At 38.0% G+C, this 72,089-nt stretch overlaps 4 protein-coding genes across 4 annotated transcripts in view; 2 read left to right on the forward strand and 2 right to left on the reverse strand.

The window, feature by feature from the left end:
• Positions 1–4,446: 4,446 nt before the first annotated feature.
• LOC117329265 (leucine-rich repeat and fibronectin type III domain-containing protein 1-like protein) lies at positions 4,447–5,906 on the forward strand. Its single transcript, XM_033887127.1, has one exon. It carries the CDS (start codon positions 4,518–4,520, stop codon positions 5,904–5,906), a length of 1,389 nt encoding a protein of 462 aa, XP_033743018.1. The 5' UTR covers positions 4,447–4,517.
• Positions 5,907–13,739: 7,833 nt separating this feature from the next.
• Positions 13,740–17,299, forward strand: LOC117330101. The gene is made up of 2 exons (XM_033888320.1): positions 13,740–14,244; positions 17,058–17,299. Exons 1-2 carry the CDS (start codon positions 13,800–13,802, stop codon positions 17,297–17,299), a joined length of 687 nt encoding a protein of 228 aa, XP_033744211.1. The 5' UTR covers positions 13,740–13,799.
• Positions 17,300–20,159: 2,860 nt separating this feature from the next.
• LOC117329263 lies at positions 20,160–52,657 on the reverse strand. Its single transcript, XM_033887124.1, has 9 exons — positions 52,501–52,657; positions 46,579–46,742; positions 42,939–43,201; positions 39,143–39,360; positions 27,009–27,087; positions 24,781–24,872; positions 23,361–23,619; positions 22,111–22,214; positions 20,160–20,377 (listed from the first exon to the last, which is right to left on the reverse strand). Exons 1-9 carry the CDS (start codon positions 52,624–52,626, stop codon positions 20,258–20,260), a joined length of 1,425 nt encoding a protein of 474 aa, XP_033743015.1. The 5' UTR covers positions 52,627–52,657; the 3' UTR covers positions 20,160–20,257.
• Positions 52,658–68,123: 15,466 nt separating this feature from the next.
• The window catches only part of LOC117330102, a 7,353-nt gene continuing 3,387 nt past the window's right edge, over positions 68,124–72,089 (reverse strand). The window contains exons 4-7 of the mRNA XM_033888321.1: positions 70,961–71,316; positions 69,614–70,505; positions 68,556–68,899; positions 68,124–68,240 (exon numbers count right to left, since the gene is read on the reverse strand). Coding sequence (XP_033744212.1) covers position 68,240; positions 68,556–68,899; positions 69,614–70,505; positions 70,961–71,316 — 1,593 coding nt within the window. The 3' untranslated portion in view covers positions 68,124–68,239. The remainder of the gene's footprint in view (positions 68,241–68,555; positions 68,900–69,613; positions 70,506–70,960; positions 71,317–72,089) is intronic.

Genomic DNA, 72,089 nt, shown 5'->3' on the forward strand with positions numbered 1-72,089 from the left:
TTAATTTTTTTAAGTTACATTTCTGAAATATTTCACAAAGCTAGGAATTGTGTAAGCTAGGAACATTTCTTTATTTAGCGACAAAACAACGTAATAACGCCATTTAATTGTTTAATTTACTATATGTTAGTCTATTTATAACGTACATGAACTATTGTGTACTGTCATAATGAAGTTATGTTCATTTCTATAATATGTATTAATACTAAAGTGTACGTATATGTGTATGTTAGACTACTAAGCGAAATATACATGTACTTTTATAATTGTGTATTGTGTCATGCTATATTACATTGTATTGTTTTGTAATGTCTCTCTCTGATGTGTTGAAAAACACAAGAAATAAAAATCAGAATCATGGTTGAACAGTGTGTCCAAGACTAGTTGATGAATCAGTTGCAGGAGTTTTATGATCCACCACCAACGCCGAATGCTGTGGGTGCACCATTATAATATACATGTATATCTATTTTTAAATATTTGAAAAACTGAATCTTACGTTATGAAAATAGTATGGTGAGAGAAAAATAATCGGCAGTCTCAAATTAGACAACTAAGAATATCACCCTCGGATTAGAGATTTCTCTGTCCCAACCTCAATGTAAGGTACCATTCTATTAGTCTCTTTCTCTTCTGGTGATGTTTTCTTTCTATCCGAATCTGTAATTGTGTACAGATATAAATTACAACCAAGTACGTCGGTTATGGTTTACTTGTAGACAGCAGAGTATGTTAACAGAGAATACCGACAAAATAACAATATCGTAATTCAGAATCAATGAAACGAGGGCTAAATATGAACAATAATCTAGATGTGACAGGAAACACTTCAAAAAGATCACGGAGAGTAGGACCAAGTGATCCTTCGGAGTAAGCGTCTTCTGCTTCATCGACGACACCCGCCATATAAATCTAGGTCACGACGACACCCGCCATACAAATCTAGGTTATGACGAAACCCGCCATACAAATCTAGGTCACTACGACACCTGCCATACAAATCTAGGTAACTACGACACCCGCCATACCAATCTAGGTCACGACGTCACCCGCCATATAAATCTAGGTCACGACGATACCCGCCATACCAATCTAGGTCACGACGTCACCCGCCATACAAATCTAGGTTATGACGACACCCGCCATACAAATCTAGTTTATGACGACACCCGCCATACAAATCTAGGTCACTACGACACCTGCCATACAAATCTAGGTCACAACGACACCTGCCATACAAATCTTGGTCACATCGACACCTGCCATACACATATTCTGAAGATGAGAACTACGGTTGTGACAACGTTGAAATCATCAAATAACATCTTTCTTAGTAACAATGTTAAAACTAACATTATTTCCCCTAACACTGACATTCTCTCAAGTGTATGAAAACTTGTCTATATTATATGACTGTGAATAGTAGGAAATTGTCATTCAATGATAGATGAACTGATGACCTATCCACCTTTTTGTGCTCTCTAAGTCTGGCCAGTGATGTTAGGAACATTATACAGCTGTTTCATCCTGCTAAGACACGCCAGTGATGCTAGGGACATCAGACAGCTTCACACTATTATTACTGGTGTTCACAGTTAGGACCATTGTTAGTAGATCACCGTCTCATTGTTGAACTGTAGTTAATTTGACACTTATATATTTATATACATGACATGACAACTCGTACTAGGTACAGAAGGAATTTGTCTAATCCTGCTAAATACATCTGATATTTTACGACGATACCGTACCCGCGAACGCTATATATTACCGTAGGATAAACCCATCATTACTGATGTAACAGGAGAGGAGAAAATGTAGCGGCCAGACCAGGGTTCGAACCCGGGACCTCCGAACACTAGCCGGATGCTCTACCACTTGAGCTACCTGGTCACCGATGATCGTCCCAGACCAGTCCCGCTACACTGACATACCAAGGCGCGTAGTCAGACCTAAATGGAGGTGGAAGCACGGACGGACAAAAGGACGGACGTAGGCTTTCCTACCGAGTGTCAAAAGCACAATTTGACTTGGGAAGAGCACGAGAGAGTAGCAGACCCCCCCCCCCCCCCGTCTCGTTAGTGGTGGTGGTGGTTATGGTTGTGGAGGGGGGGTATTTCTAGATTCACAGAGGTGACATTTGAACTGTTCTGAGGGATACAATCGAGAAATTCAGTAACATGTAAATCTTGTAATGAAATATATTTCGTATAAACCGGTACATATTCATAGAAATCATATGGCATGTATTTTAACAGGCGATAGATAAACAGTATCTTCAATAAATAACATGGCAATCCTGAATTGTTATGATACAAATGTATATGGAGACTAAGGCATGTATTTTAACAGGCGATAGATAAACAGTGTTTCAATAACTAACATGGCAATCCTGAATTGTTATGTTACAAATGTATATGGAGACTAAGGCATGTATTTTAACAGGCGATAGATAAACAGTGTCTTCAATAACTAACACAGCAATTCTGAATTGTTATGATACAAATGTCAATCATCGTTGTTTTGCCTCAACAAGCATGGTCACCACTGTGTCTAAATCTAACAATGCCAAAGGGAAATAATCTCTAGACACCTGTCAGATACAGTTAAGATTCCTTGATTGCAATTATTAGTCGGACGTTGGCCTGGCCTGTTACACGTATTTATATAATCTAGACACCGATAAACAGGCCTACCTTGCAAGTTCACGCAGAGTTTGACAGGAAACCATCCACAGAAATATCAATATTTTCATGTGATATTATCAAAATGATAAATTGTTGAAATAATCAAATAAAAAAAAAGGTTACGACAGATAACATTTAAATAATCGATGTGTACTACAGTTAGCGATTGGTCAAGGAAGAAATGGAATTATGTGTTAATTATGTGTTATATATCGACCTGCACGTGATCATCACAACAAAGGGAAATGTTTACATGTATAATCTCATGAACTCATAAACTTATTTCATGTTACATGTATGTTAGATTCATAATTACCTGAATCAATCATATTCGTGTTTGATAAATCACTCTCAGTGTTATTATTATCAGAGACCTTTAATAGGCATTTATAAACATATAGGTCTCTGCTATTTTGTATTATCTAAGTCATTAATACAAGGTCATTGCGCATGCGCACGATACGTACCTTCTGTGTGAACTAAATCTTCAACGGTAAATCTTCTACGGCAAAAATCTTCAACGGTAAATCTTACACGCGATCTTTAGCGGCAAAATCTTCAACGGTAAAAGACAAACCATTAACGGCAAATCTTACACGGAAAAATCTTCAACGGTAAAAGACAAACCTTTAACGGCAAATCTTACACGGAAAAATCTTCAACGGTAATGCAAACTTTATCATTAACTGCCGAGTATGGCCGAGTGATATATGTCTAACTCAACTGTAAATCTTCTACGGTAAATCTTCTGCGGCAATTCTACAGTTACAGCATATCTTCTGCGGCAAATCTTACACGGCTTAAATCTTCAGCGTTAATAACTTCAACAGTAAATCTTACACGGCAAAAATCTTTAACGGCTAAATCTTCAACGGTAAAAACTTAAACGGCAAAATCTTCAACGGTTATACAAACCTTAACGGTAAATCTTACACGGCAAAAATCTTTAACTGCCGAGTATGGCCGAGTGATATATATCTAACTCAACTGTAAATCTTCTACGGTAAATCTTCAACGGTAAATCTTCTGCGGCAATCCTACAGCTACAGCATATTTTCCGCGGCAAATCTTACGCGGCAAAAATCTTTCACGGTAAAATCTTCAACGGCTTATCTTCAACGGTACGCCAATCTTGCACGGCTTTTCATTTTCCGCGCAAGTGTTATTATTTCTTAGTTAAAAATCTTGAACGGAGTCGGGGGTCACATACGGCTTTCCATACCTTAAGGCCAACGGAACATTGTTAACTCCCTCAGACCGACAGAACATTAGTTAAAACAGAGAGCTACTCCTTAAAGCCAACGGAACATTAGTTAAAACAGAGAGCTACTCCCTCAGGTCAATAGAACATTAGTTAAAACAGAGAGCTGTAGGCGAGACATGTACGCGATTAACCAGTAACTAACAACAATCTATAAGATGATGTAACTATTAAAAATATAGCATAACATGATGAAAATATATGTCTTTTCGCGGCCGTCGTACTTATCAGTATATATTTATACCGAACCATTCCCGCGATAACCATTCACACCTGAGTTCGGAGATAACATTGAACATGTAGTGAGTTGTCGACCACACAGAATATTCTATCAAAAGTATAAGAAAATGTACTTGATACTGTTTTATACATTTTGGATTTTCGTTTCACGTGTGAATAGTCAATATCCAACAGGATGCGCGTGCCCTAGCGCCATGGTGGTCAGATGAAGCCCGGGATTCTCGACATTCTCATCACCACTAACTGATGATGTCAAAGTTCTTTCTCTTTCTGGAAACTACAAGACACACAACAAGATCCCGGCATTACACAATAGTGACTTTCAATCCATGCCTGGATTGGTTACCTTAAAGATGGCGCATTGCGAAATAAACGCAATTGCAGACGACACATTTTCATCACATACATCGTTACTGTATTTAGATTTGTCGTACAACAAAATTCTCCGAATAACTGACAAAACATTTGAGGGACTTACCCATTTGGTGTCCCTGCAAATCAGCGGGAATCAGCATTGCAAGTTTGATGAAAATGCTTTTGATGGTCTTTCATATCTGCAAGAACTTTATATTGCCAACATGGACTTAACTCGCATATCCTTAGTTATGTTCGCAAGCTTGAAAAATCTCAGACTTCTGGATATCCACGGAAACAAAATTTGGAAAATAGAATTTGATTTTAGGTCTGTATTTCCCAATCTGCAATATTTGGATGCGTCAAAAAATCTCCTCGATGGATTGTCAAAACTTCACAATAATTCATTTTCAAATCTAAACACGGCAAAACTGTCGGGAAATCCTTTGCAATGTAATTGTGAATTACGATGGTTGAAACACGTATCGAAAAAGGTCCTTGATCCTGAATATGGCAGTGATGCATTAGTTTGCGCTGGACCAGAACGACTGAAATTTGCTCCGATTTTGCGCGTTCCGGACTTGGAGTTTAAGTGTGTCCCACCGGAAATAATCAACTGTACAACTGAAACATACGTGGTGATGGAAACGGCACCACTCCGGATGTTGTGTGAGTTGGCAGGAGATCCGTATCCGGAGGTAACCTGGACGAGATATGATGGAAAACATGTGGAATTTACTTACGAACACACTTCAAACTACTATGTTTCTAGAACAGGATCGTTGGATATTTTCAATGTTTCAAAGGCCGATGAAGGTACATGGACTTTAAGTGTCACCAATACAATAGGTAAGACAAGCCATCAACTCGAAGTTGATGTAACACCAAATACTACATCGACAACGAACACTTCGACGGCACGTATCACAACAGCAAATCCGACGACAGGACCCCCAACAGTTACCTGGATGAAAACGACAGCAGAATGGACGACGACAACTCTAACGACACCTATAATCACACCAGCTTCAAACATAACATCTTCGAAACCGCTCGCTAACTGGCTGAGTGCAATTGAACAAAGTACATCTTTTCCCGGCATCGCAGCACTTGATACAATGCAAGAAAATGGGAATTCAGCTGGATTTACGGTATTAAACACTGATGATAAAGAAACAATGGCGGGCGAAGCTAGTGGACACCTTTACATGATAATAGCAGGTGCAGTAGGAGGAGGATTTGTCATCGTTGTCGTACTCGTTATCGTCGCCATTATCTACTGTGTCAAAAGGAAGCAGAATACTCTGCAAGTACACATCGGTATCAGATATGACAATGCTGTTTACTCGGCGGACGGTATCTAGAAGTACTCGGCGGACGGTATTTAGAAGTAAATATCAGATCATTCTATTGTTGACCAGAATGTGTGATGTTATGTGATAGTGTATCATTACCTGTTGTTTTGTACCCGATATATTATGCAATAGATGAACTTCTCATTTTAATGTACGATGATTTTTTTCACCAGTATATACAATAATTACACTCTTTAAACCTACAATACGGTATCTTAATGATAAGCCCCCTCATCAATATAATATTGTGATTATTTGCACCAAAATATGATTTTAGACATGTACGCGGATATGAAAATTCCCAATTTCGACCATAAAGCGATTTGTTATTCAGTAAAACGACAGTTTTCGAGCTGGTATGGTTCCCAACGATGTTAAGTCTCAAATCAGGAGAGAGCGGTATGTGAATCAAATGAAATTTTGTTTGCTGCTTTCACGCTTCATTTTACTCGAATTGATCGACCTATCTTCTTTCAATGTATCAATTTTATTACACGTATATTTATACAAGTAGATATTCGATGTGTCGAAATCATTTTCATTAGCCACTATCAGCAAATGCTACTTGTAGGCTATTCAAATCGTCCTGTTTCCCTGTTTGGTTGTTGGTGGTCTGTCCGTAAACAATCTTTTTTATCACTATTTCTTGAAAAGTACTGGAAGAATATTTCTCATAATTCATATATAGGTTTCCCTTGGTCCCTATTTGTGCCCTTCGATTTGTATTTTGATCGGGAAACACAATTGACGACAGACGACCATCTTGGATTTTAAGAATTGAAGTTTGTTATCGTTATTTCTTGAAAAAGATTGGAGGGGGATTTCTAAATCTTCACATGTAGATTCTACTTGGTCCCTTGCTGTGCTTGTTGTTTAAATTTTGAGTCTGAACGGAGTAGTAATACGGCCAACAGGCGGTTATCTTGGATTATGATAATGGAAGTTTGTTATCGTTATATTTCTTGTTAAGTACTGGAGGGATATTTTCAAACTTGACATAGCTCCCCTTGGTCCCTAGTTGTGCTCATTAGATTTTAAGTTTGCATCGGGAAACAAAATAGCCGATAGGCAGGCATCTTGGATTTTGACAGTTTATTTTTGTTATATGTATTTCTCATTAAGTTCTCCTTTATAAATGATTTTAGAATTGTATTATACAACACCTTGATTATGTCGTCATTCGATCGAAAAATATTGCGGTATAATTACCCACTTAAGTGAGAAAATAAGGAGGCGACAGTAGCTCGGGGAATAGTTGATAAATGTGATATACGTTAATTAAACATTGTTGTATTTCAATGAGACATACTGTCAAAGTTGAAATTGTCATGGCGTTTCAACATTTGTTGTTTTCGTGGTTGGGTAATCAAGAACATTTAAAACGTATTTGTTAACTTGGGGTACCAGCGACAGGCTGTAACACGAAAATATGAGGCTTGAAACCACGAAATGAATTGCTAACATTTCATATTTTAGTTTGCGGAAACGGCATACCTTCACATGAAATTTGAGAAACATATCTCCGTTTCATTCCGTAAAAAAGGAGCTCTAATAAGAGAGTAATAAGAGATCTCAAACGCATCTTGGCGCCCATCATTGAATGTTATTGATTGGTTCTATGTAACACCTGATTATTTTCTCTACTTTTGCCCTTAATATTTTGATAACAATGGTAATCTTTGTATGAAATCGAAGAAAGATGTTACAGGCGGCTATTTTGTTTTCCGATCAGTCTCAAAATTCAATATGTACCACTAGACACCAAAGGAAACATACAAATGAAATTTGAGAAAGATCCAAGATGAAAAAGAAGAAAAGAAAATAATCAGACCAAGGGGAACTGACATAGAAAATTTTAGATTGATCCATCAAGTATGACCTTTCTGAAAAATAACGAATAAAACTTCATTGTCGGCCACTTATTTTTCATTCTCAAAACAGAACATGCACAAATAAGGACCAAGGAGAACCTTTTATGAAATTTGATATTGATCTACACAGAACTTTCTGAGAAATAATGATAACAAGGATTGTTTGAATTTTGTTTGTTCGTTTGTTTGGTATACCACCCCGTGAACTGCAGATCATTTTGTAGTAGTTGGTGACTACCTCACTGAACAACAAACAGGAGGCCCCTTGTGTGCCATCCAGACTCCAGAGTAATTAGGGTAAAGTGTCTTGCCAAAGATACAACCACGATAGCACAGGCCCGAGAAACATAAACCGACACGGGTAAGGAGCGTTTAAGGTTGTTTAAAGATAAAACACGAGCGAATGGTGATTGAACAGACCGCCATTTGATAATGGTCTAAAATGTTGAATAAAACAATGAACAAGAATCTGAGATGAAACAGATTTATTCTGGTTACAAAATGTGAGGTCACATGGTAGTGTATGAGTTCCGCCACCTATCGGTCAGTAATAATAGTGATTGAGCGATACAATGAGGTAAGCAGAAAAACGTTATTTGGCACTTTCAATTTCGATCGGCTATATTAGTTAAAAAATACAATGTTGTATGGTTTTATGTCAGGGAAATATCCAAATTAATCTTCTGAAAATCACAGTAAAATCAATTCTATATCACAGAAACAAATCTCGCGATGACCATGAATATCAACAAATATAACGCTCAGAAAATTTGCGTTACACAATTTTAAATCATTTTGATGTCTGCGAGAGATATGAATTGATACTAGAGTTTCATAATAAACAGGTTAATTATCCCTCCGGGCAATCCCAGGTTTTATGTCGGGGAACTATATCCAAATTAATCTTCTGAAAATCATAGTAAAATAAATTCTATATCACAGAAAACAATCTCGCGATGACCATGAATATCAACAAAACATAACCACCCAGAAAATAAAATGTTCATAAAATTAATATCTGCGACCATCATTGTAGCCAAATGTGATCACGTGATTACACAGGAAAAACTGAAGGAATGATAACATATATTAGATAATTATAGGATTAGTGACAGCAGTGATACATTTACAAACAGAAACACAATCAAAAATTAAAATCTTAAAAATAGCAATATCATGATAATGATGTTATTATTTTTGTTTTGTACATCAGACAAAAATAAATTGTATATATTACATCCAATACAAACGATACTGTACTTCTTATAAACCATCATTAAAACTCTGATATATATTTATTTACTTCTATTCCAGACGGGTATGAGAAACACTTCAATAACGTATTGTCCTGAAATTTATCTTATAGAAAAGCATAACTAATGGCATTTTATAATCAACGTTAACAATAATATTCAACATGCAGTGGAAACTGTTATATCAACAATAACGACAGCACATGAAACTTTAATTAAAACACATCTGTGATGTCATCAATTGTTATTAGCATATTACATCCAACAGAATACAGAGGCTTCACTATGGCTGTCTAATAAGTACACAAAAGTTTATCTGGTATCAATGTTCAATAGATGATTTCCCATGTACTGTTGTTTCCTCATTATTTGAATTTAATCCATTTCCGTACTGGATGGTGGTGCCCCGAATAGACTAAGGAACACAAAGCCACTTTGGAAAACATTATTCAAATGAGACTAAATTATACTCATAAACTTGTACAAAAGTATACTAGAGAACACAACTGCCCAATATTGTGTTAATAGTCTTTATAGTTGAATGCATATACTCAACAGATATTGAAAATGGTCAATATTATTTCAAAGATGGTTATATTTTAAGTAAGATATAAACCTATTATGTAAATATTAGACATCAGAGGCGTCACACCCTTTTGAGCATAACTTCGACAAAGTTAAAAGGTCAACTCAAAACAACAAAACTCAATAAACAACGAGATATAAAGGTAAAATTGAATTAACAAGGGAGATATACGTATCCCCATATAAATCCAATTAAACTCGGAATGTACTTGGAAACATTCGTCGTATAACCATACAAGTACAAGAATTATTGTAAGGTTAAGAAATATTTCTAATCTAATGGCATCTAATTAGTATTTATGTAAATCAAGCTTTCATGTACAAAAATATTTCGCCAGGTAATAAATGAGCATACTGCATTGCTTCAAAAAAATAAAATAAATAAACACCATGGTGCCACATGTTTATACTAGCCTAAACATGCTATCAACATTACATGTATGCTGTGAAGCTCTTTCAAGAATGCTACATCGACAAAACCAGACAAGCAACATTAAGTATTTCATACTGTTTATGTAAGCAATGTATAAAAATATAAGTTTTGGTATCACAAATGACGAAGTTTTACCACACATCTATTCGTGTCGTATACTGGCACAACAGGTAAAGGGGACTGTTAAAAAATACTCAAGACATCAACACCTTTCAGCGAGACACTCCTGTACCTCGGAGGTCTGATTCCATGTCATCTTAATAACTATTCACCTACAAATGTATAAAGAATGCCAATTTCAATCGCCTGATGTTCCAGAAGAAATTGTTTCCTCATAGGAGGTTGAGATTTTTTCTTGAATGACTATTTGAAAACTAAATTTGGCTTATGATAACAAATTTCTCAGATAAAACTCATATGAAAAAAAAAATCAAATGAAAACAACACAGGATATCAATCACACAGCAGAAGGTAAAACTAAACAGGAAGTTGTAAACTACAACATATATGGCATTATATCTAAAATATCTAGATATAAACATATATAATTCATTAACGTAAAATTCAGATTTTTCAAAAACGAGATCAATCTATTTCCATATTGTGAGCAAAGCAACTGAAGGTCATATATATGTGAATCGATTTTGCATGTAAAGAATATATTCAGCTTTTACTCAATAGATATATACAAAATATCCTAATTCTTAAACAAGAGATCCCAGAGGGATCTTGGCGCCCTCCATTGAATGATCTTTATTAGGTCTATGTCAGGCTTATCTTCTGTGTATCATGTCTTGAGATATGCATCAATACATTAGGCACACTCCTTAAAAAAATAACTACGATCATTAACATTTTAACTTATATGGCACATTTGACATATGAAATAAAACACAATAAAATATTATCTAGTTATCTTGATTGATTTTCGACAGGTGATTTAATGAAAATTCAAAGTGATACAACATTTTAGATATGTATAAGATGACCAATATACATAAAATGTCTTTTACTCGGTGATAAATTAACACATATCTACAAGAAATGTAGAAGAGTATTCCATTTTTTTTTTCTCTCAGAAGCTTTCATTGATAACACCCAAGGATGAAGGTATTTAAGTGTAGGCAGTATAGTCTGAACGACCAACGACAATTTACAGTTCACATAAAACATTGATAACACTTTATTTATAGCCTGTGTCTGCTAACAGACCTAGAGGATTATTTATTAACAACCCACTTAAACATCTTGATTAAACGTTTCGGCCAATATCCTGTCAATAGTGAGAATTCTTTATATTTCCAAACCCCTTTACAATTTAATTTAACATTTTGGTCAATATACTGTCGAAAGTGCAAGGTCTTTATATTTCTAAACCCCTTTACCATTTTATTAAATGTTTCTGTCAAGACATTGTGAATATTGAGATGTCATTATTTTTTTAATTACAATTTACACATATAATTAAACGTTTCTATCAAGACATTTTGAATATTGAGAGGTTGTTATAGTTTTGATTGTGAATCCTGTTACCACTTACTTGGTGTAATATACAATAAATGTCCCTTCAAAAACACACAGCACTATACCACTCATAATGATATACAATATTGAATAAACTCTCTCCCTCAACAAGATATATACATGTATATTATTTGAAAAAATGAAATTTTTAAACTTTTTTCAAGGTTATAACGTGCTTCATGAAATTATTTAATCAAATAATTGTCTTCAATGTAAAAGTCACAATGTCTTTGGCATCAATTCATCTAATAATCAGTGTTTGGTGTATCGTCGCACAGATAAATAAATGATACAAAAATCTTATATAAAGTGTATACGTTTTCACCACACACATAACATATACATGTCATAAAATGAATGAAAATGTTATATGAAACATGTTGTAAACTATTTATTTGAGTTCATTTTACCGACTTTTAAAACGCGATAGATATTGCAGTTTTAAATCATTATATTCATTCGGAATCGAGATCATTTATAGCTGAAATTTTGCCATGTAGAGCTGCCATAAAGTTCTAATTCTTACACAATTACTAAATCGATGTAAATTAAAGAGCACATTTTATTTTGTTCACAATGAGGATCTGGGAATAGCGTAAATTAATTTACTGCATATACTTAAAACAATTGCTTCATTCGCTCCTATAAATGGAAATTAAATATACAGAGTATTCGTATAGGCGGAGTTGGGTTTTGGCCCCTCTTATACACTATGTAGATCGTCAGGTAGGTACTCAAAACGAGCGCTATATGATTGTTTACGTTATTTGCATTAAAAACATATTTAAAAAAAAACATTATTTAAAATATAAGAGTAAATACGAAATAAATGGGTTGTTATTCTTTGTAAATGTACAAATATTTGCATATACATTTGTACTTCATCGTTTACTACTTGTCACTCCCGAGTCTGTGGGTCCGAAATCGGTCATACACGCGTGGGTTGGCACTACGATGTACAATGTCATCGTTTCAATAAACATTCATTATCGTCTTGAGATGTGTTTTGTTCCTGCTATGAGTATATTAGTTGTTTGATCATAGATGATGAACTGCTTAAGCAATAGCCTGTCTTAAATGACCGTGAGATGTGCATTGTCGTTTGGGTTTGTTTTGGAAAATGGCGCACACACACAAAGAGTTGTCGTTCCTTACACTATGCCCCCACAATGCAACGCGCCTAGTAAACAATCATGGCGATCGGCGAGTGTTCAAGTGCACAGAACACAGGTTTGGATCGATGCTATAATAAATAAACAAATCTCATCAAAAGATGAGACATATCAATATTTTATTCAGTAATTCTTCTTCACAATGCTACTGATATGGTCTGGATAATAACTAAATGTCGATATCGATGCATCGAACATAACCTGTTTTGACGAAGTGGGAACCAATGATTAGATAACGTTGTAAATCATGTCGAATCAATATGTAAGTTAAAAACACTTTTCATAAAACTTTCATTACGGGAAAATCACAAAATACCCTGAAATCAATTAATTTTTTTCGATTTTTTGGAATTTTTATATGCATATAAGCGGGAGTCGGTGTTTTAGTCGATGCAAATACACGGGATTAAAATACAAAGATAAAGAAGAAAAAAATCGGGACCTGAGAATTTTATGCAAATAAGCGGGATATTCAAATAACCGATATGCAAATAAGTGGGCTCCTCTGTACTTCCATTGAATGTTGTAAGTGTTATAAGGTCGAAAATCATATATTGTTATACAACATCTTTCATTAAAATAAGATTGTAAAATTTTAATGTAAAATGGCTAATTGTTTTCCCGTTTGCCTGGGCCTGTGAGGGGTGTGTCCCTGTGGGTCCAATGATTGGTCAGTGAAGTAAGCTGGTACTCACGGCCTCCGTCCAATCCCCGATTTACCCAGGGTCCCCTAGGTCCCGGTTTAGGTTTGAATCACAGAAGTTTTATTCATTCGAGATACTTTGGCTTGCGTGTCAACTTTGTTTTTTGTCACGTCAAGTCGGAAGTTCGGAGCCTAAGTCGGGCACATACGACCGAACTTTCATTACGATGGTATCAATCACGAGCATATTCGAGTAACAGAAGATCAGGAGAATCAATTCTTCGACACGAAACCTGATTAAGCTGTATAATTACGAACTCTCGATTTATTTCCCATTGTGTTGGGAACTTCGAGCTACGAGTCCAACGATCCGATTTGTGTTGGGAACATCGATTTACGCACTTGTTAATATGGCCGGTGAATGGTGAATGAACTTGATTGGGTCATGCAGAGAAATCGTAGAACCAAATCCCGAATTGATTATCGATCCTTACACGAAGGGAATTGGAACAGTAGTGTGTCCGATATATCTGAAACGAACCCTCAAGAACTGTCTATAAACATTGCAAATCAAGAGGACCTATTATTCGCTTCGTGTGCAGGAATGGCTGAAGGGGGTAAATCTGTCACGCCCCGGGCTAATCGCAGTCTAGAGAACGTTTGCATCGAGTCTCCTTTGGTTAGTGATGTGGACAAGCGCCTTGAGGAGGCAGACCGGGAGATCGCGCTGTTAGAGAAAAAACTGGAGTCGGCCAGATTGAACAGTGCATTAAAGGACAGAAGGAAGAAGCGGGATGATCTTCAGAGGCAGTTAGATGACATCCAGCAGGATCAGCCTCAATCAGCAGCGACTGGCCTTGGTTCAGGTATGCCCAACGACATAGACTTGATTAAACTGAGAAAAATGGACCAGCTGGTCAGCAGATCGAGCAAGAAGATGTCCAGGGTGTTGCCGGAATTTTCCGGTAGTGATACTGACTCTGACACTCTATCAGTCGCCTCATCGGCTTCCTACAATAGCTTTAAACGAGCACGTAAGGGTGAAAAACTCAGATCTGGTTTGAAAGCTAAAGCTGGAGACGTCGTGAAATTCCCTCAAGCTTATCCCCACCACTTTCTTCAATACGAATATGTAAGTAAGAATCCCCAGTTTCAAGATCTCACCTTTAAATTATTTGTGGCGGGAGAGCTTGAGATAATTTCCAAGACGAGCTCTGCTTCAGAGAAGGAAGGAAGGACAGTATTCCTTCGGAAAATTGTGTATTATAGCAATATTTATGAATGGAAAGCCTTGCTTGCATGGTATGCGGCATGGCTTCGCAAGATAGAGTTGGGTGAGAGATCATGGTCAGATGATCCCTCAAGTATTGAAGTCCCAATTTTGGCGAAACATGTGTTGATGCAAAAAAATGAGAAGCCCAGAAATAGTGGTCCGATTCAGTCGGACTCTGGGAGAGTTTGGTTTTGTGTAATGTTTCAGAAAAATCGTTGTAGCGAAAGAGGGGATCATGATGGCGACATACGGGGTGTCAAAAGGCATTTGCTACATATCTGTGCCACATGTTGGAAAAAAGATGGGGTAAAAAGACAACATCCTGAATCAGCAGAGACATGTCCAAATGCCTTGTGACTAACCGTCCCGTCTGTAGGTATTGAGATAGATCCAGACACCTCAATTATAGAACCCGAGTATGTGCCTTTTGAATTTGGAGGTAATTTGTTTGTATCGGGTGGCCAAGATATTGATTATAGACATATACCTATAGACGCTGTAGATGATATAGTTTCTGAGGTACCCGAAGAAACTGTTAGAAATTTACAGGTTCAATCCTGCTTTAATTTTAATACCCAAAGGACCCCTGTTAAGTCAAATTTTAACATCAGATATATGAAAGACAGGTTAGAGTTGTACTCGGATCTAGAGGTTTTAAAATTTTTAGAGTTTGGTTTTCCCATAGGGTTAGACAACCACCTCTTAATTCATCGCCAGGAGGCTACTTCAGAGGTAAGTTCTTCTATCAAGTACAGAAATCACAAAGGAGCTACAGACTTTCCTCAGGAAATAAGTGAGTATTTACGTATTGAGTTGGCAAATGAGTCGGTGTTAGGTCCATTTGAGGAAAATCCGTTTTCCTTACCCATGGTGATTTCCCCCTTAAACTCAGTTCCAAAGAGGGATTCTGAGGAAAGACGCATAATTTTGGATTTGAGCTTTCCGGACTCTAAGTCAGTAAATAGTTGTATCCCCAAGACTTCATATTTAGGGGACCCCATCTCATTGTCATACCCCAGGGTAGATGACCTGGTAGAGATTATCAAGGAGAAAGGGAGGGGTTGTTGTCTTTTCAAGAGAGACCTTAGGAAGGCTTACAGACAAATTCCCATCGACCCGGGAGATATTCGTTTTTTAGGTTTCTCTTGGGAAGGTAAGATGTATTTTGATCGGGTCTTATCTATGGGTTTGCGTTCGGCAGCGTACATTTGTCAAAGAGTCACAAGTCTGATTTCGTTCTTAATGCTGCAGGACGGTTTTCTGGTCCTCAATTATCTAGATGATTTTGCAGGGGCTGAGTGCCCGGACATGGCAGATTTGGCTTTCTGGAGACTTGGTTCCCTTCTCTCTGATTGTGGCTTTATCGAATCGGAGAAGAAGGCAGAGCCTCCTGCCACTCGTATGGTTTTTTTGGGTGTCTTGTTTGACACAGTCAGGATGGTCTTAGAGGTCCCTGATTTTAGGTTGCAGGAAATAGGAATCTTAACCTGCGAATGGTTGAAAAAGGAAAGGGCTTCCTTAAAGGAGATTCAATCCCTGCTGGGAAAATTACAGTTTGTCGCTGCCTGTGTTCGTCCAGGTCGACTTTTTGTTAGCCGTATATTGAACTGGCTCCGGTCGATTGGTCAGGACAGCCATCGTTCCTGGAGTATTTCAGAAGAGGTGAGAAAGGACATATTGTGGTGGCACATTTTTCTGGCACAGTATAACGGTGTGTCCATTATGTTTCTGGAACAATGGTCCACTCCAGACACTGAGTTTGCCTCAGATGCTTGTCTCACAGGCGGGGGAGGCTACTTCATGGGTAGATACTTTCATACAGAGTTCCCAGACACCATCCTTCAACCGTCCCCATGTATAAACATCCTAGAGTTGTTAACAGTTATGGTGAGTATAAAACTCTGGGCCAGTGCCTTTAAAGGTAAGAGAATTGTCATACTATGTGACAACGAAGCCACGGTATCGGTCCTCAACTCAGGTAGGTCCAGAATTCAATTTATGCAGAGCTGTCTCAGAGAGATATGTTACTTTGCTGCTAGTTTTGAATTTGAGATCAGGGCGCAACACATCTCTGGAATTCAAAATCGACTACCAGACCATTTATCCAGGTGGCATTTAGATGTTATACACCAGCAGGAGTTCATCCGTTTGACCAAGGAAGTTGACCTGGTAGAGGAGGTAGTACCCTCTAGCATGTTCTCCTTCTCCCACTCTTGGTAGATTATCTATACATAGTAGTTGAGACAGGGTATATATATAGTGATGTATCCCTCTCTTGGTGGTTTACCTTTTTCTTCAGTTTTGTACATATGTTGACACTATATACATAGCAGTGTATCTTTTCCTAGTTTATAAGGTAAATTTTAGCGATATCAGGCTTTTATGACTCCTGTTTCATCCTTCCAGACACTGCCTGGTCACAGCTTAGGAAAGATCTCAAGGTGTCCGCTAGAGCAGCCTTCGCTGAGGGTACTTATAGAAATTTCCGTACACAATGGAAAGCTTATTTTCTGTTTTGCGAAGCGTTCCGGAAACAGCCGTTGCCGGTAAGCACGGAGATTATATGCCTTTACGCTCAGTGTCGATTCTATTCGCAACTATATAGCGGGAGTCAAAACTCTTCACATGTTGCTAAACTCAAAGTATGACATTAGACAATATGAACTGAACTTAGTTTTGAAAGGTTTGTCGAGGTTGAACCCACATTGTCCCTCTCAAGCGAAACCTATCACCCCTCAGATTCTCGGTAAGATACATCAGCGACTAGATCATGATGATCCAGAGGACACCACTCTGTGGTGTATGTTTTTATTCAGTTTCTATCTCATGCTGCGGAAGTCTAATTTAATGCCTAATAGTAGTCACAAATTTGACCCTAGTAAACATCTTTTACGACAGGATATTTTAGTAGAGGATGGGGTCCTCTTGGTTGTCGTAAAGTGGTCTAAGACCAATCAATTCGGACATCGGATCGTGCGTTCCCCTCTGGTGGCCATTCATGGGTCCCCACTTTGTCCTTTACATGCCTTTGTTCGCATGACTGATCTAAACCCTGCACGTCCCAGGGCCCCAGCCTTCCTTAAGACTACAGGAAAGAAAATTGTCCCCTTTTGTTACCCACAATTTCAGCAGAGGCTACGGGAACTTATTCATAGTGTAGGCCTAGATGCTGCCTCGTTCTCTTCGCATAGTTTTCGCAGGGGAGGGGCCACTTGGGCCTTTTCTTTGGGGATTCCAGGGGAGTTAATTCAGGTGCAGGGGGATTGGGCCAGCGACGCCTACAAAACGTATATCAGTTTTTCCTTAGAGGATAGGCTTCAGGTTTGCAGAAACATGAGAGATGCAATTTTAGCATTGCATCATTAACCAAGTTATCAGCCTCCCGCAGTTTTTTCGGGCTTGGTGGCCGGAGGCTTGGCGGCCCCTCAAACTGCTTGTATTTGTGTTTAATATGTTTGCTTATTAACATGCTTATTCATAAGTATTATTAATTTGCTTAATTTGAGCTTTGTTTGATTTGAGCTATGTTTAATTTGAGCTATGTTTAATTTGAGCTATGTTTAATTTGAGTTTTGTTTAATTGAGCTTTGTTTAAATTGATCTTCATTTATTTGAGTTTGATCATGTAGATGCTTAAAGCTGTGTGTTCGATAACAAGCTTGCATGTAGTGCTAGAGGTGTATTTCCTTTTGGGGTTGCCTTGCTTATGCCATTTGCATACCAGAGACATTTAAGTAAAGTGGAGCATGGCACCCTAACTGGCTGACGCCTTCTAATGTGTTATACAATAAATTGTTACGGGCATACAGTTGTTATGTTGTAAATATCGTTGACCAGGCAGGGGAGAGAATTGTAAAATTTTAATGTAAAATGGCTAATTGTTTTCCCGTTTGCCTGGGCCTGTGAGGGGTGTGTCCCTGTGGGTCCAATGATTGGTCAGTGAAGTAAGCTGGTACTCACGGCCTCCGTCCAATCCCCGATTTACCCAGGGTCCCCTAGGTCCCGGTTTAGGTTTGAATCACAGAAGTTTTATTCATTCGAGATACTTTGGCTTGCGTGTCAACTTTGTTTTCCCTCCCTCCCTCCCTGGTCATAGATAGGACCCCATGCGGCCCCTCAAACTGCTTGTATTTGTGTTTAATATGTTTGCTTATTAACATGCTTATTCATAAGTATTATTAATTTGCTTAATTTGAGCTTTGTTTGATTTGAGCTATGTTTAATTTGAGCTATGTTTAATTTGAGCTATGTTTAATTTGAGTTTTGTTTAATTGAGCTTTGTTTAAATTGATCTTCATTTATTTGAGTTTGATCATGTAGATGCTTAAAGCTGTGTGTTCGATAACAAGCTTGCATGTAGTGCTAGAGGTGTATTTCCTTTTGGGGTTGCCTTGCTTATGCCATTTGCATACCAGAGACATTTAAGTAAAGTGGAGCATGGCACCCTAACTGGCTGACGCCTTCTAATGTGTTATACAATAAATTGTTACGGGCATACAGTTGTTATGTTGTAAATATCGTTGACCAGGCAGGGGAGAGAATTAAAATCACCTTAAGGGTGGATAGCTGGAATGCTATAAAATCTCACCTTCCACTTCTAAGTCTGATAGTTTGAGGAAAGTATAAAGTAATTAAAAATTTCCAACTCATTAAGCACAACTTGATATCATGATTATGAAGCCTACACAGTTTCAAAGAAATTGATTGGAAACTGTCGAAGGAGATTTCCAGAGAATGTTCAAGTACTTTAATTAAACAAAGAGCAATAACTTCTGCACAAATTGTTGAATACAAATTTTCTCATGGAAAGATAATATTATATCATAACTATAATACGTTCCATGTTTGAAAGAAATCGATCGAAAAATGTAGATCTCTGGACAAAAATCAAATAGCAAAAGGCATTGATGTTTGCGAAAATATTTGATTCAAAATTCTTTTCAGGCAAACACAACTTCATATTGTGATTATAAAGCCAACAAATTTCAAAGAAAAACTCAAAAATGTAGGAGGGAGATCTCCGGACAAAAAAACAAATACTAGAATATACAAAGGGTAAACAAAATCGCCAGACCAACAAAAGTTTAAGTCGGACAGGCCAACTAACGGACAATGCCATACCATAATACTTCCGTCAAATTAGACGGGCGCATAATATATGTACATGCATATAGCATCTAGTAAGTAATAACGGTATGGTCCAATATAGGTACTGGAACCTAACAAACAGATGCTAGCTGGATGCATATTACTAGAAATAGATAATTGTTCAATTTACACAATCATAAAGTGTTATATAGTTTATAAATAACATACATTGTTACTATATTAGTAAGTTACAGTAATACATACTACATGTATATAAATAGCATACAGTATTACACACTATATAAGTAGGATACAGTAATACTATACATGTACCATATAGTACAACATACTGTAAAAACATCATAGAGTATTATATACTGTATAAGTAACATACAGAATTAAATTATGACAATAAATGTTCCCTCTATATACATATGTACTCAATAACGTTTCTACACATCCTATAAAATGTATATCTGTACTTATCAACATATTAAATTACACACATAATGTCTCACTTATTTCCCCGGACAGAGATAGATGTCCTTTGTTAACATGTGGGTAAAACATGCTGCCGACTTGTAGCCTTCATCCGTCTCCTTTTCAATCGCCAATTTACCAATGACTCCGGTCAGCACCTGTTGAAAAGATAAACATTTCACTGAAGTTTTTTTTTTTCAATTAAAAATATTGCTTAAAATAATTTTGCCAATGGATGTATTATTAAACCAAAATCAATCTAAAGTTTCAATAACTAAATGAACTATTGATGGGGAAAACATCCCCAGATCTACAGGGATACGTTTCCCCCTTAAGTATCGAGTATGGAAAAAATATAAAAGAAAACACTATATGGTAAAGAGAAAAAATTTCTGACAGACTTTTACACTGAATGCTGACCTTAATAATCAAAAAGTTTTAGTGTTCAACCTTTAAATATGGCCAATGATTTTTGTTCTACTGCCTATATCTATTTCACCTCTTAGCATATAATTTTTGGCACCATCAAAACAGCCCTTTTCATGACTAGGTAATGTTATTGGTCAATATGCAATGGCAGTTTTTTTTCTTCTTAGAGGAATTTGGGGACATAGGAACAAAACAACACAGGACCTGTATTGGCTCAGAGTCTAAACCTTCATAATAAATAATCTTAAAATTGATTTAATTCCAACATTCCAACTCATTATTTCAGGCTAAAATGAAATTGGGGGTTACAGGAGTAATGCAATTGAAGAATATAGATTTGATTCTAGAGTAGATTTTGTCATCATCCATTTTTAGTTTTAGGTCAGGGTTAATATCTTCATATAACAGCTGACATCACAACCAAAAATAAATAAGGCAATTCAGCTAATTACAGACTCCACCCAAGGTGAAGTTATATGTGAGAAATGCACAGATGATAAATGAGTCCGATGGATATTTACTGATAAGTGTTGGCCTATTACCATTTGATCTGGTGACACATATTTATTGATTGAATGTGGTGGAATTGAGTTTAGTTACATCACTAATTTAATATGTGAAAACCAAAAATTCAAGGGTGTAAAATTAACCGTTCTTATTTGAACTTATAATATAAATTATTCTAATTTGGTATTTTACCAATTCAAATGTATCATGTGGACACCATTTCCTGAATCAGAAATATTTGATACCCGAATCTGGTAAATTGCATTTAAAAGAAAATATTACATCTTAAATGACAAATGTGCATACAGATGTTTCAGGATCATACTGTATGGAAACAAATTATTTTAAGTATTACAAACATTCATGGAATAAAGAATCTTATTAATAAGCAGAAGGAAGGATGCCAGAAAGATGGACAGAAGGACGGACGAACACAATCCAAAACTAGAGTCGGGTTTCCGATGGGGGGCTAGCAAGTTACAACGAGGTGTTTCCCCACATAAACTGTTTATATAAGGGGAAACCGTCGATGCAGGAGGATCAAATTCATACAAATCAAAATAATTTGCAACCGTCCATCCATAATGGGTATTTTGATTGGAAAAACTAATGATTGCACGATCACATTTCATAATGACTTCAATACCCCCATGTCAAACATCCAAATCCAAACATCTATACACTTTATGTCCCAGATAATTTCCAATAGCTTTTGGATAAATAAAGCTGGTAGAACTTGAGCATTTATCAATACATTGTATATGTTTTTTTCCCCCAAAATTTCCACTATGGGGCCATATTGAATTTGAAATTGACCAGATGAATAACAACAACTAATCTTGCCTATCCAAAAATAAGTCCTAGAAAGTTAAAATAAATCAAAGTTGGGCAATAATGGACAGGCAGGATGAGGTTTCAGGTAAGAAAACCTAGTGTAACTACAATACATTGTTACCTGTAATAAGTCCTGGTCAGGATTTGACCTCCAATCTTTCAGACTTTCACACAATGTCTTCATCAGCCATCCACCTTTATAGGAAAGTCTGTACGCCTCTTTTCCTGGAAATGATGACATATTCATCGGTACTTTTTTTGTGGTTTCAAGAAAGTTTTTATAGATTCCCAACATAAAGTATTTTACCTAGATTTCTTGTATTCATTTATCAACCATGAAAACACAAAATTCAATGTACAATGTGGGTCTATACCAGGATATTAAACTGTAATAGAGGTTTAGTAGTTGATGGGGAGAGTTTTGACAATTGATTGATAAGGCATGAAACAACTGTTTTGTTACCTGATTAATCCAAAATATCCAGATATTGGGTTCTATAAGGCTGAGTTCCGTATCAAAATTACTCAGTAACCAGTTAATGCCGGCTTTGGTGCATTTTCGAACTCCAAAGTTAACTTTTCTTTGGCCTCGCAGTATGCTGTAGGAGACCACTTTATGACATTCTTTGTGTTAGTCAAATCCCTGTATTCAACCTTTCTGACTTAATTCGACTTAGCAACCATTGCAAGGCATTACTAGATATATACTGTTTTAAATCACGATCAGAAAGATACTTCATCGCAATCATTTTAGTGTTTGGGCGCATGCAGATGTACCTATTGCCAGTCAACAGTAAAAAATATTGACCGGTCAACAGTCAAAAATACTTTATTTACATAGAAAGTTAGGTAACAATAATAAATGTTACAATTTCTGTTTGACAAATTTCATTTTAGGTAGATGTTGTCATTTTTGTTAAATATTATGATAGTATAATGTAACGTTTTGATCGGTTGGCCAAAAATAGTCCAGATGTATTGCTGGCCAAAACAGTTTAGACTATACTTCCTGAGAACCTGTACATAGTTCGGAATGTTTATCATTCATTATAAAACATCCTCAGTACACCTCTCAATGAAGGTATACATGCGAGACCCAGAATAGACTGGTTTTCTATTCACAATTATAATATATGTGCATTGCTTTTTATTCTCTTCTTCACGGATTAAAAGCTGCAGGAAATGTTTTCTTTGTCTCCTCTACAAACATTTTTGCTGTAGACACCCTGTACAGTTGCAACCAAAGTCCTCCACTAGAGGGACAGTACAGAAGACAACTTCTGCAGATTTACAGGATCCTCTTTCTATAGTCAATGTCTATCGTAATGATCTTGTTGATACTGAAGTATAAAAAAGTTACAAAACACGAACCTGGAGCTGATGCGAACATGACTAAACTGTCTTCAATACAAGATATAGACGGGATTTCTTCTTCTGGAATAGGCTCAACAGTTGTCTCATCAGGAGGTTTTCTTGATCCGGCGTCAGCCTCATGTATTGTCTGCTCCACATTAGGTCTGGTTTGTATTTGGTCTGTTTTCTTGTTTCTCACTTCAGATTCATCCATGTGCGGCTTGGTGTCTTCTGGTTTTACTGGAGGTCCACTTTGAACGGCCGGTTTTTGCAGTTTCTATAACAGAGTGGGCACATCTTAGTTTCATCATAATGAAATGCAAATAGATATAGCATATGTTTCATCCTGATCAAATATAATGAGGCATTGGCGATGTCATATTTCAAACTACAGGAGGACCAAAATTCTGTCTTTCTTCAAAAAGAAAAAGGATTTCAATATTTTTTTTTTTGGCTTAATATCCCATTTTAGGTCCCCTTTCTCCTGCCCCAAGAGTGCAACATCCTTTGTTTTATTCAACATTAGATATCCTTTGCCCAATTATGCACCACACAAAACTTCATCAAAATCCATTCAGGCATTCAGGACTAGTAGAAATTTAAAGAATTAACCTCAATTTCCCCTATTGGCCCCGCCCCTCTGGCCCCAAGGGAGCCACATCCTGCATTAACTCAAGACAAAATTTCATCAAAATCCATTCAGACATTCAGAACTAGTAGGAATTTAAAGGATTTACCTCAATTTACCGTATTGGACCCCAACCCCTTAAATTTCATCAAAATCCATTCAGGCATTCAGGACTAGAAGGGATTCAAAGAATTTACCTCAATTTCCCCTATTGAGCACCACTCCTCCAAATTTCATCAAAATCCATTCAAGCATCCAGAACTAGTTGGGTTTCGAAGGATTTACCTCAATTTCCCCTATTTGGTCCCATCCTCCAAATTTCATCAAAATTCATTCAGGCATTCAGTCAACTATTAGGGATTCAAAGGATTTACCTCAATTTCCCCTATTGGCCCCGCCCCTCCAAAATTCATCAAAATCCATTCAGGCGTTCGGGACTAGTAGAGATTTAAAGGAAATGTTGATGGACGACGGATGATGGACACTGCGCCATGGCATAAGCTCACCGGCCCTTTGGGCCAGATGAAAAAATGATGCTAAAAATTAACTACGTTGACCAATTGTGACACACAGGTGACACAAAATATTTAAAGATAAATCTTCTGTAATTAATTTCAACAAATCTTGGCCACTTTAAACATTGAATAAAAATGTAGTTCAACATCATGACTTAAGACCTCTTGGATATTAAGGAGCCATTTTAAGGTGGCAATTAATGCAAAATGTTTACAAACCCTAATGCCTTGAAATAAAATCTAAATATGAATGTAACTGCTCAAACGTGAACAAGTATTGTCAGGTAATACTTACATTCAAATTCCTCGGCCTGGCGTCAGGTAAACTCCTATCTGTTTTAAGAGTTTTGATCAGCTTTGTTATCTCACCATTCTCTGTTCCAGATGCTTTAGAGATAACAAGAAGGATAAGAAAACATGTAAACACAGTATTCGGCTTAATGTGCAACTATAAGCAAAACCCTACTGATTTTTAGTGAAAAAAGACAGGCGTACTATGTAAAAACATATAACAATATTGCTTACCTTAATGAAACAGAATTTCCAAAAAAAGAAAAAGGCACTTCATTTCTTCCTTTTATATTTTTTCTAACCAGTTTTAACAAGGAAACATGTCCTTGTAAATGGTTGTTTTGAGAATACCCCACTTGTGTTTTAGTAAGTACACAGGGTGATTACTACATTGAATATGGTAATTTTTGTAATACTTGGTAATGTCCTGCTTCATAACCAATATACTGTAAAGTACATATTTTTATTGGATATCTTATTTCAGCACTTTTTGTGCTGAAAGCATTACGCTTAATTATGATTCCCCTAATCACGCTTTCTATACACTGTTTCTATATAAATAATTTTGGTGCGCCAATTCATCAATGCGTTACTCGGTTAAAATTGGGAAATGCCTTAAACTTTGAGTACGCCAAATAAATTACATTTACATTATAACTTTGTACATTGCCTTGTGATACAAGGCCCTCGTATACCTTTAATTTACATTCTGTATTTATAGTTGTCCTCAGCATCATTAGCTACGAACTTATAAGCCACTACATCGTCTTCGGCAACATATCTTTAAATGTGTTTCTTTGTCAAGAGCTGCCAAGGTGTGATCATTTACACTATATTTATGTCTTTTTAACAATACCAAGGGCTCAATGGCCTCGAATCGCTCATCTGCTATCTAGTGATCCTTTTTATACATAAACATATAATCAAGAAAGTTTTTCAGAGACCAGATGTAAGATCTCAGGGCCTCACGGTTATCTGAAAAGGTATCTTTTAGATATTTTGGCCAATATAACTCTTTCAAACTTAAATCATGGTCAAGGTCATTCATTTGAACAAACGTCCTAGCCTTCACTCAAGTATACTACAAGTCATTCATTTGAACAAACTTGGAAGCCCTTTACCCCAGCAAACAGACCCAATATCAAGTCCCTGGGCTTCTTGGTTATTGAGAAGAAGTTGTTTAAAGATTTTTGCCTTTTTGACCCTTGTGACCATGAATGAAGTCTTGAATGAAGTTCAACTTCATTTATTTGAATAAGTTTGATAGCCCATACATCCCAGCATGCTACATGCCTAATATTAGGTCTCTACGCCTCTTAAATATTGTGAAAAAGTTGATGCCCAAAAGATGGACAGACGGACGCCCTTGGGGCAGGTGAGCTAAAAATGAGCAAGCTGGTTACACAGATAATTATAACTCAATTCCATCAAATAAATCAATAAATCAAAGTACAATGGTTCATCAGAAAACTTGTACAAAATGTTTGTATTTTAAATTGGTCAAGTGACCTTTATCCTCTACTGATGATAATCAGATGTGATACTTAATGGTAAAAAGTCATGGTGTGAATCGGAACTAAATCTGCCTTGGGGTTCATGAGATATCATTTACAAAAGCTTTGTATATATATATTTTATATGCAAAAGGCAAAGCCAAATAACTACAATTACACCAGCCTTTACGAGCTGTCCATGGTCAAAATCCTCCTAAAGACTTGAGCTATATTGCTTCAACAACAAGAACAGTATCGATAATATTTTATGCTCTTGACTCTGTTTTAAGTTACATTTCTTTGGCCATGCAGACTTAGTACTTACAGCTCCCATATGAACCAAATATTGGGAATTTGTCTTGATCTATTTTTATTACATTGGAAATGACACTTGAAATGAAACAATAACAATAAATTTTTTATCATGACAGGAACTAGGAAAATCACATTAACTGATGGTTGGTGCATCAAAAAAATATTTCCTAAAATTATACAAAGAATTAAAAGAATCACAGTAATGGTTTCAAACAAATAAATGATTAAATGTTTCAGAACGGAATTCTAGATTTGTTGCAACCATGGTTAAAATTTGGCTAATATAATACCTTTCCTGATATTTTGATAATTTATTATTGATAGACCAATTAAACCTTTTTGAATTAATTAATAGGATGTTAAACAAAATAAACCAAATCAAATCAAATCAAGTAAACTATGGCAGCACAAAATATGCACTTACCTGCTACCAAAAGTTCCACTCCTTTATCTACCCTGTCTTCCCTGACTGTCCTGTCAGCAGTTACTCGAGACCGACGAGCCTATGACAACACAATCAATATGTCCATGTATTCATATGATATATATGGAATGATAAAATATGGCCAAAAACGAGAGAATTTTTAGCCAGACAGTTTTAAAAAGTTGGGTGACCTGTCGAGATTTAACAGCAACACTTCGCTAACTCATTTAGTCAAACTGTTTCTTTATGTGGCACCTATGACAGATCACAATAATTTCCCTGACACATCCTTTGCAAAAGTCAAAACTGAAGATGACTTTGCATCCTATATACTAGTACTTATCAGTATATTGATTGCATTAAAATATTATCACAAGTAAAATGGGGCCTATAGCTACTTCAAAAAGTCACAAGTAAAATGGGGCCTATAGCTACTTCAAAAAGTCACAAGTAAAATGGGGCCTATAGCTACTTCAAAAAGTCACAAGTAAAATGGGGCCTGTAGCTACTTCAAAAAGTCATAAGATAATTGTTTATACATGTAATTATTCTTTGAAAATGTTTGCAAAATGCAGCTTAAACACAGATTAGAAACATGATAGAGTAAGTTTTGTTGCAGTCTATTAATCCTACAAAACTACTTGTTATAATACTGCTGTTGGAGATTACAAAAACTAAGAACATCACAGTAGAAATTTATAACAGTTTGGAAACAAATGAGAGCTATTCCATCATTACAATGTAAGAAAAGGCACTACATTTCCCCTTTATATGTCACCATATTGTTCTGTCGCTTTCCTAGTGGCACAGACTAAAATGGCTCCTGGCTATATTTGCATATGTATCAGCACTTACTTACAGGGGGATAACTCTTATGAACTGTACTCATGTGTAGATCTGATTGGAAATCTTTTTTTGGGAGGTAGCATTTTAGGAGTTTTTCATATCCCTTTAAAGTCTGATTGTTCTTTATTTTTTGAACCCATGTTGATTTCAGATATTATATATTAAATGTGAGTTGTGGGCATACATGAAATATAGAGAGAAATATTCAAAATGATGTCTCGCTTTAACGACAAATGTTACCGAAAAACTAAGGACATCAAAATCATTAGAATTACATACAACATTATACTTCCAAAGAATTTTGGAAAAAGATGGAAAAATGAAGATTTTCTAATCAAAGGGCCAAAGGCCCTGAGAGACGTCAATGTCTGAGGTCATATAATAAGAAATTTAAAATTGGATTTTATAGTCAGTTACATTTGTATCAGATGAAATGTCTTAATCTGGTTATTCCTATTTTATATATATTCAAGAAAACGTGTATAACATATTTATCTGCCGACAACTTTCCAATAGCTGAGTATAGTTCTTTCCCTATCTCTTTAATGCTAGTGGAAGATTATTAGGTCATCTGACCCAAAGGGTCAGGATGACCTATAGTCATCGTGCTTCGTCCGTCGTCGTGCGCCGTCCGCCGTGCGCCGTCCGTAAACTTTTTCTTTCAAAACGCTACTCCTCCTTAACGCTTGGGTGGATTACTTCCAAATTTGGTTTGAAGCATCATTGGGGGAGGGCAATCATATTTTATATAAATGAGGCTGGTCTGACCCCTGGGGCCAGAAGGGCGGGGCGCCGAAAAGGGAACTTAGGTGAATATTGCTATAAAATCCTACTCCTCCTTTACCCTTGGGTGGATTACAACTAAATTTGGTTGGAAACATCATTGGGGGAGGGCGGTCATATTTTATATAAATGAAGTTGGTGTGACCCCTGGGGCCTGAGGGGCGGGGCCCCAAAAGGGGAACTTTGATGAAATTTTGCTATAAAATCCTACTCCTCCTTAACCCTTTGGTGGATTTCAACCAGATATTGTGTGAAACATCATTTGGGGAGGGTGATCATATTTTATATAAATGAGGCTGGTGTGACCCCTAGGGCCTGAGGGGCGGGGCCCCAAATGGGGAACTTTGATGAAATTTTGCTATAAAATCCTACTCCTCCTTAACCCTTTAGTGGATTTCAACCAGATATGTTGTGAAACATCATTTGGGGAGGGCGGTCATATTTTATATAAATGAGGCTAGTGTGACCCCTGGGGCCTGAGGGGCGGGGCCCCAAATGGGGAACTTTGATGAAATTTTGCTATAAAATCCTACTCCTCCTTAACCCTTTGGTGGATTTCAACCAGATATTGTGTGAAACATCATTGGGGGAGGGTGGTCATATTTTATATAAATGAGGCTGGTGTGGCCCCTGGGGCCTGAGGGGCGGGGCCCCAAAAGGGGAACTTTTATGAAATTTTGCTATAAAATCCTACTCCTCCTTAACCCTTTGGTGGATTTCAACCAGATATTGTGTGAAACATCATTGGGGGAGGGTGGTCATATTTTATATAAATTAGGCTGGTGTGGCCCCTGGGGCCAGAAGGGCAGGGCCCCAAAAGGGGAACTTTGATGAAATTTTGCTTTACAATACTACTCCTCCTAACCCCCATAGTGAATTATTACCAAATTTGGTGTGAAACATCATTGGAGGAGGACAATCATATTTTATATAAATGAGGCTGGTTTGACCCCTAGGGCCAGAGGGGCGGGGCCCCAAAAGGGGAACTTTGGTGAATTTTTGCTATAAATCCTACTTCTCTCTAACCCTTGGGTGGATTAATACGAAATATGGTGTGAAACATCCTTTGGGAAGGGTGGTCATATTTTATATAAACGAGGCTAGTGAGACCCCTGGGGCCTTAGGGGCAGGGCCCCAAAAGGGGAACTTTGGTGAATATTTTCTGTTAAATCCTAATCCTCCCTAACCTTTTGGTGGATTACAACCTAATTTGATGTGAAATATAAGGTGACGGCAATCATATTTTTTAATGAGACAGGTTTGACCCCTGGGGAAAAAAAGATGGGGCAAAAGGAGCGCTTAGGTTAAACATTTCTTTAAAATGCAATTCCTCCTTAATGCCTTAATTGATTACAACTATATTTAGCATGAAACATCATTGGGGAAAGGCAATCCTAATTGATATAAATGAGTCTTGTCTGACCCATTGGGACACAGAGGGGCATGCCCCAAAAATGGGAACTTGGCTAAAATTTTGCTTTATGATGCTGCTCTTCCTGGACAAGCTAAATGGATAAAAACCAAATTTGATCTAAAACATAACTGGCTGCGATAAATGATTTATGGTAATAATGCTGGATTGAGGGGTGTGTCCCTGCTGTAAGTGTAAGTGTTTGTCAGATGACCGTTAAGGCCCATGGGCCTCTTGTTGTCGATCCCAACCACCCATGTATTTCATTTTTGTTTTACCCCCACCACACATAAAATACAATTTAGTGTCGTCCCCACCACCCATACAAAAAGATTTCAGGAGCCGCTGGACTCTAAGAAAAACTCTTAAGTTGAATTATTCTTTCAGTTGTATAAAAAAAAAGAATGTAACCAGTTGCCATGTTCATTAAGATCTGTTAAGTGCTTGCAGAGAAATAGTGAGCTTAAGTGTTAATGACTACAAGAGGCCCATGGGCCTGAACGCTCACCTGAGGAATGCATACATATGTAATGAGATGTGTGCGGTACATGAAGAAATGTTTGAGCAATTTTAATCTTTTTTTTCACCTCTTATGAGGCCCCAAAGGAGATAATCGATTTCTTTGGTCATTTCTAAAAATAGATTTTCAAAATGGCCGATGCCACACCCCTGGAATTTTGTCATAATATTCAGTGCATAATTTTCAACAAGTCTCCAATATATATCTGGATTCAAAAAGTTAATGGTCTGTGAGATATTTGGCAGTTTTGTTGTTTCTAAAAATAGATTTGACATTTGTGGCACCCTGGCCTGGTGGCCCCGTTTATCAACGGATATTTTTTTGTTTGCAAACGTTGTATGAAATGTACTAAGGATAATATATTTCAAATATCAAAACAATCCAACTGAGGGTTCGGTATAAGAAGATTTTTTTTGTCAGACACTCCCAATTTTGACCCCGTATGTGGCCCCAAGTGCACGGGTGCACTTTTTTTGACTGGAAATAAGATTATCTTCACAAAAGGATACTTCCTACCAAATTTGGTTGAAATCTGACAACTTTGATTTTTTTGCCGATTTCAGCGCCCCCTAGCGGGGCCGATTATTGACAATTTTTTTTTGGTGAACAAACTTTGTAGACCTTGCCCCAGAGAGTCTAAATTACCAAATATAAAGCCAATCTGAATAATGGTTTGTGAGAAGATTTTTTAAGATGTACCCAATTTTAACCCTTTTTGGCCCCTTACAGGGCCTCAAGGGCAGATAACTCCATAATTTTAACAAACTTGAAGCGGCTTCCCAGGGTGATGTTTTCTGCCAAGTTTGGCTGAAATTGGTTCAGTGGTTCTTGAGTAGAAGTTGTTTAAAGAAAAAATTTACGGACGGACGGGTGAGCTAAAAATTCAAGACAGCCATTTTGCACTAAATGAACCAATGTGAAACTACAGGTCCAAGGTACATTTTGTGTGTAAATTTCAAATCCCAGAGGAGGTCCAGAGATCTGCAACGGCATTCGAAGTTATCATGTATATTTCTCCAATCATTTTTACATATAATTCAATTTGTAGAAATTATTATTATCTCTTTTCTTGCCCTTGTTTTGTCATTTAGCTATCTTAACTATATCGTAATTGCATGGGTGAAAGTTGCCAAACTGACAAAAAACTGAAATACCTGTTTTTGTCTAAATTTAACAGATGTCTATGGGGACAAATATTTCCAAAAAACTGAAATCAGTTTTAAAACTGATAACTGTCACCCATGTAATTGTACAAAGTGCACCATACTAGTAGTCAACCTAGACCAACAAAAATATGAATCACCTAAATTTGTTGTAGTTGAAAAAAATGTCATGCAGGAAAAGCTAAAATAAAAGGTCCAAGGGGCCACAAGATGCTCACCTTGTAAATGTGAAAAAAAGGGTCAGTGCAATAAATGCAAGATACATAATGTGAAGGATAGAATTAGATATCTCAGCACCACACAATATAACCAAACTTACCAATCTAATATCAGTTTCTGAAAATTATAAGGAGTTATTAACTTTCAATAATGCTATACTATTGCAAATATTAAAAACATTATTACACAGAGTACATTTATAGCTAATCTTCTAAATCAGGGTTCGATGCATATGCTAATCCATTAGTTCCGAGGCTAGTTCAAAAACAGGAGGACTAGTTCATCTCCCTTACCAACTAGTCCTGTGAACTAGTTCATTTTTCCCATCCCTAAAGCGAATTAAATATTTTCTACAAACGTGGTCTGAATCTAAAGTTTTGATATATAAAAGATTTTTTTTAATCATTTAAAACATTCAGTTAACACTGAAGTAAGAACTAGATCACGATAACCCACGGTAAACAATTTACACTGAGCACACCATCAGTCACCAATAGAAATGTCTGTAATGAACTGTGAAACTCTGCCAAGCACTTGCTGGACAGGAACAAAAACAACAACACTTGGTTCTCAAGAGTTTGTGAGCTAAAAAAAGCTTTACTGTACCTCATCACTATCTGAGTTTTCTTGTAACATGAATTTTTAAACATGTACATGTACTTGAAGTTTTATTTCATTTTTCATCAAAAGAGCATGCTGCATGTATTGTGTAATGGTGTTGATATCCGTGAATTTTGTGATTTCTAAAACAAGACAAATTAAAATTTTATATACGTGTATACAGAAAATTCTTGCCAGATCAGTTCCCAATATAATTTATACACATCAATGATATCATAATACTGTATAATATTGAGTACAAGCATCAGCGACAATGGTACTGGTACATAAGCCAAATTGTATTAGTTACAAATGTACGCAGAATTTATTTGTTAATGTTATCAGCTAAATTTGTTGTAACTAAGGTCTTAATATTAATAAAATATGCATGTGATCATCAAACCAGGACCTCCACCAATGCTTGTACATCTTTTGTACATGTATATTGAGTCAAAATGACAAAAACAACAAAAAGATTCTTTAGATAATGGCTTCATGCAAAATCAACTCATACCTCAGTACTTTGCATCAAGTCTAGTTGACTATTGGGAATGATGAACAGCGTTCCTTTTCCAACTTCTTTTTTACACCACTAACTGATTGGAATTCAACAGGTACCAGCTTCCTGTTTTTTAGGTCATCTGACCCAAAGGGTCAGGATGACCTATAGTCATCGTGCTTCGTCCGTCGTCGTCCGCCGTGCGCCGTGCGTCGTGCGCCGTCCGTAAACTTTTTCTTTCAAAACGCTACTCCTCCTTAACCCTTGGGTGGATTACTTCCAAATTTGGTTTGAAGCATCATTGGGGGAGGGCAATCATATTTTATATAAATGAGGCTGGTCTGACCCCTGGGGCCAGAAGGGCGGGGCCCCAAAAAGGGAACTTAGGTGAATATTGCTATAAAATCCTACTCCTCCTTTACCCTTGGGTGGATTACAACTAAATTTGGTGTGAAACGTCATTGGGGGAGGGCGGTCATGTTTTATATAAATGAAGTTGGTGTGACCCCTGGGGCCTGAGGGGCGGGGCCCCAAAAGGGGAACTTTGATGAAATTTTGCTATAAAATCCTACTCCTCCTTAACCCTTTAGTGGATTTCAACCAGATATGTTGTGAAACATCATTTGGGGAGGGCGGTCATATTTTATATAAATGAGGCTGGTGTGACCACTAGGGCCTGAGGGGCGGGGCCCCAAAAGGGGAACTTTGATGAAATTTTGCTATAAAATCCTACTCCTCCTTAACCCTTTAGTGGATTTCAACCAGATATGTTGTGAAACATCATTTGGGGAGGGCGGTCATATTTTATATAAATGAAGTTGGTGTGACCCCTGGGGCCTGAGGGGCGGGGCCCCAAAAGGGGAACTTTGATGAAATTTTGCTATAAAATCCTACTCCTCCTTAACCCTTTAGTGGATTTCAACCAGATATGTTGTGAAACATCATTTGGGGAGGGCGGTCATATTTTATATAAATGAGGCTGGTGTGAGCCCTGGGGCCAGAGTGACGGGCCCAAAAAAGGGAACTTTGATGAAATTTTGCTATAAAATCCTACTCGTCCTTAACCCTTTGGTGGATTTCAACCAGATATTGTGTGAAACATCATTGGTGGAGGGTGGTCATATTTTATATAAATGAGGCTGGTGTGGCCCCTGGGGCCTGAGGGGCGGGGCCCCAAAAGGGGAACTTTGATGAAATTTTGCTATAAAATCTTATTCCTCCTAACACCCATAGTGAATTATTACCAAATTTGGTGTGAAACATCATTGGAGGAGGACAATCATATTTTATATAAATGAGGCTGGTTTGACCCCTAGGGCCAGAGGGGCGGGGCCCCAAAAGGGGAACTTTGGTGAATTTTTGCTATAAATCTACTTCTCTCTAACCCTTGGGTGGATTAATACGAAATATGGTGTGAAACATCCTTTGGGAAGGGTGGTCATATTTTATATAAACGAGGCTAGTGTGACCCCTGGGGCCTGAGGGGCTGCAGGGCCCCAAAATGGGAACTTTGGTGAATATTTGCTGTTAAATCCTAATCCTCCCTAACCTTTTGGTGCATTACAACCAAATTTGATGTGAAACATATTAGGTGACGGCAATCATATTTTTTAATGAGACAGGTTTGACCCCTGGGGAAAAAAAAGATGGGGCAAAAGGAGTGCTTAGGTTAAACATTTCTTAAAAATGCAATTCCTCCTTAATGCCTTAATTGATTACAACCATATTTAGTATGAAACATCATTGGGGAAAGGCAATCCTAATTGATATAAATGAGTCTTGTCTGACCCATTGGGACAGAGGGGCATGCCCCAAAAATGGGAACTTGGCTAAAATTTTGCTTTATGATGCTGCTCTTCCTGGACAAGCTAAATGGAGAAAAACCAAATTTGATCTAAAACATAACTGGCTGCGATAAATAATTTATGGTAATAATGCTGGATTGGGGTGTGTGTCCCTGCTGTAAGTGTAAGTGTTTGTCAGATGACCGTTAAGGCCCATGGGCCTCTTGTTGATATATGTACTCCTGAATCAGTAAAGCTGCTTGTAAACTTTGAAAAAAATCAACTGAACAACAAATTGGTCTATTAACAGAATATGTTGTACAACCAAAGACAAAATCCAAGATGTACACAGCCTAAGTTTTTTAAATTTTATTTATACTATAAGATGTTAATTAGGCCTAGCAAACATCTATTTTATGTCCCCTTGTAACATATTTTAACTCCGATAGAAAATTGTGGTTGCGTTGTCCGACAAGACATATCTAGTTTTGACATCGACGCCAGTACATCAGTCACGGATCGTAATCATTAGATTCTTTTCAAATAAACAAATAATAACCTTATTTAATAAAATCCTCACGAAAAACGGCAAAGTAGTTTGTTACAACTTGCCTTCAATTCCTGGTGATATTTCTTGCGTATTCTAGCGACATACAAATGAATATGAAACTGCGAACGGTCGTTGGTTTAGCTTTACATTAGACATAACCGCCATTTTGGCCGATTAGTGATTAGTCACGTGACAGCTGAAGTTATCTCGTGGAATGCTCGGGTGCATTTGACTACGTAAATTGGGTTGGTTTTAGGCTTATATGAAATGTTCCTGCATATGAACTCAGGATGAACATATGAGTCTAAGACATGTGGATAGTTTCTCTGTGAATGCATGTTTTCAAGGCAGGATCAAGACAGAACTACGTACTCCTACGCCAACAAAATTGCATATACTGACGAGGAAAATGTTTATATTTATACTCTAAAATAGTCTAGAACACTGAACATTCATATTTCATTTTAAATAATTGCAGTAAACACGGTTTACATCAGTTAAACCGTGTCAATAATTGCTATCAAAATTGGAACTATATTAGGCTGCGGATGTATATCATTTGTATGACAGAAACAGGAAGTTGTTAACCGGAAACATAAGTGTCACTAACAACATTTTCCTACCACGACTATAACGGCAGGTGCCAAAGGCATCCTGACGTTAAAAATAGACAAACTTGACCCCATAGCTTACTTTTTTATTTGACCTCTGACCTGAAAACTTTTGGGGAGTATAAGTTAGCGCCAGGCATTATCTACAAATAAGATAGGTACATGACCTCTGTAAAATGAATCCTTTTTAAGTTATGGCCATTTTAAACTTTTCAATACATGACGTCATGGCAGCCATATTGGATTTCGGATCGACTCCATGATAACAAAACTTGGTCAGTACCATCTCATAGTTATTTTTCAAAGTTTGTGCTGAATCGCACAGGTGGAATTTGAGAAAAAACTTAAAATGTGAGTCGTAGGCATACATAAAATATAGAGAGAAATATTCAAAATGGCGTACCACGTTAAATGCAAATGTTACCGAAACACTAAAGACATCAAAATCATCAGAATAACATTCTGTATTATACTAAGAAATTTATTTTGAAAAACATTGAAAAATGAAGATTTTCTAAAAATAGACTAACCTGACCCCTTAGCGAGCTTTTTTATTTGACCTCTGACCTTAAACTTTTCCCAAACATTGTCAAATCTCATCGAAGGAGCCTATCAGCCAAATATCATGCCTCTAGGAGTTTTGTGAGAAGATGTTGTTTAAATGTTTTATGAAACATGACCCCTGTGACCTTGAATATGAATCAAGGTCATTTCATTTTGGAAACTTTGTCCAGCCTCATTCAGGGAACATATCCACCAAAAATCATGACTCTTGAAGTCTGGGTTAGTATGAAGAAGTGGTTTAGATATATTAAGGAATTTGACACCTGTGACCTTGAATACGGGTCAAGGTAAATTCTTTTCCCTAGCTTTGTTTTGTTGCGTTTCATCCAAGGAACCTATTAGCTACATATCATGACTCTGGTAGTCTTAGTTAATGACATGAATTTGTTTGAAGATTTTAAGGAAGTTGACCATGTGACCTTGAATATAGGCCAAGGTGATTCCTTTTCAAAAACTCTGTCTTTTCTTATCCAGGGAACTTATCAGTTATCAGCCAAATATCATCACTCTGGAAGTCTTGGTTAGTGAGAAAGTGTAGTTTAGATGTATTAAGGAATTTTACACCCGTGAACTTGAATACAGGTGAAGGTCATTTCCAGACCTGCCAACCTTTCAAATTCAAAAATAGTAATTTGGCCCATTTTTGAGCAAAAAAAGAGTAATTCTTAACAATTCTTGCCAAATCTATTGCATCAAAAAGAGTAATTTGCTACTATTTCGAGAGAAAAAAGAGTAACGACCACCACAAAATAGTAAAGATTACTATAAAATAGTAGTAGTTGGCAGGTCTGCATTTCTTTTGCAAAACTTCATCCAGGCTCATCCAGGAAACCTTTCACCCAAATATTATGATTCTGGGAGTCTTGGTTTGTGAGAATAAATTGTTTAAAGGTTTTAAGGAATTTGACCCTAGTGACCTTGAATATGGGCCAAGGTACGTTGTTTCCTTTTGCAAACATTGTCAGGCCTCATCCAAGGAACTTATCAGCCTAATATCACGACTCAGGGAGTCTTGGTTAGTGAAAAGAAATTGTTTAAATGGAAAAGTTTATGCGGACAGACAACTGATGATGGACGAAGGATGGCACACGACAGTATAAGCTCACTTGATCCTTCCGGCCAGGTGAGCTAAAAAACAGTATTAAACAAGAGATCCCAGAGGGATCTTGGCGCCCACCATTGAATGATCTTCATAGGTTCCATGTCAGATTGATCTTTTCTCTACTTTTCCCTTCATTTTACTAATCTGTGCAAATTGAGACATCCCTCCAGTACTTTTCAAACAAGGGAATCCTAGCTATATAAGAAATTTGAGATTTAACGATAATGGCTGTTTGTTTGCCAGGTTGTTTTCAGGACAGACTGGTCCAAAAATGCAATACAAGGGACCAAGGGGAACCTACTTATGAAATTTGAGAAAGATCCATTCAGTACTTTGAGAAATAGAGATAACAAACTTCAATTGTCAAAATCCAAGATGGCGGTCTGTCGGCCATATTGTTTTCCAATTGATCTCAAAATGCAATAAGCATAACGAGGCACCAAGGGGAACCTCCATATGAAATTTGAGAAAGATCCCTTCAGTACTTTCTCAGAAATAGCGATAACAAACTTCAATTGTCAAAATCCAAGATGGCTGCCTTTCGGCCATGTTGTTTTCAGATTGGTCTCAAAACGCAATATGCATAACTAGGCACCAAGGGAAACTTACATATGAAATTTGAGAAAGATCCCTTAAATACTTTCTCAGAAATAGCGATAACAAACTTCAATTGTCAAAATCCAAGATGGCTGCCTGTCGGCCATGTTGTTTTCAGATTGGTCTCAAAACGCAATATGCATAACTAGGCACCAAGGGGAACCTACATGTGAAATTTGAGAAAGATCCCTTCAGTACTTTCTCAGAAATAGCGATAACAAACTTCAATTGTCAAAATCCAAGATGGCTGCCTATCGGCCATGTTGTTTTCGGATTAGTCTCAAAACGCAATATGCATAACTAGGCACCAAGGGGAACCTTCATATGAAATTTCAGAAAGATCCCTTCAGTACTTTCTCAGAAATAGCGATAACAAACTTCAATTGTCAAAATCCAAGATGGCTGCCTGTCGGCCATGTTGTGTACCGATTGGTCTCAAAACGCAATATGCATAACTAGGCACCAAGGGGAACCTTCATATGAAATTTGAGAAAGATCCCTTCAGTACTTTCTCAGAAATAGCGATAACAAACTTCAATTGTCAAAATCCAAGATGGCTGCCTGTCGGCCATGTTGTTTTCCGATTGGTCTCAAAATGCAATATGCATAACTAGGCACCAAGGGGAACCTACATCTGAAATTTCAGAAAGATCCATTCAGTAAGTTCTGAGAAATAGCGATAACAAGAATTGTTTACGGACGGAGGGACGGACGGACGGACGGAGGGATGGAGGGACGGAGGGACGGACGGACGGAGGGACGGACGGACGACGGACGCAGGGCGATTTGAATAGCCCACCATCTGATGATGGTGGGCTAAAAATGTTTTACAGTGATGTTGCTTTAACCACATAATTTCTACCAGGAATCTAAATATAAACTTACTTGAAAAAAAAATAACTTAGGGATGCCTTTTAATTGCTTCTTCGTTTCAAACTTTTTCAGAAGGTCGTCTATGTACAAACATTTGTCTTCCAACAGAATGCGATGTCGAGGTATATTTTTATTTTCGTTGTTTTCACTCTGCTCGAAGACTTCCTCTCCGTGTGAGCTTATCATGACAACAATGATTCCAACCTTTTTGTTTACTGCATCTGTCAATACTGAAAATATATCAAAACATATATTTAAATTGATGAAACACATTTATTAATATGAAAAACACTCATACATTTCATTAAATCACTATTTCGGATATTCATTCCTTTGCTGTTTTCTTTAAGATTTGTGGATGCTGAATATGGAGGCGTCATTTATTTCGTAATCTTTAATATTGAGGCTGATTGTACTTAAAATCCTTTGATCAAATGTTGTTTGTCAGATAAATACAGCATTTCTTTAAATTAAAAGTTTCAGCAATGTCATAATTAACACTGTTGTTAAAACAAGTTTACCAAACTACTTATACAATGCCTTATTTTGCCAACAACAAAAAACAAGAGATCCCAGAGGGATCTTGGCCCCCACCATTGAATGATAGCTTATATAAAACTGAATTATAGCTGTAAAAGTGTTTTGTGTATGCTGTTTGAAGTGTGAATATATTGTTTTTCATTTGTGTTAAGGATGAGTTATCCCCCTTTAATGAAATTTGTTCAAATGAAAAACACAATAATAAGATACAACAATGCCATCTCTGGCCACCTGCAGGGTTGCCAACCTGTCAGTAGCCCAATGTGGGAGATCTCCCACATTGGGCTCTTCCAATGTGTGAGACTTTTTGACGACGTCGCGGCATCACGGCTTTTTATTATTTGATTAAATGTTGCAGAAAAAATATCAGACATTAACAGATATTTAAGCCATTTATTTAATATATATTCTTGCTTTGAAATCTCCTCCTTTGGAGCAAGCTGATAGTCAATAATTTCCTCCTGAAGTGAATCCTTCTCCTCATCCTTGGTGACATTACATGTAATCTAGCTGCCAGTTGTAGAACTTAAAGAACTAAATAAGTTTCCAATAGCTTTTGTAAGTTGATTATTAATAGTTTTAATCAATAGTTTAAGGTTAAGATTATAAAATGTTTTTAAGCAATGGATAACTATTTATATCATGTAGGAGTTTAAGATTTTTGGATTTAATTTCTAGTAGATAAAGTATATAGCTCTATGGCTAGGTACCAAAAAATCCATGTCAAAGAAGGATCATGCAGGGGGAACTTTGCAATCATTTTGTCCGTCACTGCCATATAGAATTTCCCGATTGTCTTGCAAAAGTAAAATCTGTCAGGAGTTTAATTTCTAGCTGTGGTAATTATATAAAATTTTACCTAAAAAACCAACTCAATGCCAACTGACAAAATGTGGCGTTTTATATCACATACTGCACTTGATCTGATCGAAAAGTTAGCTTTAAACAACTTGCAATAGGCATGCTCATTTCCGAAAACACTTTTAGAAATTATCCAATCGTGATTTTTTCTGTGTAACAGGCCGGGTTTTAAGTGTAAATACTGTACATAGTTGTATGGTCGCCTTCTAGCTTCCGGCTAGGGGGAATTTCCCTTTAGCTCAGTCGGTAGAGCGGCGGACCAGTAAGCCGAGGGTCGCGGGTTCGATTTCGGCTGGCTGCACACTACTTCTCCTTGAACTTTTACATTGGTGCCGCAGACCACTTCAAGTGAAAGCAAGAGGCTTCCTTGGAGAGAGAACCTGGGTTGGTGTGTTCGGGGGCGAACACGTTTGAAGGAGGGAGTAGTGTAACAGGCCGGGTTTTAAGTGTAAATACTGTACATAGTTGTATGGTCGCCTTCTAGCTTCCGGCTAGGGGGAATTTCCCTTTAGCTCAGTCGGTAGAGCGGCGGACCAGTAAGCCGAGGGTCGCGGGTTCGATCCCGGCTGGCTGCACACTACTACTCCTTGAACTTTTACATCTGCATGGCGATTCTTTGAACTTCGTCTTGGCGAGCTTAATGGACCAGATAGCGATCTTTTTCCTTTAAGGTGACGGCATATTTCAAGAAATATCAAAGGGATTGTTAAGTTATAAACTGAGTATGTGAATATTACTCACTATTTTTGTAGGCCTAAGCTTAGTTATCGCGTAAGAAGTCGACTCTCCGAACGAGCTTCCGTCGCTACCAACCGGATGTGAAGCGCGACGCCTGGTGTAATCTTTACAAAAACTGTACGAGTTATTCCCCTTTGACCAGTCCCAAGCTAAAGTTGTCGATTTCATGGCTTCGCGTGAGGCGACTTGAGAAAACTTAATCGATGTGTGAGATTTGTACCTCACGTTACGTGAGGATTGCTTCAACGTGAGAAGGGACAATTTAGGGACGTTTTTACGTGAGCTTTTTGTCTCACGTGAGTGAGTTGGCAACCCTGCACCTGTTACAATTAAGATACTTATTTTCATTATTCTTTCAACCTTTTTTCTGTCTGGTATTTCCTTTTTGTCAGTCTGTTCCACTTTCTTTGATCACATATAAGTTTATTTAGGTGCAAAAACGTTTTATTTTCCTAACAAATATATGATAAGACAGCCAGGATATGATCTTTCCCTCAGACAATTCAGCTTTTTTTGTCTGGTTACATCAAGCGTCTAAAGTAGATAGATGAACACATATTATCCACAGGGTCGTTAATATTACTTACAAATGCACATGTTGAGAAATTGTCATGATCAAGGTCCAAAATTTTTCTTACAGATGGTACTTCACCCAAGTATATTGTAGTGTAGAATAAAGAAAAAAAGGTTGTGATCTATTTTCTGTGGTGGGCTATTCAAATTGTCCCTCGGACTGAGGGACGGAGGGATGGATGGACGACGGACCACGGATGCAGGGCGATTTGAATAGCCCACCACAGAAAATAGATCATAACCTTTTTTTCTTTATTCTACACTACAATATACTTGGGTGAAGTACCATCTGTAAGAAAAATTTTGGACCTTGATCATGACAATTTCTCAACATGTGCATTTGTAAGTAATATTAACGACCCTGTGGATACTATGTGTTCATCTATCTACTTTAGATGCTTGATGTAACCAGACAAAAAAGGTTGAAAGAATAATGAAAATGAGTGTCTTAATTGTAACAGGTGGCCAGAGATGGCATTGTTGTATCTTAATATTGTGTTTTTCATTTGAACAAATTTCATTAAAGGGGGATAACTCATCCTTAACACAAATGAAAAACAATATATTCACACTTCAAACAGCATACACAAAACACTTTTACAGCTATAATTCAGTTTTATATAAGCTATCATGACACTCAGTTAATGGCAAACATTTTGATGAAAATCATATGGTGATAGAATCAAACAGTGGAAGTGGAATAATAGATACTTTACAGGGGATGGCTGAGGCCAGCTAGAGGCAGACTCTTAATACCAATTTTTATCAACTGAATACCAGTAGTGCGGTGAAGGACCTGTTATAATTATGCTAGCTTAAGTCTACTGAATTGGGTAAAGATCAGTTATTGTGGATAGCTACAACATGAAACTGGTAGAATTAACTGGTGAAAGGAATCAGATGATTGAATAACTGCTGCTGTTGAAAAGAGATATCCATGGAGAATGTAAAAAGAAGAGGTCAAACATTACTCCCTAACTCAAATATATATGTTAAAGAGAAATCAATTCCTCCCTGACTCAGATATGTTAAAGAGAAATCATTTACTGCCTATATTTCATTATTTACATAAAATTATTTTTACATTTCTCTTTACCTGTATCTATGAGTGCATCAACTTCTTTTTCTGTTGTTTCCTTTTCAAGGTTGTTGCTTTTGAATGTAAAGCTTAAATGTTCCAAAGCTCTCTTTAACTCTATTCTATCCATTCTTTCTTCCTTTTCCCTATTCAGTGCATCATCGTACGTCCCTGTTCCATCGATCATCCCATCATCACCTCTTCGATCAAAATGTCTAATACCAATGTAAAGAGCAAGACGCTTGTCAATCTCGGACTCTATTTTGTACTGTGAATCATCTCTGTCAAGAAAATACAATGACACATTATCATACACAATTTTAACAACTTTGAACTGAATATATTTCATAAAGCACACACATACGCTTTGACTTTTTCTAACAAAAGGTCCAATGGGCCTTTATCACTCAACAACTCAGCAGCATATGAAGAAAACCCTTTTCCACTCATTGAACACATCCTCTAATCAGCATGCTACTGACCGAATTTCATGATCTGGAACTCTTGGTTATTAAGAAGAAATTGTTTGAAGATTTTAAAATATTTGACCCCTATCTATTTAACAAATCTGGTAGCACTTTTTTTTTTTTTTGGTAATTGATCAATGTTAAAAAGGAGGTTGACACTAGATAATAGATAACTACAACACCATGGCATCAAAGGGAGGTAACCTGATACATATTTTATAACATAAAGAAAATGGCTGCAGGTTACTGATTCAGTCAAGGTCTTCCTAAAACATAATACCGTATAGCGGGAAATTTTAGCGGGGCTTTAATTTGGCGATTTGGCGGGTCCGTATAAAGATCGCCAAAATTTAACCCGTCAAATTTTAACACCACCAAATAAAATGATGCGAAAATTTCAATTTCGCCAATAGTTTCCGTTCCGACCGCCATTTACCTTTGATAACTCAAGAGAGTAACGACTTGTGCGTAACGTTGGTTGTTGCCTGGCAACTGTCGGCGAAAATGCCGATAGGTACATGTAATACGAATAACTAGTGAACTACTCACGTTACATGTATAGCAATACAAGTATGGCATATATCGCATCATAATTAATTTTTGTGAAAACAAAGCCATCTACCCATACCATTTAATGAGCTGATGTTAACACTTTACCTGTAGACTCATTGTTTAACTTACCTGTACATAGACACATCATACAATAGATGACCATGGCAATATCTTACGGTTGATTAAATTCTCTTTGTCTGTTGCTTGTACACATACTCATATAAACACTAATTTGAAAAATCTACATGTATGTGTTCGTCGGATTTTTTTGGGAATATTTTCCGGTTTCGAGACAGAGGATCGATAATACACAATTGAGGGAAATCGCTAAATTTTAACCCGCCAAAATTTAACTTTCAGTTTTCATGACCAAATCGCCAAATTTTATGACCGCTAAAATTTCCCGCTATACGGTATATTATCAAGGGAAATAGTGGGGAAAAGCAACAAGTATTTAACACAATGTTCTATGTAGAACAAGAGGCCCAGGGGCCTTAACGGTCATCTGACTCTAAATTAAAACCCTTATATTATTGTAGTATGCATTCTCTGTAGCAAGTATATAGTGGCACTGTTGGCCATGGTGGCCATCTTGGATTTCTGACCGACCCAATAAATAACACTTGGTCTGGACCATCTAAGGATAATTTCTGGTAAGTAAGAGCTGAATCCCACCGGTGGAATTTGAGAAGAAGTTTGAAATAGGTGTTGTTCATGAAAACCATGATTGCGCAATCATGTTACAAAATGGCTGTCATTGCTGCCATGTCAAAGTTTTTACGACGCCGAAAAAAACAACAACACTTTGTTGGCCCTGCTTCCTTAACATCCTCACCAATTTCCAGCTCAATGACACCAGTGGAACTGGAGAAGAAGTTTAAAATGTGTTTTTTAAGACACCATATGGCTGCCATCTTGGATTTCAGATCAATCTAAAACACTTTGTCGGGATCATCTCAGGAACATTTCAGGCAAGTTTCAGCCCAACAGCACTGGTGGAACTTGAGAAGAAGTTTAAAATGTGTTTTTGAAGATGGTGGTTATGGTGGCCATCTTGGATTTCGGACCGACCCGAAAAATAACAACACTTGGTAGGGATCATATCAAGATCATTTCAGGCAAGTTTCAGCTCAATAGCACTGGTGGAACTTGAGAAGAAGTTTAAAATGTGTTTTTCAAGATGGCGGCTACGGCGGCCATCTTGGATTTCGGACTGACCCGAAAAATAACAACACTTGGTCGCGATCATATCAGGATCATTTCAGGCAAGTTTCAGCTCAATAGCACTGGTGGAACTTGAGAAGAAGTTTAAAATGTGTTTTTCAAGATGGCGGCTATGGCGGCCATCTTGGATTCTCGACCAACCCGAAAAATAACAACACTTGGTCGCTATCATATCAGGATCATTTCAGGCAAGTTTCAGCTCAATAGCACTGCTGGAACTTGAGAAGAAGTTTAAAATGTGTTTTTCAAGATGGCGGCTATGGCGGCCATCTTGAATTTCGGACCGACCCGAAGAATAACGACACTTGGTCAGGATCATCTCAGGATCATTTCTGGCAAGTTTCAGCCCAACAGCACTGGTGGAACTTGAGAAGAAGTTTAAAATGTGTTTTTCAAGATGGCGGCTATGGCGGCCATCTTGGATTCTCGACCAACCCGAAAAATAACAACACTTGGTCGCTATCATATCAGGATCATTTCAGGCAAGTTTCAGCTCAATAGCACTGGTGGAACTTGAGAAGAAGTTTAAAATGTGTTTTTCAAGATGGCGGCTATGGCGGCCATCTTGGATTTTGGACCGACCCGAAAAATAACAACACTTGGTCGGCATCATATCAGGATCATTTCAGGCAAGTTTCAGCTCAATAGCACTGGTGGAACTTGAAAAGAAGTTTAAAATGTGTTTTTCAAGATGGCGGCTATGGCGGCCATCTTGGATTTCGGACCGACCCGAAAAATAACAACACTTGGTCAGGATCATCTCAAGATCATTTCTGGCAAGTTTCAGCCCAACAGCACTAATGGAACTTGAGAAGAAGTTTAAAATGTGTTTTCAAAATGGCGGCTATGGCGGCCATCTTGGATTTCAGAATGACCCGAAAAATAACAACACTTGGTCAGGACCATCTCAGGATCAGTTCAGGCAAGTTTCAGCTTAATCCCACTGTTGGAACTTGAGAAGAAGATTGAAATGTCAAAAGTTTACGCACGACGCACGACGCACGGCGCACGGCGGACGGCGCACGACGACGGACGAAGCATGATGACTATAGGTCATCCTGACCCTTCGGGTCAGATGACCTAAAAATCTACATGCACACCCTGCTATTTAACATAGCTTTGATATCAGGTAAATACAAATAATTGTCCAAATAACATAAACTGAGGATTTTGTAAACAGAGCCATACTAGTGAAACTAGTCTATATCTGTTTGTATGTTGAAGGAAACAAATGTTGACCATGTCACAATAAACCAATTTAATTCAACACAACATAACGCTCCTCCTCTTTGGCATATTCTGAATCTAAACCTGAACTTGTGATATGCATCAATACCAAATCTAAAAGATGTCACTTATCCACTTTACATTAATGCTTTGATAATGAAATGTGTATGGGGAATGAGAATACTTACATGTTTTCAGTTTCTAGAGGTCTCTGACATATTACAGTCTCAGGTGTGGTCTGTGTGTCTGTTACAGCCTCGGGTGTGGTCTGTGTGTCTGTTACAGCCTCGGGTGTGGTTTGTGTGTCTGTTTCAGCCTCCGGTGTGGTCTGTGTGTCTGTTACAGTCTCAGGCTGAGAAATAGTAATAACAAACTTCAATTATCAAAATCCAAGATGGCTGTCAGTTGGCCATGTTGTTTTCCAACTGGTCCCAAAATGCAATATGCATAACTAGGCACCAAGGGGAACATACATATGAAATTTTAGAAAGATCCCTTTAGTTCTTTCGGAGAAATAGCGATAACAAACTTCAATTGTCAAAATCCAAGATGGCTGCCTGTCGGCCATGTTGTTTTCCGATTGGTCTCAAAATGCAATCTGCATAACTAGGCACCAAGGGGTACCTACATATGAAATTTGAGAAAGATCCCTTCAGTACTTTCTGAGAAATAGCGATAATAAACTTCAATTGTCAAAATCCAAGATGGCTTCCAGTTGGCCATGTTGTTTTCCAATTGGTCCCAAAATGCATTATGCATAACTAGGCACCAAGGGGAACCTACATATAAAATTTGAGAAAGATCTCTTTAGTACTTTCTGAGAAATAGCGATAACAAACTTCAATTGTCAAAATCCAAGATGGCTGCCAGTTGGCCATGTTGTTTTCCAATTGGTCCCAAAATGCAATATGCATAACTAGGCACCAAGGGGAACATACACATGAAATTTGAGAAAGATCCCTTCAGTTCATTCGGAGAAATAGCAATAACAAACTTCAATTGTCAAAATCCAAGATGGCTGCCTGTCGGCCATGTTGTTTTCCGATTAGTCTCAAAATGCAATATGTATAAATAGGCACCAAGGGGAACATACACATGAAATTTGAGAAAGATCCCTTCAGTTCTTCGGAGAAATAGCAATAACAAACTTCAATTGTCAAAATCCAAGATGGCTGCCTGTCGGCCATGTTGTTTTCCGATTAGTCTCAAAATGCAATATGCATAACTAGGCACCAAGGGGAACATACAGATGAAATTTGAGAAAGATCCCTTCAGTACTTTCTGAGAAATAGCGATAACAAACTTCAATTGTCAAAATCCAAGATGGCTGCCTGTCGGCCATGTTGTTTTCCGATTAGTCTCAAAATGCAATATGTATAAATAGGCACCAAGGGGAACATACACATGAAATTTGAGAAAGATCCCTTCAGTTCTTCGGAGAAATAGCAATAACAAACTTCAATTGTCAAAATCCAAGATGGCTGCCTGTCGGCCATGTTGTTTTCCGATTAGTCTCAAAATGCAATATGCATAACTAGGCACCAAGGGGAACATACAGATGAAATTTGAGAAAGATCCCTTCAGTACTTTCTGAGAAATAGCGATAACAAACTTCAATTGTCAAAATCCAAGATGGCTGCCTGTCGGCCATGTTGTTTTCCGATTGGTCTCAAAATGCAATATGCATAACTACGCACCAAGGGGTACCTACATATGAAATTTGAGAAAGATTCCTTTAGGACTTTCTGAGAAATAGCGATAACAAGAATTGTATACGGACGGACGGACGGACCACGGACCACGGACTCAGGGCGATTTGAAAAGCCCACCATCTGATGATGGTGGGCTAAAAATCAAACACTAATTATACGTACCCCAAATTAAACTCGTCTCTTTTTATCATCACTATCTGGACCTTGTTATTGAAAATCAACTCTAAACGATGTACCAGTCATTAGTTATCTTGTTCACAAACAAAAAATTAAGTACTTTTCCATAGCTCATCAGGTGTTAATTGCTGTGGTGGCCATCTTGTAAATTCAATGAATTTTTGAAACAACACCTCTTGTTCAAACAAGAGATCCCAGAGGGATCTTGGCGCCCACCATTGAATGTTCTTCATAGGTTCCATGTCAGATTGATCTTTTCTCTACTTTTCTCTTCTTCTAAGTCTTACTAATCTGTGTAAATTCAGAAGAAACCTCTAGTACTTTTCAAACAAGGGAAACCTATATATAAAAGTTAAGATTAAGGCACCAAATGGAACCTATATATGGAATTTGAGAAAGATTCCTTCAGTACTTTCTGAGAAATAGCGATAACAAACTTCAATTGTCAAAATCCAAGATGGCTGCCTATCGGCCATGTTGTTTTCCGATTGGTCTCAAAATACAATATGCATAACTAGGCACCTTGGGGAACCTACATATGAAATTTCAGGAAGATCCCTTCATTAGTTTCTTAGAAATAGCAATAACCATTTTCAATTTTCGAAATCCAAGATGGCTGCCTGTCGGCCATGTTGTTTTCTGATTAGTCTCAAAATACAATAGGCATAACCAGGCACCAAGGGGAACCTACATATGAAATTTCAGGAAGATCCCTTCAGTGCTTTCTGAGAATTATCGATAACAAACTTCAATTGTCAAAATCCAAGATGGCTGCCTGTCGGCCATGTTGTTTTCTGATTGGTCTCAAAATGCAATATTCATAACTAAGCACCAAGGGAAACCTACCTATGAAATTGGAGAAAGATCCCTTCAGTACTTTCTCAGAAATAGCGATAACAAACTTCAATGGTCAAAATCCAAGATGGCCGCCTGTCGGCCATGTTGTTTTCCGATCAGTCCCAAAATGCTATATGCATTACTAGGCACCAAGGGGAACCTACTTATGAAATTTGAGAAAGATCCCTTCAGTACTTTCTCAGAAATAGCGATAACAAACTTCAATTGTCAAAATCCAAGATGGCTGCCTGACGGCCATCTTGTTTTACGATCGGTCCCAAAATGCTATATGCATAACAAGGCACCAAGAGGAACCTACATATGAAATTTGAGAAAGATCCCTTCAGTACTTTCTCAGAAATAGCGATAACAAACTTCAATGGTCAAAATCCAAGATGGCTGCCTGTCGGCCATGTTGTTTTCCGATCAATCCCAAAATGCAATATGCAAAACTACGCACCAAGGGGAACCTACATATGAAATTTGAGAAAGATCCCTTCAGTACTTTCTCAGAAATAGCGATAACAATCTTCAATGGTCAAAATCCAAGATGGCTGCCTGTCGGCCATGTTGTTTTCCGATCTGCCCCAAAATGCAATATGCATAATTAGGCACCAAGGGGAGCCTACATATGAAATTTGAGAAAGATCCCTTCGGTACTTTCTCAGAAATAGCGATAACAAACTTCAATGGTCAAAATCCAAGATGGCTGCCTGTCGGCCATGTTGTTTTCCGATCGGTCCCAAAATGCAATATGCATTACTAGGCACCAAGGGGAACCTACATATGAAATTTGAGAAAGATCCCTTCAGTACTTTCTCAGAAATAGCGATAACAAACTTCAATGGTCAAAATCCAAGATGGCTGCCTGTCGGCCATGTTGTTTTCCGATCGGTCCCAAAATGCAATATGCATAACTACGCACCAAGGGGAACCTACATATGAAATTTGAGAAAGATCCCTTCAGTACTTTCTCAGAAATAGCGATAACAAACTTCAATGGTCAAAATCCAAGATGGCTGCCTGCCGGCCATGTTGTTTTCCGATCGGTCCCAAAATGCAATATGCATAACTACGCACCAAGGGGAACCTACATATGAAATTTGAGAAAGATCCCTTCAGTACTTTCTCAGAAATAGCGATAACAAACTTCAATGGTCAAAATCCAAGATGGCTGCCTGTCGGCCATGTTGTTTTCCGATCGGTCCCAAAATGCAATATGCGTAACTAGGCACCAAGGGGAACCTACATATGAAATTTCAGAAAGATCCCTTCGGTACTTTCTCAGAAATAGCGATAACAAACTTCAATGGTCAAAATATAAGATGGCTGCCTGTCGGCCATGTTGTTTTCCGATCGGTCCCAAAATGCAATATGCATAACTACGCACCAAGGGGAACCTACATATGAAATTTGAGAAAGATCCCTTCAGTACTTTCTCAGAAATAGCGATAACAAACTTCAATGGTCAAAATCCAAGATGGCTGCCTGTCGGCCATGTTGTTTTCCGATCGGTCCCAAAATGCAATATGCATAACTACGCACCAAGGGGAACCTACATATGAAATTTGAGAAAGATCCCTTCAGTACTTTTTCAGAAATAGCGATAACAAACTTCAATTGTCAAAATCCAAGATGGCTGCCTGTCGGCCATGTTGTTTTCCGATCTGTCCCAAAATGGAATATGCATAACTAGGCACCAAGGGGAACCTACATATGAAATTTGAGAAAGATCCCTTCAGTACTTTCTCAGAAATAGCGATAACAAACTTCAACGGTCAAAATCCAAGATGGCTGCCTGTCGGCCATGTTGTTTTCCGATCGGTCCCAAAATGCAATATGCATAACTACGCACCAAGGGGAACCTACATATGAAATTTGAGAAAGATCCCTTCAGTACTTTCTCAGAAATAGCGATAACAAACTTCAATTGTCAAAATCCAAGATGGCTGCCTGTCGGCCATGTTGTTTTCCGATCTGTCCCAAAATGGAATATGCATAACTAGGCACCAAGGGGAACCTACATATGAAATTTGAGAAAGATCCCTTCAGTACTTTCTGAGGATTAGCGATAACAAGAATTGTTTACGGACGGACGGACGGACGGACGCAGGGCGATTTGAATAGCCCACCATCTGATGATGGTGGGCTAAAAAGTCACTAGAACATTCATAGAAAGTCTTCTTACTACGAAGCAAATAATATTGGAGTTATAAGGAAAAACATACTTTCAAAGATGGCGATCATGGCAGCCATCTTGAATTTTATTTTCACTTAATAAATACAAATATCTAGTCAGGACCTTCTAACTAATCATTCAATGCAAATTTCAACACTCTCGGTTGAAAAAAGTTAACAGACGCCAGACACCGGACGATACCCCATAGCAAAAGCTCACCTGAGCCTTTGGCTCAGGTGAGCTAAAAATTCAAAGAGGCAATGTGACTAATTTGATCAATGCACCTTTAAGGATGTAAAATTAACCATTCTTATTTGCTAACTAATAATATAACTTATTCTAATTTGGTATACCAATTCAAATGTATCATTTGGACACCACTTCCTGAATCAGAAATATTTGATACCCGAATCTGGTAAATTGTATTTAAAAGAAAATATTACAGCTTAGCATATAGATGTATCAGGATCATACTGTATGGAAACAAATCCTTTTAAGTTTTACAAACATTCATTTAGGAGATGGAATCTAGACGAACTTGATGTAGGTCAAAGGTTACAATGTAGGTCAGAGAGACCTACTTCTAATATGTGACACACCACCTCATTTAGGTGAACCCATGCCCTAAGTATGAAGTACCAATGAGAAAAGTGTAGGAGATAGAACCAGGACAAGATGATAAGCGAAGGACAGAAGGATACACTCCAAAACTAGAGTCTGGTTTCTGAAGGGGGACTAGCTAGTTACAACGAAGTGTTTCCCCACATAAACTGTTTATATAAGGGGAAACCGTCGATGCAGGAGGATCAAATTCATACAAATTAAAATAATTTGCAACCGTCCATCCATAATGGGTATTTTGATTGGAAAACTGATGATTGCACGATCACATTTCATAATGACTTCAATACCCCCATGTCAAACATCCAAATCCAAACATCTATACACTTTAAGTCCCAGATAATTTCCAATAGTTTTTGGATAAATAAAGCTGGTAGAACTTGAGCATTTATAAATATATGTTGTTTTTAATTTTTAGATTACCACTATGGGGCCATATTGAATTTCAAATTGACAAGATAAATAACATCTGGTCTTGCCTATCTAGAGTTAGAAAGTTAAAATAAATCAAAGTTGGGCAATAATGGACAGGCAGGATGAGGTTTCAGGTAAGAAAACCTAGTGTAACTACAATACATTGTTACCTGTAATAAGTCCTGGTCAGGATTTGACGTCCAATCTTTCAGACTTTCACACAATGTCTTCATCAGCCATCCATCTTTATAGGAAAGTCTGTACACCTCTTTTCCTGGAAATGATGACATATTCATGGGTACTTTTTTTGCGGTTTCAAGAAAGTTTTGTGGCAAACTTTTATAGATTCCCCACATAAAGTATTTTACCTAGATTTCTTGTATTTATATTCATTTATCAACCATGAAAACACAAAATTTTATGTACAATGTGGGTCTATTTCAGGATATTAAACTGTAATAGTAGTTCTACACATCGTGGTCGAGTCCGACAAATTTTTGCAGTTTCGAAGTAATTTTTTTATATGAAACATTATACAGTTGTTTCATGCCCTATCAGTCAAAACTCTCCCACTCCGAGGGAAGGAGAACATTGGGTTAGTCCCAACACTGAGGGGGAGAGTCTTGACTGTTGACTGATAAGGCATGAAACAACTGTTTTGTTAACTGAATAATCCAAAATATCCAGAGATTGGCTTTTATAAGGCTGAGTTCCGTATCAAAATTACTCAGTAACCAGTTAATGCCGGCTTTGGAGCATTTTCAAACTCCAAAGTTAACTTTTCTTTGGCCTCGCAGTATGCTGTAGGAATTCTTACAGACCACTTTATGACATTCTTTGTCTTAGTCAAATCCCTGTATTCAACCTTTCTGGCTTCGATTTAGCAACCATTGCAAGGCATTACTAGATATACTGTTTTTAAATCACGATCAGAAAGACACTTCATCGCAATCATTTTAGTGTTTGGGCGCATGCAGATGTACCTATAGCCAGTCAACAGTAAAAAATATTGACCGGTCAACAGTCGAAAATACTTTATTTACATAGAAAGTTAGGTAACAATAATAAATGTTACAATTTCTGTTTGACAAATTTCATTTTAGGTAGATGTTGTCATTTTTGTTAAATATTATGATAGTATAATGTAACGTTTTGATTTGGTTGGCCAAAAATAGTCCAGATGTATTGCTGGCCAAAAATAGTCCAGATGTATTGCTGGTCAAAAATAGTCCAGATGTATTGCTGGCCAAAAATAGTCCAGATGTATTGCTGGCCAAAAATAGTCCAGATGTATTGCTGGCCAAAAATAGTCCAGATGTATTGCTGGCCAAAACAGTTAAGAGTATACTTCCTGAGAACCTGTACATAGTTCGGAATCTTTATTATTCATTATAAAACATCCTCAGTACACCTCTCAATGAAGGTATACATGCGAGACCCAGAATAGACTGGTTTTCTATTCACAATTATAATATATGTGCATTGCTTTTTATTCTCTTCTTCACCGATTAAAAGCTGCAGGAAATGTTTTCTTTGTCTCCTTTACAAATCATTTTTGCATTCCTATTGCTGTAGACACCCTGTACAGTTGCAACCAAAGTCCTCCACTAGAGGGACAGTACAGAAGACAACTTCTGCAGATTTACAAGATCCTCTTTCTATAGTCAATGTCTATCGTAATGATCTTGTTGATACTGAAGTATAAAAAACACGAACCTGGAGCTCATGCGAACATGACTAAACTGTCTTCAATACAAGATATAGACAGGATTTCTTCTTTTGGAATAGGCTCACAAGTTGTCTCCTCAGGAGGTTTTCTTGACCTGGCGTCAGCTTCATGTATTGTCTGCTCCACATTAGGTCTGGTTTGTATTTGGTCTGTTTTCTTGTTTCTCACTTCAGATTCATCCATGTGCGGCTTGGTGTCTTCTGGTTTTACTGGAGGTCCACTTTGAACGGCCGGTTTTGGCAGTTTCTATAACAGAGTGGGCACATCTTAGTTCCATCATAATGAAATGCAAATAGATATAGCATATGTTTCATCCTTGCAAGCAACTGATCAAATATAATGAGGCATTGGCGATGTCATATTTCAAACTACAGGAGGACCAAAATTCTGAGGCATTGGCGATGTCATATTTCAAACTACAGGAGGACCAAAATTCTGAGGCATTGGCGATGTCATATTTCAAACTACAGGAGGACCAAAATTCTGTCTTTCTTCAAAAAGAAAAAGGATTTCAATATTTTTTTTTTGGCTTAATATCCCATTTTAGGTCCCCTTTCTCCTGCCCCCATTTTAGGTCCCCTTTCTCCTGCCCCAAGAGTGCAACATCCTTTGTTTTATTCAACATTAGATATCCTTTGCCCAATTATGCACCACACAAAACTTCATCAAAATCCATTCAGGCATTCAGGACTGGTAGAAATTTAAAGGATTAACCTCAATTTCCCCTATTGGCCCCGCCCCTCTGGCCCCAAGGGAGCCACATCCTGCATTAATACAACATTAGTTCTCATTTGCCCAATAATGCTCAAGACAAAATTTCATCAAAATCCATTCAGACATTCAGAACAAGTAGGAATTTAAAGGATTTACCTCAATTTACCGTATTGGACCCCAACCCCTTAAATTTCATCAAAATCCATTCAGGCATTCAGGACTAGAAGGGATTCAAAGAATTTACCTCAATTTCCCCTATTGAGCACCACTCCTCCAAATTTCATCAAAATCCATTCAAGCATCCAGAACTAGTTGGGTTTCGAAGGATTTACCTCAATTTCCCCTATTTGTTCCCATCCTCCAAATTTCATCAAAATCCATTCAGGCATTCAGTCAACTATTAGGGATTCAAAGGATTTACCTCAATTTCCCCTATTGGCCCCCGCCCCTCCAAAATTCATCAAAATCCATTCAGGCGTTCGGGACTAGTAGAGATTTAAAGGAAATGTTGATGGACGACGGATGATGGACACTGCGCCATGGCATAAGCTCACCGGCCCTTTGGGCCAGATGAAAAAATGATGCTAAAAATTAACTACATTGACCAATTGTGACACACAGAAGACACAAAATATTTAAAGATAAATCTTCTGTAATTAATTTCAACAAATCTTGGCCACTTTAAACATTGAATAAAAATGTAGTTCAACATCATGACTTAAGACCTCTTGGATATTAAGGAGTCATTTTAAGGTGGCAATTAATGCAAAATGTTTACAAACCCTAATGCCTTGAAATAAAATCTAAATATGAATGTAACTGCTCAAACGTGTACAAGTATTGTCAGGTAATACTTACATTCAAATTCCTCGGCCTGGCGTCAGGCAAACTCTTATCTGTTTTAAGAGTTTTGATCAGCTTTGTTATCTCACCATTCTCTGTTCCAGATGCTTTAGAGATAACAAAAAGGATAAGAAAACATGTAAACACAGTATTCGGCTTAATGTGCAACTATCAGCAAAAACCCTACTGATTTTTAGGGAAACAAGAGGCCCAGGGGCCTTAACGGTCATCTGACTCTAAATTAAAGCCCTTATATTATTGTAGTATGCATTCTCTGTAGCAAGTATATAGTGGCACTGTTGGCCATGGTGGCCATCTTGGATATCTGACCGACCCAATAAATAATAACACTTGGTCTGGACCATCTAAGGATCATTTCTGGTAAGTTAGAGCTGAATCCCACCGGTAAAATTTGAGGAGAAGTTTGAAATAGGTGTTTGTTCAGGAAAACCATGATTGCGCAATCATGTTACAAAATGGCCGCCATTGCTGCCATGCCAAAGTTTTTACAAGGCCGAAAAAATAACAACACTTTGTTGGCACTCCTTCCTTAACATCCTCACCAATTTCGAGCTCAATGGCACCAGTGGAACTGGAGAAGTTTAAAATGTGTTTTTTAAGGTGGCAGATATGGCGGCCATCTTGCATTTCAGACCAATCTAAAAAATAACAACACTTGGTCGGGATCATCTCAGGAACATTTCAGGCAAGTTTCAGCCCAACAGCACTGGTGGAACTTGAGAAGAAGTTTAAAATGTGTTTTTGAAGATGGTGGTTATGGTGGCCATCTTGGATTTCGGACTGACCCAAAAAATAACATCACTTGGTCGGGAACATATCAGGATCATTTCAGGCAATTTTCAGCTCAATAGCACTGGTGGAACCGGAGAAGAAGTTTAAAATGTGTTTTCAAAATGGCGGCTATGGCGGCCATCTTGGATTTCGGACCGACCCGAAAAATAACAACACTTGGTCGCGATCATATCAGGATCATTTCAGGCAAGTTTCAGCTCAATAGCACTGGTGGAACTTGAGAAGAAGTTTAAAATGTGTTTTCAAAATGGCAGCTATGGCGGCCATCTTGGATTTCGGACCGACCCGAAAAATAACAACACTTGGTCGGGATCATATCAGGATCATTTCAGGCAAGTTTCTGCTCAATAGTGCTGGTGGAACTTGAGAAGAAGTTTAAAATGTGTTTTTCAAGATGGCGGCCATCTTGGATTTTGGACAGACCCGAAAAATAACAACACTTGGTCGGGATCATCTCAGGATCATTTCTGGCAAGTTTCAGCCCAACAGCACTTGTGGAACTTGAGAAGAAGTTTAAAATGTGTTTTTCAAGATGGCGGCTATGGCGGCCATCTTGGATTTTGGACCGACCCGAAAAATAACAACACTTGGTCGGGATCATCTCAGGATCATTTCTGGCAAGTTTCAGCCCAACAGCACTTGTGGAACTTGAGAAGAAGTTTAAAATGTGTTTTTCAAGATGGCGGCTATGGCGGCCATCTTGGATTTCGGACCGACCCGAAAAATAACAACACTTGGTCGGGATCATATCAGGATCATTTCAGGCAAGTTTCAGCTCAATAGCACTGGTGGAACTTGAGAAGAAGTTTAAAATGTATTTTTCAAGATGGCAGATATGGCGGCCATCTTGGATTTCGGACCGACCCGAAAAATAACAACACTTGGTCGGGATCATATCAGGAACATTTCAGGCAAGTTTTATCTCAATAGCACTGGTGGAACTTGAGAAGAAGTTTAAAATGTGTTTTTCAAGATGGCGGCTATGGCGGCCATCTTGGATTTCGGACAGACCCGAAAAATAACAACACTTGGTCGGGATCATATCAGGATCATTTCAGGCAAGTTTTTGCTCAATAGCACTTGTGGAACTTGAGAAGAAGTTTAAAATGTGTTTTTCAAGATGGCGGCCATCTTGGATTTTGGACCGACCCGAAAAATAACAACACTTGGTCGGGATCATCTCAGGATCATTTCTGGCAAGTTTCAGCCCAACAGCACTTGTGGAACTTGAGAAGAAGTTTAAAATGTGTTTTTCAAGATGGCGGATATGGCGGCCATCTTGGATTTCGGACCGACCCGAAAAATAACAACACTTGGTCGGGATCATATCAGGAACATTTCAGGCAAGTTTCAGCTCAATAGCACTGGTGGAACTTGAGAAGAAGTTTAAAATGTGTTTTTCAAGATGGCAGCTATGGCGGCCATCTTGGATTTTCGGACCGACCCGAAAAATAACAACACTTGGTCGGGATCATCTCAGGATCATTTCAGGCAAGTTTCAGCTCAAAAGCACTGGTGGAACTTAGAAGAAGTTTAAAATGTGTTTTTCAAGATGGCGGCTATGGCGGCCATCTTGGATTTCGGACCGACCTGAAAAATAACAACACTTGGTAGGGATCATCTCAGGATCATTTCAGGCAAGTTTCAGCTCAATAGCACTGGTGGAACGTGAGAAGTTTAAAAGGTGTTTTTCAAGATGGCGGCTATGGCGGCCATCTTGGATTTCGGACCGACCCGAAAAATAACAACACTTGGTCGGGATCATATCAGGAACATTTCAGGCAAGTTTTATCTCAATAGCACTGGTGGAACTTGAGAAGAAGTTTAAAATGTGTTTTTCAAGATGGCGGCTATGGCGGCCATCTTGGATTTCAGACCGACCCGAAAAATAACAACACTTGGTCGGGATCATCTCAGGATCATTTCAGGCAAGTTTCAGCTCAAAAGCACTGGTGGAACTTGAGAAGAAGTTTAAAATGTGTTTTTCAAGATGGCGGCTATGGCGGCCATCTTGGATTTCGGACCGACCTGAAAAATAACAACACTTGGTCGGGATCATCTCAGGATCATTTCAGGCAAGTTTCAGCTCAATAGCACTGGTGGAACTTGAGAAGAAGTTTAAAATGTGTTTTTCAAGATGGCGGCTATGGCGGCCATCTTGGATTTCGGACGGACCCGAAAAATAACAACACTTGGTTGGGATCATCTCAGGATCATTTCTGGCAAGTTTCAGCCCAACAGCACTGGTGGAACTTGAGAAGAAGTTTAAAATGTGTTTTCAAAATGGCGGCTATGGCGGCCATCTTGGATTTCGGACTGACCCGAAAAATAACAACACTTGGTCAGGACCATCTCAGGATCATTTCAGGCAAGTTTCAGCTTAATCCCACTGGTGGAACTTGAGAAGAAGATTGAAATGTGAAAAGTTTACGCACGGCGCACGGCGCAGTGCGACGGACGAAGCATGATGACTATAGGTCATCCTGACCCTTCGGGTCAGATGACCTAAAAAGACAGGCGTACTATGTAAAAACATATAACAATATTGCTTACCTTAATGAAACAGAATTTCCAAAAAAAGAAAAAGGCACTTCATTTCTTCCTTTTTATATTTTTTCTAACCAGTTTTAACAAGGAAACATGTCCTTGTAAATGGTTGTTTTGAGAATACCCCACTTGTGTTTTAGTAAGTACACAGGGTGATTACTACATTGAATATGGTAATTTTTGTAATACTTGCTAATGTCCTGCTTCATAACCAATATACTGTAAAGTACATATTTTTAGTGGATATCTTATTTCAGCACTTTTTGTGCTGAAAGCATTACACTTAATTATGATTCCGCTAATCACGCTTTCTATACACTGTTTCTATATAAATAATTTTGGTGCACCAATTCATCAATGCGTTACTCGGTTAAAATTGGGAAATGCCTTAAACTTTGAGTAGGCCAAATAAATTACATTTACATTATAACTTTGTACATTGCCTTGTGATACAAGGCCCTCGTATACCTTTAATTTACATTTTGTATTTATAGTTGTCCTCAGCATCATTAGCTACAAACTTATAAGCCACTACATCGTCTTCGGAAACATATCTTTAAATGTGTTTCTTTGTCAAGAGCTGCCAAGGTGTGATCATTTACACTATATTTATGTCTTTTTAACAATACCAAGGGCCCAATGGCCTCGAATCGCTCATCTGCTATCTAGTGATCCTTTTTATACATAAACATATAATCAAGAAAGACCAGATGTAAGATCTCAGGGCCTCACGGTTATCTGAAAAGGTATCTTTTAGATATTTTGGCCAATTTAACTCTTTCAAACTTAAATCATGGTCAAGGTCATTTATTTGAACAAACGTCCTAGCCTTCACTCAAGTATGCTACAAGTCATTCATTTGAACAAACTTGGAAGCCCTTTACCCCAGCAAACAGACCCAATATCAAGTCCCTGGGCCTCTTGGTTATTGAGAAGAAGTTGTTTAAAGATTTTAGCCTTTTTGACCCTTGTGACCATGAATGAAGTCATGAATGAAGTTCAACTTCATTCATTTGAATAAATTTGATAGCCCATACGTCCCAGCATGCTACATGCCTAATATTAGGTCTCTATGCCTCTTAAATATTGTGAAGAAGTTGATGCCCGAAAGATGGACAGACGGACGCCCTTGGGGCAGGTGAGCTAAAAATGAGCAAGCTGGTTACACAGATAATTATAACTCAATTCCATCAAATAAATCAATAAATCAAAGTACAATGGTTCATCAGACATCTTGTACAAAATGTTTGTATTTTAAATTGGTCAAGTGACCTTTATCCTCTACTGATGATAATCAGATGTGATACTTAATGGTAAAAAGTCATGGTGTGAATCGGAACTAAATCTCCCTTGGGGTTCATGAGATATCATTTACAAAAGCTTTGTATATATATATTTTATATGCAAAAGGCAAAGCCAAATAACTACAATTACACCAGCCTTTACGAGCTGTCTATGGTCAAAATCCTCCTAAAGACTTGAGCTATATTGCTTCAACAACAATAACAGTATCAATAATATTTTATGCTCTTGACTCTGTTTTATGTTACATTTCTTTGGCCATGCAGACTTAGTACTTACAGCTCCCATATGAACCAAATATTGAGAATTTGTCTTGATCTATTTGATTACATTGGAAATGACACTTGAAATGAAACAATAACAATAAAAATTTTATCATGACAGGAGCTAGGGAAATCACATTAACTGATGGTTGGTGCATCAAAAAAATATTTCCTAAAATTATACAAAGAATTAAAAGAATCACAGTAATGGTTTCAAACAAATAAATGATTAAATGTTTCAGAACGGAATTCTAGATTTGTTGTTATGCTGCAACCATGGTTAAAATTTGGCTAATATAATACCTGTCCTGATATTTTGATAATTTATTATTGATAGACCAATTAAACCTTTTTGAATTAATTAATAGGACGTTAAACAAAATAAACCAAATCAAATCAAGTAAACTATGGCAGAACAAAATACGCACTTACCTTCTACCAAAAGTTCCACTCCTTTATCTACCCTGTCTTCCCTGTCAGCAGTTACTCGAGACCGACAAGCCTATGACAACACAATCAATATGTCCATGTATTCATATGATATTAATATGGAATGATAAAATATGGCCAAAAACAAGAGAATTTTTAGCCAGACAGTTTTAAAAAGTTGGGTGACCTGTCGAGATTTAACAGCAACACTTCGCTAACTCATTTAGTCAAACTGTTTCTTTATGTGGCATCTATGACAGATCACAGAAAAGTAAAAACTGAAGATGACATTGTATATACATGTACTAGTACTTATCAGTATTGATTGCATTAAAATATTATCACAAGTAAAATGGGGCCTATAGTTACTTCAAAAAGTCATAAGATAATTGTTTATACATGTAATTATTCTTTGAAAATGTTCGCAAAATGCAGCTTAAACACAGATTAGAAACATGATAGAGTAAGTTTTGTTGCAGTCTATTAACCCTACAAAACTACTTGTTATAATACTGCTGTTGGAGAATTACAAAAACTAAGAACATCACAGTAGAAATTTATAACAGTTTGGAAACAAATGAGAAGATATTCCATCATTAAGAAGAGGCACTACATTTCCCCTTTATATGTCACCATATTGTTCTGTCGCTTTCCTAGTGGCACAGACCAAAATGGCTCCTGACTATATTTGCACCAAGAGGCTCATGGGCCTTAACAGTCACCTGATTTTTGAAATATTTCAGTAAATTTGAATGAAAGAATGAATTTCAAAACAAATAAAACAAATGACAGTCAAAAATGTGATATGATCTTTCCCTCAGACAATTCAGCTTTTTTTGTCTGGTTACATCAAGCTTCTAAAGTAGATAGATGAACACATAGTATCCACAGGGTCGTTAATATTACTTACAAATGCACATGTTGAGAAATTGTCATGATCAAGGTCCAAAATTTTTCTTGCAGATGGTACTTCACCCAAGTATATTGTAGTGTAGAATAAAGAAAAAAAGGTTGTGATCTATTTTCTGTGGTGGGCTATTCAAATTATCCCTCGGACTGAGGGACGGACGGAGGGCCGGACAGAGGGCCGGACGGACGGACAGACGGATGGAGGGATGGATGGACGACGGACCATATTTAACATAGCTTTGATATCAGGTAAATACAAATAATTGTCCAACTAACATAAATTGAGGATTTTGTAAACAGAGCCATACTAGTGAAACTAGTCTTTATCTGTTTGTATGTTGAAGGAAACAAATGTTGACCATGTCACAATAAACCAATTTAATTCAACACAACATAACGCTCCTCCTCTTTGGCATATTCTGAATCTAAACCTGAACTTGTGATATGCATCAATACCAAATCTAAAAGATGTCACTTATCCACTTTACATTAATGCTTTGATAATGAAATGTGTATGGGGAATGAGAATACTTACATGTTTTCAGTTTCTAGAGGTCTCTGACATATTACAGCCTCAGGTGTGGTCTGTGTGTCTGTTACAGTCTCAGGTGTGGTCTGTGTGTCTGTTACATCCTCGGGTGTGGTTTGTGTGTCTGTTACAGCCTCGGGTGTGGTCTGTGTGTCTGTTACAGCCTCGGGTGTGGTCTGTGTGTCTGTTACAGCCTCGGGTGTGGTTTGTGTGTCTGTATACAGTCTCAGGTGTGGTCTGTGTGTCTGTTACAGCCTTGGGTGTGGTCTGTGTGTCTGTTACAGCCTTGGGTGTGGTCTGTGTGTCTGTTACAGCCTAAGGTGTGGTCTGTGTGTCTGTTACAGCCTCGGGTGTGGTTTGTGTGTCTGTTACAGCCTCAGGTGTGGTTGGTGTGTCTGTTACAGCCTTGGGTGTGGTCTGTGTGTCTGTTACAGCCTCGGGTGTGGTCTGTGTGTCTGTTACAGCCTCGGGTGTGGTTTGTGTGTCTGTTACAGCCTCGGGTGTGGTCTGTGTGTCTGTTACAGCCTCGGGTGTGGTCTGTGTCATTATACTTCTCAATAATGATCTTATTAAAACATATGATTAGCACAAGTGAAATGGGACCTACAGTACCTTCTTTAGAAAAAATAAAAGTCATACTTGACTATCAATTACACACCTTTTCCTGATTCTACGATGTACTTTTATTTCCTCTTTTAGATATCTCATCATGACATCTCTTCAAAAGATTTATCTTGATTAAATTTTTAATTTGTTCACATATTAATCCAAACATATTGATTTGACTAGAATAACTACAGACTATGATCAGTTGTACAAAACGTCTAATATCCTACTTTACAGTAAATATTTGTGTGGTTAGATAGTAGATATGTATATATGACCACATTAACACACTGTGTATTGTGCATGTATTTTATTTCAGGGTTTTGGTGTGCTGTTTATTATGATGAATTTTGGGGAGATATTGGTGTCCTGGACTCAAGCTTCCTGATGGACATATACAACTTTGATGTGTAAGCATTGAAACTCATTAAAATTTTAGAAATGGTCCTGGACTAGCCTGAAAAATCTTACAAAAATTCTTGTTTTTCAGAATTTGTGGTAGAGTAATACTACTATGATCATTTCTTGACTGTCGCTAGAGTAAACTGGTTGTAATAAAATTACCACAAGGTCATGCCCAGTTACACTATTTCACAGCTACCGACAGCTACAGCAGAGGTTCTGAGGGAAACGTAACACCCACATCCAAGCGGACATTATTTCTGTCATCAATTACCGCATTAAGCCTTGTTTGGCTAAATAATTAGATTAATTAGACATACTTGTGGCGATATATGCAAAAGAGATTACTTAATTTTACTTTTCCTTGAAAGTGTGTGTAAGTTTAAGCTGACAAATGTTCATAATTCCGTGTGCATGGCGGATACCGTAGCTTTTCCTCTTACGGTCGATTTCAAGAAAATAAACAAATTTTGCTATTTCCTCATTACAAATAAAAAATAATCAGATTATCAGAATAATCTTAATCATCAAGTATTTAGTAGAATGATTTTAAGCAAAGTTTTGTGCTAATCTGTGTTAGTGTCATTTTCATACATCGTTTTCGGGACCTCCTGGACATCATTTTTGGTCAAAAATTTTCATGCGCAAAATATACGGATAGAAGTTTTTTTCAGCATTTTCAGCCCCAAAAAGTACCTGCGCAAATTACACTGGTGCGCAAATCACACAGGTTTTTACGGTACATCAAATGACAAGGTACATATATAGATGCAGATATTTATAAATAGCACCATCAAATGAAACAAGAGATCCCAGAGGGATCTTGGCGCCCACCATTGAATGATCTTTATAGGTTCCATGTCAGATTGATCTTTTCTCTACTTTCCCTTCCTCTAAGTCTTACTAATCTGTGTAAATTCAGAAACAGCCCTCTAGTACTTTTCAAACAAGGGGAATCACTCAACCTATATATAAAATTTAAGATTTAGCGATAATGGATTGGTTCCAAAATGCAATACCAGGGACCAAGGGGAACCTACATATGAAATTTGAGAAAGATCCCTTCAGTACTTTCTGAAAAATAGCGATAACAAACTTCAATTGTCAAAATCCAAGATGGCTACCTGTCGGCCATGTTGTTTTCCGATTGGTCTCAAAATGCAATATGCATAACTAAGCAACGAGGGGAACCTACATATGAAATTTGAGAATGATCCCTTCAGCACTTTTTCAGAAATACAAATGTAGCGATAACAATCTTCAATTGTCAAAATCCAAGATGGCTGCCTGTCAGCCATGTTGTTTTCCGATTGGTCTCAAAATGCAATATGCGTAACTAGGCACAGAGGGGAACCTACATATGAAATTTCAGAAAGATCTCTTCAGCACTTTCTTAGAAATAGCGATAACAAACTTCAATTGTCAAAATCCAAGATGGCTGCCTGTCGGCCATGTTGTTTTCCCATTGGTCTCAAAATGCAATATGCATAACAAGGCACAGAGGGGAACCTACATATGAAAGTTCAGAAAGTTCCCTTCATTACTTTCTGAGAAATAGCGATAACAAACTTCAATTGTCAAAATCCAAGATGGCTGCCTGTCGGCCATGTTGTTTTCCAATTGGTCTTAAAATGCAATATCCATAACTAGGAACCAAGGGGAACCTACATATGAAATTTGAGAAAGATCCCTTCAACACTTTCTGAGAAATAGCGATAACAAACTTCAATTGTCAAAATCCAAGATGGCTGCCTGTCGGCCATGTTGTTTTCCAATTGGTCTTAAAATGCAATATCCATAACTAGGAACCAAGGGAAACCTACATATGAAATTTGAGAAAGATCCCTTCAATGCTTTCTGAGAAATAGCGATAACAAACTTCAATTGTCAAAATCCAAGACGGCTGCCTGTCGGCCATATTGTTTTCCGATTGGTCTCAAAATGCAATATGCATAACTAGGAACCAAGGGGAACCTATATATGAAATTTGAGAAAGATCCCTTCAGCACTTTCTGCGAAATAGCGATAACAAGAATTGTTTACGGACGGAGGGACAGACGGACGGACGGAGCGACGGACGACGGACCACGGATGCAGGGCGATTTGAATACTAAAAGTGCCACAAAGTGCATTAATCAATGAAATGTAATTGACTTTTGGCGCGACCCTTGAGGGATGCTACCACACAAATATGAGTGATATCCATTGCTTAGTTTCAGAGAAGAACTTGTTTAGACCAATTGACCCCTTTTGACCCTGCCCTCTGCCCTCTGGGGGGTCAGCTCCTTCCTTTATGCAATTTTGAATCCCTACCCCAATAGGATGCTACCAGTGAAATCATTGCTAAGTTTCAGAGAATAAGTTGTTTAAATCAATTTAGCCAAATTGACTCCTTTTGGCCCCACCTCCAGCCCCCTGGCGGCCCGGGTCAACCCAAACATTTTTAAAATTTTGAATCCACACCCCATAACCATGCTACCATACAAATGTGAGTAATATCCATTGCTTAGTTTCAGAGAAGAATTTGTTTAAACAAATTGACCAATTTTGGCCCCCGCCCCTCAGGCCCCTGGGGGGTTAGCCCCACCATTTGTACAATTTTGAATCCCCACCCCATAGGGATGCTACCAGTAAAATATGAGAGATATCCATTGCTTGGTTCAGGAGAAGAAGTCAATTATATGAATATAGCGCGATTGACCACATTTGGCCCCGCCCCTCAGGCCCCTGGGGGGTCAGCCCCATCATTTGTACAATTTTGAATCCCCACCCCATAATGATGCTACCAGGCAAATATGAGCGATAGCCATTGCTTGGTTTCAGAGAAGAAGTCATTTATATGAATATAGCCGGATTGACCACATTCGGCCCCGCCCCTCAGGCCCCTGGGGGGTCAGCCCCATCATTTGTACAATTTTGAATCCCTATCCCAAAGTGATGCTACCAGGCAAATAATTATGAGCGACAGCCATTGCTTGGTTTCAGAGAAGAAGTCGTTTATATCAATATAGCCGGATTGACCACATTCGGCCCCACCCCTCAGGCCCCTAGGGGGTCAGCCCCATCATTTGTACAATTTTAAATCCCCATCCCATAGTGATGCTACCATGCAAATATAAGCGACAGCCATTGCATGGTTTCAGAGGAGAAGTCGTTTATAGCAATAGCACCAAATTGACCCCTTTTGGCCCCGCCCCTCAGGCCCCTAGGGGGTCAGCCCCATCATTTGTACAATTTTGAATCCCCCTCCCATAGTGATGCTACCAGGCAAATATGAGCGACAGCCATTGTTCAGTTTCAGAGAAGAAGTCGTTTATATCAATATAGATGGATTGACCACATTCGACCCCGCCCCTCAGGCCCCTCGGGGGTCAGCCCAATCATTTGTACAATTTTGAATCCCCACCCCATAATGATGCTACCAGGCAAATATGAGCGACAGCCATTGCATGGTTTCAGAGAAGAAGTCATTTATATGAATATAGCCGGATTGACCACATTCGGCCCCGCCCCTCAGGCCCCTGGGGGTCAGCCCCATCATTTGTACAATTTTGAATCCCCACCCCATAGTGATGCTACCAGGCAAATATGAGCGATAGCCATTGTATGGTTTCAGAGAAGAAGCCGTTTATATCAAAAACACCAAATTGACCCCTTTTGGCCCCGCCCCAGAGGGCCCTAGGGGGTCAGCCCCATCATTTGTACAATTTTGAATCCCATCCCATAGTGATGCTACCAGGCGAATATGAGCGACAGCCATTGTTCAGTTTCAGAGAAGAAGTCGTTTATATCAATATAGCCGGATCGACCACATTCGGCCCCGCCCCTCATGCCCCTGGGGTCAGCCCCATCATTTGTACAATTTTGAATCCCCACCCCATAGTGATGCTACCAGGCAAATATGAGCGACAGCAATTGCATGGTTTCAGAGAAGAAGTCGTTTATATCAATAGCACCAATTTGACCCCTTTTGGCCCCGCCCCAGAGGCCCCTAGGAGGTCAGCCCCATCGTTTGTACAATTTTGAATCCCCACCCCATAGTGATGCTACGCTACCAGGCAAATATGAGCAACAGCCATTGTTCAGTTTCAGAGAAGAAGTCGTTTATATCAATATAGATGGATTGACCACATTCGGCCCCACCCCTCAGGCCCCTGGGGGGGTCAGCCCAATCATTTCTACAATTTTGAATCCCCACCCAATAGTGATGCTACCAGGCAAATATGAGCGATAGCCATTGCTTGGTTTCAGAGAAGAAGTCGTTTATATGAATATAGCCGGATTGACCACATTCGGCCCCGCCCCTCAGGCCCCTGGGGGTCAGCCCCATCATTTGTATAATTTTGAATCCCCACCCCATAGTGATGCTACCAGGAAATATGAGCGATAGCCATTGCTTGTTTTCAGAGAAGAAGTCGTTTATATCAATAGCGCCAAATTGACCCCTTTTGGCCCTGCCCCAGAGGCCCCCAGGGGGTCAGCCCCATCATTTGTACAATTTTGAGTCCCCTACCAATAGGGATGCTTCTGACCAAATTTGTTCAAATTCCGATCAGTGGTTATGAAGAAGAAGTCAAATAAGTCAATTGTTGACGGGCGGACGGACCGACGCCACGGTATGGCATAAGCTCACCTTGGTCCTTCGGACCAGGTGAGCTAATGAACAGATGGAAGATACATTCAATAGCAATATATCATGTTACCTACTTAACACTTGGGGATGCATCTGCCAACACCCATGTACCTGAATCCTCAAGGAAGTCATCAGCGGTAGTAACATCACTTTGAGCCAATGTACAGGTAGATTCCTCATTAGCAATATCTCTGAAAAAAAAGTTACTTCGTCTATCATCGCTGATAATAAAATATATGTATCCATGTTATAATAATGTCCAACGCCTATGCACCATACATGTTAATCAATTAATCAACCTAATCATTTGCTAGTAGTATTAATTTTTCATGAAATTTTAAAAAACAATTTAAAACAATTTCAGAGTTGGTTAAATTCTTTTTAAAAAGGAAATGGAAGGAAATGAGGTAATAAAATTAGCATCAGCATACACATGTACACAAACATGAATTGCTTCTGTTTATCGTTAAAATATGTTATATAGGCCTATCTTTCAATGTACTTACCAACCCAGAGTTTGGGGTTGATCGTGAAACACGAAGCCCTGGATATCTTTAATCTCTGACGAAGCTTTATCGATGATTTTAACAGCCTCGACATGTATATTCTCTGCCACAGACCGTAACTTGTCATATTTTCCATAACCAATACTTCCATTGCCTATCAGTGTCCTACAGATATCGTCTAAACATTTTATCTGGGAACCATAAACGTCTACATGACGCAAATAGGGGGTCATACATGTCTGGAAGGTTTTCCATTTTTCATTTAATTGCGGATCAATCCATGCTGATAGTTGCCTGATCATTTCAGCATGTATTTCTTTTATTCTAGTCTCATTCATTGAATTCTGCAATAAAACAATTCTTTATCAAAATCTTAACAATAATCATATCTAAAAGAGAAAAGACCAATGAAAACACATAACACATCTCACATTAAACAAGGGCCCAATGGGCCAGAATCTCTCACCTGCTTTAATTTCCAGTGATCCTTTATATACATCAACATAATCAAGAACTCTGGGTTATTTGAATATAGTATCTTTAAATATTTTGGCCAATTGAACTCTTTCAAACTTAAATCATGGTCAAGGTCATCCATTTGAACAAATGCAGCCCTTCACCCCAGCATGCTGCAGACCCAATATCCTGTCTCTGGGTCACTTGGTTATTGAGAAGAAGTTGTTTAAAGATTTTAGCCTATTTGACCCCTGTAACCTTGAATATAGGTCAAGGTTATTCATTTGAACAAACTTGGTAGCCCTTCACCCCAGCATGCTAAAGGTCCAAAAATATCAGGTCTCTGAGTCTCTTGGTTATTGAGAAGAAGTTGTTTAAATGGAAAAGTTGACGCAGGTGAGCTAAATATTGTAAAAAATATGAGGCACATTAATTGTGAAATCATCCAATACAAGTTATTATAAAGTGTCATATAAATATCTGTTGTAGATTTGTGAACAATATTTAAGCCAGATTACCAAATGGTATTGGATGTACATGTATAAATGTTCAAATATCTTTTCCCTTCATATCATGATGAAAATGATAAACAAACTTTGTACCTTTTGATCTGGGCATTTGAACCAGATGTGGTAGTGCTCTCTTTCTATCCATTGAGTCTCATATAAACTGTGACATTGAAGGCGTGGGGTCTGTATCAGATCGTCTGCCTTCACCATCTTGTCATTGGCTGTAAAGCGGTAGTCATTGTGCAGGTAGAATTGATATTTGAGATGACTCTGGTGATTCAACTCCAAAATCCTTTTGAGATGAAATTTTAGATCACCGAGTAGTTTAACTCCAGCTCCTGTTGGTACCGATTTATCACTATCCTTCTTGAACATTGTAATTTTCATGATATTTTCGCTGCAATTGATAATCATGTTCCACAGAGAGTCCACAGACAGACAGACAAAACTGCGCTGGATAAAATTTGACCCGTCATGACCATGCTCATTTAGTGGCCTGAACTTATGGATACAGGCGGCAATCATCTTGTCCCACACAGCCTGTGGGATGAAAGGGTTGTCAAACTTGAGACAAATGGTAACAGTGGTGACAGTGTCAGCATGATTGAGAATTGGTTGAATTATGTTTGGATCTGCCGTTCTGAGCATACTTGGCACTATGAAGTATTCAACTTTCTCATTATCTGACAATGGGTTTGCCAGCAGACCAAGTGTTTCCATGACACAGTAGAGTGTTTCAAAGTTCAAAAGGAAGCTGCTGTCCTTGTGTTGCTTCCACAGTTTTTCGATTAAGTCAATTTTTATTTCACCAGATTTCTGAAATTGTTTCCACTCAACTTGTAGCTTCATTGACAAGCAGACCTTGAAATCCGGAGCAGTGATAATCGCTTTGAATGCGTCTACTATCCACTGCGGATAAAGAACAATAAATGGTCTCTTGTCATGAAGCTCAAAACAGAGGAAAGGCCCGACCAATCTCAGATTTCTGAAAAAAAAAATTTGACAAAAGGCCTATTATAGCATATACATGCTCACCTGATTGGCTCATTATTGTTTTATACCTAAAACAAGACACGTTACATGTAAATTTACAATTTCCTTTAACTAACATTGAGAAATATTTCAATATGTTTACAATCTAGAAATGCAGATACATTTGGACTATGGTCATTATGTTCTTTCTATCCTGTCTGTTATTTATTTCTGTTAATATGCCCCTTTAAACCACACAGCTGTATGTCACCAAAGGTCACATGTCAAAATAACCATGTGATGTACTTTTTATTTGCATATCTGACTGTAAATTTAGGGCGGAACTCAACACATAGGTTACCCAAGGTCACAAGTCAAATTGGTCTGGCACTTTTATCAATCTGGTGAACTTTTTGTTTGCAATCTTATAACCTGATATGACATTGTGTGATGATGATTAGTACTTACTTTAAGAAGTCCAAGATCTCATGTTCAGCTAATGGTACTGCTGACTCCCGGTTGATTTCCAATAATTCTTCATACGTAAGAATAACGTTCCCTGTATTCTTACGTTTCTGTTTCACTAGGTAATGTTCGAAGGCCATCCATCTTGCAGGAACAGGTTTCTCCCACTGAGACTGAAGGGGAGCAACATCTATAATCTTCTGCCAAACCAACTCAATTAATCTTTGATGTTTTGAAGAATCATTGAGATTGGCGATGGGATACATTTCCTGCACGTGGATTTCCATGATTTCTCGTAGCTGAGGGTTCTTATACAGCTCTTCCAGCACGGCAGAAAATGCCTCTTCCTGTTTTTTTTCCTGATGAAAAGTAAGATATGAAAATAAGGATTTATCCTAACATATATAAAAAGGTCTAAAATATTTCAAATGTAAACAAGAGGTCCAGAAGGCCTGCATCGCTCACCAGGATATTTCAGTAATTATGGCAAAATACTCTGATTTAAGTTATACCAGGCATTTCAGATATTTTCCTACTTTTGAACTGCCTTTCCCAACAATGTTTCAATTAACGGGTTGACTAAATCCTATCATTCTTGAAAAAGAAAAAGTTTTCTAAAGTTTTTTTTTGCTATATTTCCACTATTGGGCCCCCGTTCTTCTGCCCCAAGAGTAACACACCCTTTGTTTATACAACATTAAATCTCATTTGGCCAATAATGCTCCAGACCAAATTTCATCAAAATCCATTCAGGTGTTCAGGACTAGTAACAATTTAAAGGATTTACCTCAATTTCCCCTATTGGGCCTCGCCCCGCCCAGCCTCACCCCGCTGGCCCTAGGGGAGCCACACCCTCCGTTTATACAAAGTTTGATCTCCTTTCAAATTGCCTAATAATTCTCCAGACCAAATTTTATCAAAATCCATCAGGCGTTCAGGAATAGTAGCGATTTAAATGATTTACCTAAATTTACACTATTTAGACCTGTCCCTCCGGCCCCAGGGGAGTCACAACCTCCATTTATATTTTTGATCTCCTTTGATATCCGTTCCCCCAAGAATGTTCCTGATCAAATTTGGTTCAAATCCATTCACAGCTTTTTGACTAGTAGCAATTTAAAGGACTTACCGC

This window comes from Pecten maximus, chromosome 6 (assembly GCF_902652985.1).
Source record: "Pecten maximus chromosome 6, xPecMax1.1, whole genome shotgun sequence".
Taxonomy (NCBI): domain Eukaryota; kingdom Metazoa; phylum Mollusca; class Bivalvia; order Pectinida; family Pectinidae; genus Pecten; species Pecten maximus.

Excerpts from the sequence above, each read along its gene's own strand:
- LOC117329265 (XM_033887127.1), top strand. The coding sequence starts at position 4,518 with ATGCCTGGATTGGTTACCTTAAAGATGGCGCATTGCGAAATAAACGCA.
- LOC117330101 (XM_033888320.1), top strand. The coding sequence starts at position 13,800 with ATGGTGAATGAACTTGATTGGGTCATGCAGAGAAATCGTAGAACCAAA. Across the intron at positions 14,245-17,057 it reads AGCGACTGGCCTTGGTTCAG|ACACTGCCTGGTCACAGCTT; the intron begins GTATGCCCAACG and ends TCATCCTTCCAG.
- LOC117329263 (XM_033887124.1), bottom strand. The coding sequence starts at position 52,626 with ATGAATATGTCATCATTTCCAGGAAAAGAGGTGTACAGACTTTCCTAT. Across the intron at positions 23,620-24,780 it reads CCAGGCCGAGGAATTTGAAT|AAACTGCAAAAACCGGCCGT; the intron begins GTAAGTATTACC and ends ACTCTGTTATAG. Across the intron at positions 22,215-23,360 it reads CATGTTCGCATCAGCTCCAG|GAAAAGAGGCGTACAGACTT; the intron begins GTTCGTGTTTTG and ends CATCATTTCCAG.